General features: G+C 38.2%; 4 protein-coding genes across 4 annotated transcripts in view; 3 read left to right on the plus strand and 1 right to left on the minus strand.

The window, feature by feature from the left end:
* LOC108678409 overlaps positions 1-9,613 on the minus strand; it is a 54,361-nt gene extending 44,748 nt beyond the window's left edge. The window contains exon 1 of the mRNA XM_018166823.2: positions 9,161-9,613. Within this exon, the coding sequence (XP_018022312.1) occupies positions 9,161-9,320 (160 nt within the window). The 5' untranslated portion in view covers positions 9,321-9,613. The remainder of the gene's footprint in view (positions 1-9,160) is intronic.
* Positions 9,614-27,987: 18,374 nt separating this feature from the next.
* On the plus strand, positions 27,988-42,001 carry LOC108678413 (protein strawberry notch homolog 1). The gene is made up of 16 exons (XM_018166828.2): positions 27,988-28,185; positions 28,676-29,382; positions 29,522-29,672; positions 30,049-30,153; positions 30,765-30,908; positions 31,277-31,390; positions 31,677-32,903; positions 33,354-33,467; positions 33,875-33,934; positions 35,658-35,705; positions 36,016-36,182; positions 36,562-36,793; positions 36,986-37,150; positions 37,587-37,699; positions 37,949-38,960; positions 39,233-42,001. The coding sequence occupies exons 1-16, from the start codon at positions 28,074-28,076 to the stop codon at positions 39,385-39,387; spliced, it is 4,626 nt and encodes a 1,541-aa protein (XP_018022317.1). The 5' UTR covers positions 27,988-28,073; the 3' UTR covers positions 39,388-42,001.
* A 1,034-nt stretch (positions 42,002-43,035) lies between these two features.
* LOC108678406 (YTH domain-containing family protein 1) lies at positions 43,036-59,995 on the plus strand. Its single transcript, XM_047884335.1, is given in 7 exon segments — positions 43,036-43,258; positions 49,976-50,115; positions 50,697-50,817; positions 51,538-51,642; positions 52,802-54,555; positions 54,914-55,018; positions 55,475-59,995. Coding segments are annotated over 7 exon segments (2,616 nt in total). The 5' UTR covers positions 43,036-43,227; the 3' UTR covers positions 55,835-59,995.
* Positions 59,996-62,204: 2,209 nt separating this feature from the next.
* Positions 62,205-66,635, plus strand: LOC108678407 (the record flags this gene model as incomplete). Its single annotated transcript, XM_018166822.1, has 6 exons — positions 62,205-62,411; positions 62,624-62,848; positions 63,260-63,418; positions 64,393-64,591; positions 65,300-65,918; positions 66,403-66,635. Coding segments are annotated over exons 1-6 (1,498 nt in total), but the record flags the coding sequence as incomplete, so codon positions are not given.
* Positions 66,636-70,831: the final 4,196 nt, after the last annotated feature.

Here is a 70,831-nt window from a genome sequence, read left to right on the forward strand (position 1 = left end):
CGTATTTGGTATATATTAGTGTATTGTTGAAAGTAAATTTGATTGATGTGTGTTTGTTAATGTGATTTATATTTATATATGTATTGTATATGTATATGTTTTATTGGTTGTACGTCGTAGACTGGTAATGATTGGGGGTAAGTTCGGTAATCTGGTTTCAACGGGTCCAATATTTAAAGCGAGCCATTTAAAACATCATATATGTCAATGAAAATGTGTGCCGATTTATATTTAACGGAAAAACGCTCGATTTTACACCGCAAATACTCCAGAAACTCTCTCACTTTATACGCGCAGAAAGTCTTATGACGGTGAATAACTTACAATCTCTCTCAAGTCGCGCATAAACTCTTAAAAAGCAAATGATTTACAGCCTCTCTACGTCGTACGCATATAAAGTTTTAAATGAACGAATAACTTGCAGCCTCTCAAAGTTGTACGCATATAAAGTTTTGAATGAACGAATAACTTACAGCCTCTCTACGTCGTACGCATATAAAGTTTTGAATGAACGAATAACTTGCAGCCTCTCAAGTCATATGCACCGAAAGTCTCGCATGAGGGAATGATTCACAGCCTCGCTCAAGTCATATGTACATAAATTCTCATAAACGCGAATGCACTGCAATAGGATTTGGCAGAGCGCAGTTCAAACAGGAAGCAGCGGTCAGAACCCAGAGCGAAGGGCCTTATGCAACCTGCACCGCGGAGTTTACTTCATTTTGACGCATCTCATAAATCGAGTGCAAGCGTTAAATTTCAAGTAGCCTGCGAAAGACATTAAAACTCTTAAGCGCCTTGAGTTACAACAGAATGAACGCTACCTACTGCTTACCTAAGCTCGACCAGTAAATAACTAAAATAAGACACAACGACCCTGCATTAAGCAGTTCACGATAGCACGCTGCCGTATATTAGGCACGTGTTGGTCGGTACGTGGTAATGTTGCGAGATGACCGTAACCGCGGGTGGCGCAATACACATACATGCTCGGTATCAACGATACAAGCTTCTATTTAGTTACCCTTACGCGTTTAGATATTTGGCGTACTTTAATTAGCACATTCAATATACCTGAGAAACATATTGATCATATCTATATTTTAGGACGAAATACTCTGAGTAACAGTGATCAAAAATTTCCAGTAAGTAAATGTAAATAAAATGTATTACAAATTATTCGCTGTAAAAATGGTCAACAAATTTAAAAAAAACTTGAAGATAAGTTAATGGAAGCAGAACATCGCGAGGAACGCACACAATAAATCTAGCATCGTATCAAGTTTTGCTGAGAATTTAAAGTGAAATTTGATCATTCGCTCACAGATAAGCGACGGCTAGTCTAAACACTTTTCACAAAGAATTAATCTCAATTAATTAAACCCATCAACCATCCGGAACGAGGCAAAACAAATAGTTAACCATCATTGAGAAGTGGCATGGAACATAAAACACGGAAATAAATTTCTTCTGTAATCACAAGCTTTAATGAAAAAATATCCTTGTCTACTATATCAGGATTGAAAATAAAGTAGGAAATCAAATCTTGTTTTTCAACATATCATATGAGTTTCAATTGCAAATTTTGCCGTAGAATACAACTGATGTAACTGGAAGATGCGAGAGGTAGCAGACTAGCAGTTGACCCACGAAACGCATGCTTCGCTCAATGCGCCGACCTGAGTCGCAATTTTAAGGCAGGGAGGAGGCCTGACCAGGCCGAGCAGCGGTGAAAGTCCTCCAGCTGTACAAGCAGAACCGGCGTAACTATGCTGCTGGAAACCATTCAGGAACCGTGCAGCCTCTCTCTAATACGATGCACACAATCGAGGTCACCTAGTGACTATGGAACTGCAACGGCCGTGGCTTCATAAGTATTATGGAATGTTGGTGACAGCCATGATCAGTTTGTATTGTAGGTAACGACTCGGGGAAACGCATTCAGTGCTGGTAGCATTCATAGTCCGGGCTGGTGGGATGGACCGATACTATTTCATCACTTAGTTCTTACGTCAGAATTTGCCAAATCAAAACTGGAACGTTATCAGTCGAGAGTGAAAAGCAATCAAAAAAGATAGTCACTGTAGGCGGACAAAGAATTAATGTTTAGAGACAGTGATAGTTGAAGGAATGCAGTCATTGTTAATTGCATTTTAAATTTTACTAAAAGAAGTGAAAATTTTCATAGCGAAATTTCTTGGGAATAATTGAAACTACGTTAGGCCAGTGACTTTCAGCTACATCGAAGCCATGAACGTAGTCATCCGGGACACCAAGACCTTGAAAGTGATTGGGAAAGCAGGAACCACTTCATATTTAATTACATGAAATTATACTCTTTATTCATGAAATTATAATACTACGGTACTATTCTCATGCGTGATTAAGCCTTGGTTTAAAACCAAGGTGCGTTTGTGGTCATGGCAGTTGTGACTGGTTATTCCTGATAATTTGTTATAAAAATAAAGATTGATGGTGTATCGGCAACAATTATGCACAATGCCACCCTTACTTGATACATAGTTCTTTGATTAGTAATTTCCAAAATTTTCCTCAGAAGATAGAGTTACTCACAAAAGTTCAAGATGATGCTCAAAAAGCTACAATTCGACATAGGAAATTCAAACTTTTAGCCACACAAACCGGCGAAGTTCATTCGCAAATTTCAAAGACATGAATCGCATAAAACGGATCAGTTTTCACGTTCTATCTTATTTCGTTAATTACAGAAAACGGTATGAATGCTAATATTAAAAAATAGATCTCTTACCGTTAACGTCATGCAGACGTCCCGTCTGCATGACAAGGTCGAACTTAAAAAAACTTTCAAACGAGACAACTATGTTCCAGTGCGAAGTATTGCATTACAAATCACAGCGAAAAACACCTCTTCAAGGCTGCTTCGATAATTAACGAAACATCCCAAGACAGACCCATGACCGAGCAAAATAAAATTAAGAATGAAAGCATTAAGCATGAAATCCATAATATTTAATGCAAAAATCTCGGTGAAACCTTTTCCTGGCGTAGACGGGGTAATACAAAACAAATATAGCTCTAGGATTACTCACTGGTCTAACTAATGGAAACGGTACGTCTATAATCGAGCGACACAACAAATGCACTCTGAGAAATCATCACCAAACACGATCACAAAATTATTTACGAGTTCCGAATATGAACGAGTTCATGACCAGTGGATTATTTATGATGAAGATGAAGGAGGTACTGATAAATTAATCGCTTTATCAACTAACGAACCAATCAATTATTTTTTAACACATCATTGCAAACGAAGTCGCCCTAATTATAGAGGCGTATAAGCTGGCGCATTATCGCTCTCTGGATTAGTATCTGGGTCAGATCCACTCAAGAACTCACTGCAGTAAAGTTCACACATTTGCTCCGTCGTCTCTGCACACAAGATGAGCGCAGAAAAGTTGCGTCTTGAGCGGCGGCAATGAATAATTGCAAAGAGGGTCCGGGTAACGAGCAAACACACAAAATACAGCAAGGGAAATCATTTTACTCAGTAAGTTCGAGGCCCACATCCCTCACACTTGCAAGCTCAGCAGTGTTTAACTTACTCTCTCCAGGTAAGACGAAACAAACGCATGGCAGACTGATCAAGCAAACCTAACGACTCAAAGCAAGCAAATGCAAGACAACTCAAGGTGAAACCAACGACAGTGAAAATACGAGTAATCACTTCGAGTGGTTAGCCGAGTTCGCGAGAGAAGCCAAGCCCGAGCTAGACTCGCAAACATTTGCGAGCGCTATGCAAAAATTAATTTGAGCATTCAATAGCAAAGATTTCGAAACGATATTTATTTCGATGATTTCCAACGAATGTTTCTTATATGCCTTATCCAAAAATGGAATGGTTTTCTTCTGGAAATCGCGTTTGTTTGGCCCACGGCCGCTGAAGGCTAAGCCTGAGTGGCTGGCCTTGTCTTCAGAACCTCCCGCCTATACTCAGAGCCTGTAGACGCGGATATCACATACGCCTGCTTGCTCGCGGCGAACGCTCCCTAGCTAATAATTATTGAAAAGTGATGGCCGATTATCTGGCAAGTTTTAGTTCCAATCGACCGTGTAAATTATGGGAAATAACACAAGTACCTTGAAATCAAGCGTAAGTTGTCACTTCGTGTGCTAGCTATGAAGTGTGAAGTTGGCCTACAATTTAATGTTATTCCATTTGTATGTTTACATTAAACAGTTCAAGATTGATTGAATACGGAGTATTCATCTTTCTTAAATCCATTAAAATATTTACTCAGAATAAATCCAAAATGACTGATCGTAATTAGAGAATTATTAAGTATCTTTGAATTGCATTGTGACTGAAATTTTCGTAGTGCAGGATTACTGTATTAACAACCGGAATTAACATTTTTCTTGTTTCTAGATTTCACCGCATCACATTTTTACGTCGCAATGCTCAATATGTAAGTATTGCGCTTGAATGATGTGCATCGTGCGTGGTATATAAATTATGCACTACGCAAATAACAGCGTGTGCGTCACAATACAATCGTGGATGCATGTACGAGTCATTTTGAATTTATGTACATTACGTAAATAGGTACTACTCAATACGTACTCTATGTAATGTTTAATTTACTCTGGACTAAAAGGTAACACAAGTAGCCGGAGCTCGAAAATAAACGAAATATATTAGGTTTGTACATTACCTGAGTAAAAAAGAGTGAAATTATTTAAATGGAAAACACACTTCAACCTCAATGCTAAAATATTGTAGCAAAAATATCAGCAACTGCTGTCCAAAATTCAATTCTAAAACACCGTAGCTAAGGGAGCAGATCGAGACCTTACCGCATCTGTTGCTAAAACCGACAGCATGATCCAGCCGATGCACGAGGATGGCATTACAGATCTCCTGAATTATCTTGAGGGTTGTTCCGATCAAACAGGCAAGTTCAGTTCTAAGTCAAAAAAGTGAGAGTCCTTGCATTTTGCTTACAAAAAACAAGCACGATCAAGCTCAGCTAGCGGCAGCAGCTGAAAGGCACGCGGCAAATACTGTTAAAGAATTCGTTCTCCAGGCGTTATCCTAATTAGAGTACGTGCGCAGCAATAAAAAATCTGCAAACGGGATATGGAGGCGTTGTGATGATACAGACTCCAATAATAATGAACATTTATTTATCGAAAATTGCTGAAATAAAATTAGGATTTTTTTTCATACTCAATTATTCAGATTATTTTGCTCATAGCGAATTGTGTGATTCGTGGTTGTTAGGTTCATATTTCTGTGGAAAATGAGCTATGTGTTTTTTAGGTTTAGCACCTGTGTGCAATAGTTCTCGCAGCGTTTATAATTTTTGATAAAGGAGAGATACGAGCGAAAGAAGACAGATAGCACAGGACGTGAGTCGGAGGCAAAATTACTGTCGTTATTCATACTTCCATTTTTTGCGAGGTGAATAATCCTTGACATGCGCGAAGGCCTAACGATTAAGTTATGCCGGTTATGAGATAAATCGTAACGATTTACTGAAAAGAAACCGAATGAAGACTCTTGCGGACCAATGATGTCAGCTGATGTGTTCTGATTCTGAAGCCAACAGTTCTGATTATCATTGTGACCTTCAACATTTTGTTTGTCAGCGCATCAGTGCATTGCGAACCCATTCATAACCATAGAAAGTTATATGCAGATGTATCAGAAACTTTATAAACTTTACCATTACCTATTGTCTGAGAAGGAAAGAATAGTCATCGATTGGAGTCTCCACGTCGCACGTCATCCGTACGTAACGTGAACGTCATGCCTCATTATTAGAAAATTGGCGTATACAAATTCTATGTGTCGAGGAGGCCTTTTTCTCGATGTGTTTCTGATGCATAACTGGAAACTTACATGTACCTAGCATCCTTGTAATAAAATAAGCGGCACCAGACCTTTCGCTGCCCTCCATTCCGGTATTTATAGGAAACTTCGCAATGTACAGTAAACTTTCGATCGTAACCACTGCATGTTAGTGGTTCCCCTCTAATGTGTGAATAGCGTTCTAGGATTAAAAATAACGGCTCAAGTGCGTCTCTGTACGTTAAGGGAGGCTAAGAATCGATTGCCGAAGCAATAACTAACCAAGGGAAGTAAAGTGATCTGTCAAAAATTTCTGTGGCTTATTGTGAATTGTAAATTGACGATCAAATTACGTTGAAGTACTTTCATTTAGCATGCTGTCTGAAAATACCGATAAAATATTAATTAGGAGCACCCGCTGTACGCTTATCTTACTTCAGTGTCCCGTTTCTAAGGGAGAGAAAGCATAATGATAGTAAATCATTTACTGCCCTGGTCCGCATCAGAACTGTTGATCCCCGTCTCGCAAACAGGCATCAATACACATCAGGTCGCCAGAAATTCATTGAACATGTCAGGTTATTCATTGCCAACGAAGCAAGTGCGAGTTTCCATTCCAGAAAGAATACGAATGTAACTCAATTATATATTTATCCGAAAATACGATTTTCTTAAAATAAGGAAAGAACAAAGAATTGGATGTGTTTTAATTCTTAGTTGATGAGCACTTCCTATTATTGAATTCGTGACACAATCAGAAGTCGGCAGCAAATAAATATATTGATGAGTTATAGCGATACTGAATTATTAATGGTGAAGATATCATTCTTATCAGATTATTTAAACTCGTGCTTTATTTTTCGACAGTACAGTAAAGCACGAGTTTAAATAATCGACAGTACAGTTGCAGTAAAATCACTGAACAGTTTTGAATTTAGCATAAAATTACATATCCATCATAACCAACGAACTAGAGACAAAACTCTGGCGAGAGAACGAAACTTGTTGCTCTCGCATCAGATCTGAGCTGCAGTTATTCTTCGTCATCTTCACCTCAATTTCAGGCTGCAATGAAGTCGTGACTTGGCCTGAGCATCACCGACCTGCTACCAATAATTTAGTTAAAATGATGATACCTTCCGTGCAAAGACTTCCTCGTCGCATCGCACTGCACACATGTACGCGCATCCGAGTTCGAAATGAGGATCACTTAGGCATGAACTAGTCGACCTTCTTGGGAAGCTGTGCAAGCAGTTCAAGTCATTTCAGACCGAGGTTGTGCATGGCGAAAGGAATGCATATGACCGCACCTCTTACTGTCAATGAACTTCTTCCGGGTATCGTTGTGGGTCACGTGCTGGGTATTGCTCAATGAATCCAAGGTTAACGATCTATTCCTGAAAATGAGAGAAATTTGTTATCTCTAACCATAAATAACTAACATGATTGTGATAATTTTAGAATTTGTGAAACTTAGAATGGCACCTGGGGACTATGAGAGCAAGTACCCTTAGCCATTGTGTAGCCGCCAGCAGTCGGAATAGCGTAGAGGTAGAAGAGTCGAGAATACCGACTAACCTATTGAGCAACGGTCAGAGCGGGCCAACTACCCAGCATCGACACTTGATAAAAAAAACGATCTTCGTAAGCTTATTTACAGCTAGTATATGTGTGAACCATCATAATAGAACTTATATGATAAAACTCGAAACGTAATTTCCTTATCTCTGCACACGGAGAGCTCATAACTCGAACCCAAACGATGAGGACGAGCGTGGCGATCCTTTACCAGGCCAGGTGGCGGCACTCCAAACTTTCACTGCAAGTGGCGGGCAGGACAGCCATGGTGTATATTTCCAGCGTCGCTAGGAGTACTTGTCCCTAACTGTTGGTAGCGAGCATTATGGCCGCATGTTGTAGTGTGGTGTATGTTGTGGTGTGGTGCATGTTGTGGTGTGGTGGATGTTGTGGTGTGGTGCATGTTGTGGTGTGATGCATGTTGTAGTGTGGTGCATGTTGCGGTGTGGTGGATGTTGTGATGTGGTGCATGTTGTAGCGTGGTGCATGTTGTAGTGTGGTGCATGTTGTAGTGTGGTGCATGTTGTAGTGTGGTGCATGTTGTAGTGTGGTGCATGTTGTAGTGTGGTGCATGTTGTGGTGTGGTGTAGGTTGTGGAGCAGTGCATAGTGAGGGTGAATTTCATTGTCAAATTCATGTGTGTAATAAAACGCATACGGATGTGGGACGCATGTCGAGATGCACATGCAATAGTAAGACGCTCGTCGTCGTGGTGCACATATAATGTGAGAGTACAGAATGTTATCCAACCAATACAAAAATACGCAGTACCGATGTTTCTCCAAAAAATATTTAACCTTTATGATTTATTGCTTAAAACATTATTTTTCAACATAAACCGTGCCGGTTACAGAGAAGCACGCTGAACTTGAATTTAACTAATATTTTCTAAAAGTTCATCGAACAATATAGTTTCGATAATATAAGTTGTCAGAAATATAAATGTATAATAATCATTGATGTAATTCAGTATAGCGTTCTGTATAAGGAAGTGCTAATACTTGCACGCTGGGAACTTATTCCCGAATAGATCATAGCATTGATCAAGAGTCAAATACGTCATTAACTTAAACTCGTGCCAGATGAAAAAGACTCGAAGCAACATAAATTCAAGTGGTAGTTTTGATGAAAATAAATTGATATAGCAGTATAGCTGGCACTAATTACTTTCACTAAGTAATTAATTTCTTGGTACTAAATCACTTTCACCTCCTGATCAGCGGAATCTATACTCAACGTGGTGGCACTGAAGATCCTTAATATTATTGTCGAGCAAATTGGAGGCCACCAATTGGAGGTAATTACAATTCGAAGGGCTTATATAGCAATTTAAAACCTAAAAGGTAATAGAAGGTTACATGGCGCAAATTAAGGAAGTAAATTTAAATAAACAAATTGATCCCAAGGTTACTCAGCACTGCGCCGAAATTTTTTACAGGAAAAAAATTATACGTACAAAGAAGTTTCAATTCAACTGACAAACATCAATGGATTTGATAATTATCCGTTCAAAAGTGTCCGAATTTCTGACCAGCCGTCACTGGTCAGACTGAAACTAAAATTCCTCGTTTTGGTCAAATTTCCTTTAAGTTGCTACTCACATTCTGCGACTTCAGACACGTGGATAATTCATGGAAAGTTGGAAACAACTTTAACATAACTAAAGAACAATTGAACATTTAGAAATTAACCATATAATTTTGAGTTAAATATATTGTAACTGTAAAGGAAACTTCTCCTACTCACCAGCTATGGAGGCAAGATCGAGTCCTCGTAGCGCGTCTAGGTTAGGTTCCGCAACTCCGACTTTTCGGTCTTGTCCGCTGACGTGCCGAACTCGACTCATTAACAAAAACAAAGCCACTACCAGCAACATTACGACGCCTTCACTCTTATTGTACAACATTGTTAAGCTCGATTGCAGATGAAATTAGAATTAAATGTATCTTAATTCAATTATTAACTATAATTAACTTCGGGTCGTAGTTGCCTTTTCGCACAGAAACGGTCACATTTCTTCGGTTGCAACACTCGATTCGAAATGTAAGAATAGATACAGAAAATAGACTATTTTCGATCAGTCGTTATCCCGATATTCGTTGGTTTGTCCCACTCTCACTTTTATCATCCCATCCACTGAGAGTGGCGTGCCCAGTCAAACGCAACTAGCACACCCACCGCACATCCACACACATCGGAGTCGCGTCGCATACTGGCGCGAGACTTGAGGGTTCTCCGCTTCCGAGTTTTGCTTTCGGCTTTATTAGAACTGAGTGCCAAATGCATATCACGGTAATTGAAAATTTTTAAAACGTCCATGGTATAAGCAATGCTCATAGATCACTTCCATAAACTATAGATCCACACTCTCACATGTAATTTTTTGAATAATCTAATGAGTGCACTATTTCATTTTAAAATATCACACTAATTTGAAAATTCATAGTGGCAATGCCAGGAGTTTTTTAGACTCTCCCTCAAGTTCATTTATGAGTCCTATAAGTAGACTAGTAAATTATCATGGATACCTGTATTATCATACATAAAAAATCAGTTTGAATCTCGAGTAAAGGAGGAAATTAAAAATGAACTGATTCTAAAAAATCTATGTTTGGTAAATCTAGGAATTTCGAGATTGAATTATGCGAACCATTTAGCACTGATGATTAAATTTGAGACAAAAAGCTAGGATAATTACAAGAGCGAAAACAAAAAACGTCCAGGCACGCATTATTAATTAATCATGCATTAGAGCCCTCGCATTTTGTCTGTGGCTGGAAATTATGTGCGCGTACAGAAGCGAAACTTGAAAAAATTACCTTCCTCGAAGGTATCTTCAGGCTCGGAAATTCGATTATAATTCATACAAATAAACCACTATTTATCTTGGTGAAAATTCCCATTTTAAACACTATAGCAATTTATTAACGGATAATTAGTCATCAGTTGGGATCACTATGCGTCAATCTTTACAAAGAACTTGGATATTAATTATGAAGTAATTCTTCTTAGAAATTTTCAGCGGGTAATGCTTTCCACTTCAGGAGGCGCACGGCGCAGAAAAGTCTATGGTGCTCCGCTGTACTATTTTCTTCCTCTCAGAAATACCACAGTTAATCACATATACAAAAGGGGGGCGAGAACGACACCATTAAAATGATAAGGAAATTGTGATTTTCTAACTATTGTTTTTTGATGATCATTTTTTTCATTGTGATTTTTAAGAATGGGTGATTTTTAAATTGAGATTTTGGTTTAGCGAAATGCTGTGTATATTGACTAATTGAATGGACATTTTTTAATGTTTATCCAAGTAAATAATGTCTGGCTTCGGTTTAATTTTTATGAAAAAAAAGAAATAAAAACCGGACTACGTACTATAAGCGAGTAATTAATATATGGCTATAAGTATAAAATTCGTAAATTAGACTTCCGTTTATTTTTCGTAATCACTAGTTAAAAAAGCACAAAATGGATCTCTATGCAAAGTGTTGTTGGTAGCGGCAGTTTGTGAGGATTTCGTAACTCGGATGCAAAATTATTACGAGATTGAGATCGACAAAATCGGGAATGACGGGATTGGTAATGACGGGATTGGTAATGGGATTGGTAATGATGGGATTAGTAATGACGGGATTGGTAATGACGGGATTGGTAATGACGGGATTGGTAAAGACAGGATTGGCAATGACGGGATTGGTAATGATTGTATTCGTAATGACGGGATTGGTAATGGGATTGGTAATGACGGGATTGGTAATGATGGGATTTGTAATGACGGGATTGGTAATGACAGGATTGGTAATGACGGGATTGGTAATGAAGGGATTGGTAATGACGGGATTGGTAAAGACAGGATTGGCAATGACGGGATTGGTAATGATTGTATTCGTAATGACGGGATTGGTAATGACGGGATTGGTTCTTTTTACACCACAAGTCTTAAACTAAATTATAAAAAATAAAATCTCCCTCTAGCCTGTGCTCTTCTTCCTCTCCTCCCCGCCATTGCTTACCTCATCTTCTCTCCTACCAATATTAAATAAATAATAACATGTCACATGTCAGCTGGACGTTGCAAATTAAAGACCTGACATGGGAATATTTCTTCAACTGCACATCATCCCAAATCTAAATCCAGAAGTTTCAGTGGTACGCGGGTTGAGATCGTTATTCAAGAATTATATTGAAATTGAGATAACAATTCATTATCTCAAATTAGATCAAAATCTTGAATGATGTAAATGAAAAGACAAATGCTTAACTAGCAGGTCAACACGACGCAGCTCGAGGCAGGAATTTCTCAAGATTTCAAAATCCTATCGTCATTAAAACCCCGTTTCTTTTATCCCACTGTGATCTCTTTTGAAATCAGTCCGTGTTTAGAAAAGAAATATCCGTGTAATCGCACCTTTATCATTTAAACACCATTCTTCTCATACCAGATTTTGATTTTTTATATATTATAACTAATTTTAAACGAGAAACACTCATTTTAGCTTTTTAATCAAAGTCCTCCCCTCCTGCGTTTTAATTTATCATTATTCCATTATTAAAATAATTTTTAGTGCCCAGGTAACATATGAAACGTTATGATCGCAGTACCGTACGACGCAGATCGATAGGCGTCACGGAGAGCCTCAAATTACGAGTCGATTCGATTTACAGCTTCGGGCACCAAATAAAAAGGATCAAAGATATTTTGGAGATGACATTTGTTGAATTATTTATATAATTTATATGTATTATAATTATAGGTTATTTATTATTTTATAAAATTTTTCATATAAAGGCTTAAGTCAATGTTGTTTTACCCCTCTGAGCCGAATTTAAACACGATAATGATCAAGCGAATAAAATATTAGTCGAATTTTATTAAGAATTACATTTCATACCAATAAATTGATACGATAGAACACCTTTACGGTTTTAACTTATATAAATCGTAGCTGTCTTCATTCCTCCGGATGTTACAAGAGATCAGCAAGTTATACTTTCAGCCTAATACTTTTCAAACAACAATAGTTTTCAAGCATTCGACTTTTTTGTGCGTCAATGCAATAATGAAATTATCTGGTATTTTCAGTTTAGTTTGGTTATTCATGTACTTTAATTGTAGAAGTTCCTATGGGATTGTTCTATAAAAGGGCAAATATCCGGATTTATTTCAAACCTAAATTTTTATAATCTCATGTTGCTACCAAGTATATATTAGCAAAAAGTATTCATTTAGTCAGAATCGACACTCATCCAAACTCACCCACGAACTTGCTTGCGAACGCAAGAACGAAATTTTGTTCAACTTAACAGCTCGTAATTGCTACCTGAACGGGTCTGCATGAAATTCCGAACAAAAGTAATTATCAGCAATACGCCGCGGTATGGATGATTACTGATTTTTGAGACATTTAATTATTATTACATTACTATGATCTTATCTATCCTAGATTGACCCATCCTAACCTAACCTAAGCTAACCTATCATATCATATATCATATCACAGTGATGTCTGCGCTGAAGAATGGGCCCGCCAGATATGTGGCCTGTCGCCGATTCTTCTCCTTTATGTAACTTGTTCACAGGAGATCTAAAAACAGGTCCTTTGACCAGAACTTTTCATAACTGATGATAGTTTGAAATTTCAACATGCTAGACTTCCACCAGGTTCGGTATGGTGCTAGGCATTTCAAGTCTGAGCATATACATATTTCTGTAATAATAATAATAATAATAATAATAATAATAATAATAATAATAATAATAATAATAATAATAATAGCGGTTTCAGTGTTTAGTAGACCGTAGGCATGTCGTCGCCGATTCTTAACATCGTAGAACACTCATAGCATTTTGCGGTCTCGAACTCACAACTCACTACTACAATTCTGCTGTGCTTAACCGCGCGGCCTCCCTCGATGATTCTGACCAGAAACTGGCGCACAGAGCTGGGACCGAACCCGCGCCTCTCTGCTCCAATCCTATAGTGCTCTGAACTTTAACCACTGGGCAAAAATATATGGGAAAAATTTATTTATTTGTCCATATATACATATATGGGTTAGACTCGCATCAGAGGATTATATAAGGCCAATAGAAATAGCATCTACTAAACTCAGATGGAAGGGTTAAGGAGCGGTACGACGAAACTGATCGGGATAATGAGTAAACAATAGATTGATATTGAATTTATTCGTTTAGCATAGCTTTATCTAGTGTGTTCTTGAACGCGTTCATACTCGGAGCGCCCACGATGTCATAAGCGAGGCCGTTCCACATGTCGGCGACTCGAAGCGAGAAAAAGTGTCGTCGCGTGGATGAGTTGCAACGCAGTTTTTTTTAGCTTATAGCCGTGGTCCCTAGTTTTGGTTCTTGTTTCAAATTCTAGTGATCCTTCAGGGACCTTGTACAAACCATGAGTATACTTGTATACTTCAATGAGGTCACCACGCAGGCGTAGATAACAGAGGCTCGGAAGCTTCATAATCATAATTCAGAGGCCTGGAAGCGTAAGACTTGCCCTTCAAGCCTGGAATTATCTTTGTTGCATGTCTTTCAACACTCTCTACTAAATTTGTTCACTTTTCAAGTTTTGGGAACCGCATAGTGTTTCTTCCAAGCTCTAGGTTCAAGCGCACGACAGCGGCAAACAAAAGCTTCATCCTTTCTGCATCTAGAAAATCGTAAGAACGTCTGATCATGCCAAGAAGTTTAACTAGCTTGCGCTTCAATATGCCTAGAAAATGTCAGCCCCTTGTCGACATAAACTCCCAAATCTTTTTCCACGCTAGACTGTTCAATCATTACTCTCTCGTCTCGTTGCAACCATGTCTTCTCATACTGTAATCTTGCTGTTCATTGTTTCCCGAGGAGAAGCACTTTTCACTTGTCAGCATTAAAACGCATCTGCTACTCATCAGCCCACTTAGCTAACTATCAAGATCATCTTACAATAGCATTTTATTTGACGCATCCTTAACTGTTTTATAAACTTTTGTGTCGTCGGCATACATGGAGCACACGCTTGACACTACTTTTGGCAGATCGTTTATAAAAACAAGGAAAATAATATGCGTTTAAAAATTACCTTTTAAAGACAACACTTCTGAACAATCCAGTGTCTTGGATGTTACACATGTACAATGAATTTATAATTTTATTTTCAAATATTGAAAAGAAAATTTTTTTCAAAATTTTTTAAGATATCAAAATTTTGTAAATTTTCAAAATTATTTATCCTGTCAATTGATTCATGCATTGTCTCTGACTTTGCAATTGTGCAAAATTTCAGATCAATTGGACAGGTCAAATTGTGTCAAAAATGGATTATAAGATTTGTAGCAGACGACATTATTTTTAATTTTTTTTAATAATGAAATTTTTTTTAATTTATACAATTATTTATTTTGTCAATTGAGTCATGCATTGTCTCCAACTTTACACAAGTGTGCCAAATTTCAGATCGATTGGACGGGTAGAAGTGTGTTAAATATCGATTATAAGATTTGTAGCAGACAGACAGACAAACAAACAAGAAGTGAAGTTAAAGAGAAGTCTTATAAGAAAGTTACTGAGCTTATTACTATAATCTTAAACTGAACACAAACGATTTCTTCTAGTTAACGCGATCAAACGATAGGAGACTTATATATATTATACCCCAGAATAAATAAAAAAAATTACTGGGCATATCACTATAGTCTTGAACTGAACATAAACAATTTCTGCTTGTCAACACGAGCAAACGTTAGGAGACTTAAATATATTATATCTTAGAAAATAAAAAAAGTTACTGAGCTTATTACTATAATCTTAAACTGAACTCAAGCGATATCTTCTATTTAACACGATCAAACAATATGAGACTTGAATATATTATTCCCCAGAATAAATTAACCATTACCGGGCATAATACTATAGTCTTGAACTGAACACAAGCAATTTCTGCTTGTGAACACGATCAAACGATGGGAGACTTAAATATATCATGCCTTAGAATATGAAAAAGTTACTGAGCTAATTACTATAATCTTAAACTGAACACAAGGGATATTTTCTAGTTAACGCGATCAAACGATGAAAGACTTAAATATATTATACCCTGAAATAAGTAAATAATTACTGGGCACATTACAATAGTCTTGAACTGAACACAAGCAATTTCTGCTTGTGAACACGATCTAACGATAGGAGACTTAACTATAATATACCTTAGAATTGAAAAATAAATAGTTACTGGGCTGATTACTATAATATTAAACTGAACACAAGCGATATCTTCTAGGTAACGCGATCAAACGATAGGAGACTTAAACATATTATACCTTAGAATAAATTAATAATTACCGGGCATATTACTATAGTCTTGAACTGAACACAAGCAATTTCTGCTTGTGAACATGATCTAATGATAGGAGACTTAACTATAATATACCTTAGAATTAAAAAATTAAAAGTTACTGTGCTTATTACTATAATATTAAACTGAACACAAGCGATATCTTCTAGGTAACGCGATCAAACGATAGGAGACTTAAACATATTTTACCCGCGAATAAATGAAAAATTACCGGGCATATTACTATAGTCTTGAACTGAACACAAGCAATTTCTGCTTGTGAACACGATCAAACGATAGGAGACTAAAATATATTATATCTTAGAATATAAAATAATATGGGTTTAAAAATTACTTTTTAAAGACAACACTTCTGAACAATTCAGTGTCTTGGATGTTACACATGTACAATGAGTTTCTAATTTTATTTTCAAATATTGAAAAAATAAACTATTTCTCAAAAAAATTTTATGATATCAAAATTTTGTAAATTTTCAAAATTATTCTGTCAATTGATTCATGCATTGTCTCTGACTTTATGCAATTGTGCAAAATTTCAGAGCAATTGGACAGGTCAAATTGTGTCATATATGGATTATAAGATTTGTAGCTGACGAAATTATTTTTTAGGTTTTTTAATAATAAAATAATTTTTTAATTTATAAAATTATTTATTCTGTAAATTGATTAATCCATTGTCTCCAACTTTACGCAAGTGTGCAAAATTTCAGATCGATTGGACAGATAGAAGTGTGTTAAATATCGATTATAAGATATGTAGCAGACAGACAGACAGACAAACAAACAAGAATGAAGTTAAAGAGAAGTCTTGAAATAAAAGAGACCCAATAACGCTTCCTCGTGGCACGCCACTGCGCACTGTTGCCCAGTCTGATACGGTTCCGTTAATACTGGCACGTCGTCATTTACCTACTAGAAAACCTGCGAGCCATTGGAGTACATTTTCCTCTATTCCCTTAGAATTCCTTTTACACAACAGTCGCTCACGCGGAACACCGTCAAATGTTTGGCAAAATCGAGGTACAATGCATCCACTGGCTCCCTGTCGTCCAGCAGGCGAGTCCAATCGTTCACTGTAGAAAAATGGTTAGTTGTGCAGAATCTACCGGCAATAAAGACACGTTGGCAGTCTGATAGGAGATGGTTAACAGTCAAGTGATCGATAATCCTATCCCTCACAACAGATTCCATTACCTTAAAACAACACCTGTAAGACTGACAGGGCGATAGTTAGAACCTTGGTAACTCTGTAACTCTTGCTACCTTTTTTGAACAATGGCGTCACTTGAGCTTATCCCCAATCGGCCGGCAAAGTCCTTTCGTACAAGATTTTTTGAAAGAACACTGTCAGAGGGCCGGCCAGGACGGTTGCTAATTCTTTTACGAAACCTTCTGGTCCATATGACTTATTGGGGTTCAGAGCGACCAGGCGCCAGAGAACCTCTTCTTCGTATTTTTAAAGCCTGTTTACGTCGAGCCTATTGGGCGCTCCTCAAAAGTTGGAATGCTGTTCAACTCCAGATCTTCGAACACTCTGCTGAAGAACTGATTTAGAAAGTTAGCCTTACCCTCATTAGAGGATATTTTCCGTTGATTTACTTTCAGATCAGAAATACCGTCGTTTGCCTTACACTTCAAACTTGCGTACAAAAATAAGGATTTCGTTTTTTCTTCATTTTTCGGGTTCTTATTTGTTCAGTGGTTGAAGTTCTGATTACCAGGAGTGGAAAAGAGAGGTGTGGGTTCGACCCCAGCTCTGCATGTGCGCCAGTTTATGGTCAGAATCGGCGAGGAGGCCGGACGGTTAAAGCACAGCAGAATTGGAGCAGTGAGTTGTGAGTTCGTATCGCAACAAGCTGTGAATGTTCTGCGATGTAAAGAATCGGTGACAGGCCTACGGCCAAAAAAACGCTGGAACCGCTATATTATTATTTTTCACATTATTACTCTGCGGTGCGATAGGTTTTTTAGCTTGATTTCGAGCTCTAGCATACAGGTTGTATTGGCTAGCTCAAGCTTATTTTTTAGAAACCTCGTTTTCAACGGAAAAATAAGTGTCGCAAAATCTATCCATAATTCTAATTACTTCGGCGTACTGTTAATCATTATTTCTATTGTGAATTTCATGCAGAAGTGTAGAGAGTTATTTCTATTGTGAATTTCATGCAGAACTGTAGATTCCAATGACGAGACCGCGGCTGAGTTAGAAAAAGTTTCGATGAGGTAAAAGATGATTACGCAAACTTTTATTCTATATATGATCTCATGTATAAACAACGAGAGGTAAAATGATGAAATGAGTGACATTGGCTGACGCAACTCGAATAATAATATTGGGTTTTTGCAATCATTATTATGTCGATATAAGTTTTTACGTCGAAAATAACTCTTATTTGATTCTGACTCAAATAGGAAAAACGCGTGTTTATCTAATAAATGCATGGCAAACATCGACGATGTCTGACTCTCCAAAGTATTGACTGCAAAGAACAAGTCTGTTATTTCTTCGATTCAGTGTTGCGACTCACGGCTGTTGGGGCACATGTATTACGCCATTTTCCTCGTTGATGACTGTTTTGCAAATAAAGCGCATTTATTTATTGTAGAAGTTTGTTTTACGACTAAAACATCAGTCAGTTGACCGGTTTTAAAAATCTAATGAATGAACCTCACACATTTTGAAAATATCAATGCAATATAAGTAGGCTAGCGCCCCAAGAGTCTAGGCTAGACTCTAGAGCAGTGGTTCCCAAACTTTTTCAGGCTGGCGCCCCCTTTGGCTCTCTAATGAATTTCTAGCGCCCCCTACAGACACATATTGTATAAAAACATACGCCTCTTTCTTGAAATTTAGTACGCTGCAATTTTAAAAGATAAATGTTAAACTTTAACATAAATGTGTATTTCACAAATAGAACCCCATTGAGTAAACCAATATGTTTTTCAGTTGTTTTAACTGTTTCAGCAGTCAGCACTAGAAACCCAGGACGTTTCGGGCAAATTTACGGCCGGTTTCGTGGCCGGTCTCACGACCAATCTCCAATTTCAATTTTCAAGTAATATCTCCCAAACTAATGAACGCAGCTCATTGAAACTAGGAACGCGTATTCATTAGGACCTAGTGGTGATGTTTAGCACGTGAAATTTTTATTAGATTTCACCTTCATTCGTGAGTTACGCGTATATTGCAAAACAGGCCGAAATTCGCAGTGATCAAAGAATTTCTTCCAAACTACTTAACAGATTTGAACGAAATTTTGAATATACATTCTTAACTACTAAACGGTGATTTTTAGCTTTAAAAATTTTTGGATTTCACCTTTGTTTGCAAGTTTTTTTTCATTTCACTGTCAAGCTTGATTTCACATTTCCTTATATTCGGCCCGTATCGCCGGGTTATTTGTCGCTTAAATTCGCGGCGATGAAGAAATTTCTTCTAAACTACTGAACAGATTTCAACGAAACTTTGCATACTTAACCTCTTAACGGTGATGTTTAGCTCGTGACAATTTTTCTATTTTACTTTCATTCGCGAGTTATACGGATATAGGAGAAACGACCGGCTTTTCAACCGCCCGGTTTAACCAAGAGCCGTTTACGTATAGCCGTATAACTCGCAAACTAAGGCAAAATCGAAAAAAATTGAAACGAGCTAAACGTCACCATTGCTGAAGTTAGGTGTGTAAATACTAAGTTTCGTTCAAATCTGTTCAGTAGTTTGGAAGAAATTACTTGATTACTGCAAATTTAAGCACGTATTACTGTTCAAATCACGAATGAAAGTGAATTGAAAAAAAAAATATAACTCCGTACTCACTGCAGTGAGTGACAGAGAGCGCATTTTCTCGTCGGCAAAAACATAAAAAACATGAAAACATGAACGGACAGACAGACGGACGGACATGACAAGCACAATAGCGCCTTTTTTTCTATAAATGAGAAAATATGCTAAAAATTCGCGAACGAAGGCACAATCGAAAAAATTTTCACAAGCTAAACATTACCGTTATTTCCTAATGAATACGAGTACTAAGTTTCATCAAGTTGAGTTCATTAAATTGAGAGATTCCTTGATAATTGAATTTGGAAATTGGCTGTGAGACCGGCCGCGAGTCCTGCCGTTAATTTGTCCCAGACGTAATCCCAGGAGAGGTTAAAAAAACAGTTATGGGCGACAAAACCATCGCTGAGAGTCATGTGCTGCACCTGTTGTGTACAAATCGTCAAACAAACTTTCGAACTTCGGACTTTGACTTCAGACTGCCGCCCCCCTACCGCCCCCCAACCGCCCTTTTCTTCCTTACCGCCCCCAAAAATCTTTCCACCGCCCCTAGGGGGGCAATATCGCCCACTTTGGGAACCACTGCTCTAGAGTATGCTAGTCAGTAGTCACTAGAGCCTAGAGGAGCAAACTGCAGAGCAAGCCGCAAGGTGGCCCCGTTTGTCCATAGCAGACTGAGCTTTAGGCTGGTCAGACTCCTTGATTTGGACAGATACAGCTTTCCACGATGACTCTGCCGAGTTTGGCTGCTTTGGCAATTGTGTTGTCAAATGTCAAGCAGTCAAGCTCATGTTTTTACTTTATAGGCCCAAAACTTTTGTCAGTACTCAGTAGCTGAGTAGCAGACTAGCTGTAGATACAATATAGTATTTACAGTTAATGTGTTTTTGAGGATTTCTTGCCATTTGCCAAAACAACCTTAATAAATAATTTTATTATAGAAATATGTATTGAATAATAAAATATGCAAAAAAATTGATAAAAATATTCCTTGCAAGTTGCATCTTCTGAAAACATAGTAGGGTAAACGCGGTATATTCCGTCACATTAAGGACGCATCGAAAAATGAAAAACTATAAAAAAATAACCGTATGCGTTACTCGTGTTCTGTTTGCTTTATTTGACTCGCAAAACACCGTACTACGCGCCAGCAACAACGGAACGTCACATAATGTTGCCATATTTATTTAAAAGCCTTTAGAATGGAAACCTACCAAATCCCTATATTCCGTCACTGTGTGTGGCAATATTCAGCACGTGGTGAGGCGTATTACGTCCGCGCTTCAAATTCTACTGATACGTAATGCCGTCATCCACGTGTTCGAATTCCGTTTGCTGTGTGAGCTGTATTGGAATACAACATGGCTTTGAATTAGAACACTAATGAATATTGAACACTACTTAAGTACGCTTTTAATTAACAACTAATAAGCTTTTCATTAAGCAAATTTTAATTTTTGTACACAGCTTGGAATGATCTGTGTGTGTCCAATTCAAGACTTCAAGTTGTGGCGGAATTAGTTTTCATGTGTCTAAATCCATTTCTCAACTTAGTCATCTATTAATTTATTTACCACTTGAAATCAGCGAATACAAGTATACTTAAAGGATTCCTAATATATTCACAGACGTATTTAAAAGTCTCAAACTATAATATTCTTCCTATACAAACAGTTATTCACTATTTGGTAGAGCAAGGTCAACTGTCAAATTTGACACATTTTTCGATGATCTCACTGGGTAGCGTGCATTGTCTCTCTTTGGATCTCAATATTTTCCCACTAGATGGCCAAGACCTAGTGTTTTGGCATTAGTTCGACGCGCAAATGTATGACGTCACCATTTCAACCATCAACGAATGCATGGAACTAAAACAAAGCTTAATGTAAAGGAAAAACTAAAGAGGTGATGGAATTACCCACGATGACGGAATATACCGCGTTTACCCTAGGTAGCTAAGTAGAAGCAAGGCAGAGTTGCAGAGAGTTTTTTTTAGACTCTCCTTCCAAGTTCAATTTTAAGTCCTATTAGTAGACCAGCAGACTGAGCTTCTGAGCAGAGATCTTGAACATTCTCATGGAATTGCTGTTTTCATGATTCATCATTTAAACAACTAACATCTCAATTTTGTCTCAAAAAGATTACTCATTACGTTGCCTTAATCCTAGGGCGTAGAAAATAAACACCTAAATTGTTTTAGTGTACTGCATCCATCGCACCTTCTTCCACTCTACAGACAATGATTCACTGTCACTGTGCAGTGTTGAGTGTGCTCGCTAACGGTTCCATCTCCTACGATGCGGATGTGAGCAGCTACTTCATAAAATGCAGTAGGTAGCTACTCTAATAATATATGATGTTTCTTATTAAAAACTATTTAAGAACCAATGTTTTTTAAGAAACAAAGGTACACATTTTAATCATACAATTAAGACGAAAATCTTTAACCAACTGCAAATTAGTTGATCATACATGTGATGTATTATTACAGTATTTTTTATGGCATACAGCATGAGTAACCATTGAGGGGTTGAAAAATAAGGATTACATATTAATATAGGCAAAAGGTATCACAATGCATTTGGTTATGTTTAAAACGCAACACAATAGAATGTTGCCAACAGCAAGTGCTCATTATTGTCTCGAACAAATTTACGTCCGGACTCGCGCCCGGCATCTCATTACCTGGGGAAGAGATCTGCAAAGCCAAACGTTTTGAAAGACATGAATCCTGAGAGATAATTACAGTTTCTGTGCTTCTGGAATCAATGATTTTCAGCACGTTATTAGTTCATATTAAAACTTGATTTTTCTTATTTACTAGGCATACAGTTGAACTTATTTGCAGTTCATTTTCATTATTCAATTACATCGTTCTAATAAATCAAATAACTGATAAGATTTCAAAAATGTTTTCTAATGATATTCTGTCTTCTAATAGCATGAAATAGCACTTTATTAGCATAATTTCCTCATAAATATTCAATCAGAACATTAATTTAAACATTTTTTTTCAGAAAATCAGAACATATATACATGTTGTTCTCATCATTGATATGTTTCGTAAACTTTGTTTATAAATGGTACAATATTACCTAAACAGCTATGCTGTCATACTGGGTCATGGCGTCATGCCATTCCTGAAGCTTGCAAATTTTGATGTGCATGAATATTTTATTCTCTAACAGATTACGTAAATGTATCACTTTAATGGGAGCGTCTAGGGTAAACTTTTGGATTTCGGCTTTTCCAGTTTTTGGTCTCATTTTAAAGCTGACATTCTGATCTATCCAACGGTACCAAAACCATCTCTGTACGTTGATTTATGCGTTCATGACAGATCATGAAAGGGAGGGGGTGGGGTAGTTCTTTAACAAATAGAATGGGAGGAAATTTGCTGCGAGCACTTTAAATAGAGTGTCTGCTTGAAGTGCACCTTAGTTACCCGCCTGGCGTCGTATGAGGAGGTGTGCATGCAGTTGCTCCCACCATCCTTGACTGGAATCAAGCTCCAGTAACGTTTAGTTTTGTATCCTTGCTACATTGAGTGCCTATTCCGATGCGCGCGGGACTTTGACGGGCTCTACTGAAAAGTTAACTTATTGTCACTGCAAACCTATCTCCTCCTAGAGTTTTTAAGCTACAACAATGAGACATATAACATTCGATGCGCAACAAAATTATCTAGAACGTAACACGAGCGTTTTTCTAATTTCGTTATAGTTTGGATTTTATTCCGCAAAAGGGGGGTGGCGGGGGGGAAAATCGAAAAAATTTCGAAAAATGTACGAAAAATGCTCCCACACCCACAAAAATGAGAAATCCTAAAAACCCTCGTGTTGCGTTTTAGATATGGTCTTTACGCATCGAATGATGTGTCTCAATGTTGTAGCTTGAAAATCCTAGGAGGAGATAGATTTCTACGGTACCCCCTTTTCTGGCCATTTTCTAAGAATTTCACGTTTTCTTTCATTTTTTGGAAAAATTCACACGAACAAAAATGTCTTAGAATTCTATTTTACATATGTGTACCAAGTTTCAGAGTGATCCATTTGTAAATAGTCGAGATAAATTTAACCCTAGACGCTCCCCTTAAGTCAACAACCGATGCCATTGATTTTGCACACATTGGAAAATAATTTTTTCATACCAATGAACGATGGCATGCTAGTGGCAGGGTGGCTCTGTGGGTACATTTCAGAGTACCATGATTCGAGCCGTGAGTTGTGAGTTCGATCCCAGTTACCTGCAACAGATCTGGTCAAATAGGTGAGGTGACCAAACGGTTAAGCATATCAAAACTGGAGCATACTGAATGAGTTGCATGTTCAAAACCGCAATTAGCTGAACAAATTTTGCAAAATTAAGATTTGGGGACAAGTGTAATAGTCTAACAAATGCCGAAATCGATATACTATATACTATAATATAGTTTTGTTCAAAAGATATAAATACTAATGAAATGCGTGCAAACAAAATTAATTGGCGGTCGGATTTTAAAATTGTTCAGGCATCTATTGACGTTTCCTCATTCGATAATAAAGACTCTAATAAAAATCATGAGATAAAGACAGGCTGACTAAAGTGTTCGATCAACATAATGTGAACAACATTCAAAAGCTATATAATTTCAGCATTCAAATTGTCTGAAACATCACCCATGGATCACACAAAAAAAAACTCCTGTTTTAATGTTTAAATGTACGTCCATACAGAGTTTTGTACAGAGAAACTTCTTACTGTTATTGTTGATTATAGCTATTCAAATATTTTATGCATTTTTTAAAGGTGGATATATTCAACTAGTTGAGTGATTTTGCAACTTTTAGCAACAAGTTAGAACAATTATTTTCATTGTAAAATATGATCAAGTCAATAAGTGTTATGGTGGGCACTTCACAAGAAGCATCTCCGGTGAAGAAACGACAGTTACAAAGCTCAAGAAAATAAAAAATTATGAATGAACTTATATTTTCTTTCATGTTCAGGAGAACTTAAATGTTCTACCAAAAGGTAGGCAGCAGGGTTGGCAATGATTAAATCATGTGATTAAATTGCTTGATTTTTTTATAAAAAATCATGATTTTTTTATTTTTACTTTTTTCATATATATAAGTATATTGAGTGGCAGTCTTTAATTTATATTGAGGGATTGTTATTCATGGTTTAGTATAAAGGCTTAGGAGCACAGCCATGAGGCTTAGGAGCACAGCCATGAGGCTTAGGAGCACAGCCATGAGGCTTAGGAGCACAGCCATGAGGCTTAGGAGCACAGCCACGAGGCTTAGGAGCACAGCCACGAGGCTTAGGAGCACAGTCATGAGGGCTATAAATGTACTATGAATGAAAAATTGGTATATAAACTTGTTGCCTTTAGTGTGTATTAGGTTCCAATAAATTGAATGTTTTTGGTACAGAGGCATCAAGTGTGCAATACATTGTATGTAGCTAGCAGCTTAGCTAATTCTTATAAGGCTATAAGTAGTCTTTAACTATTTGACTATTTGTTATATATTGATTACAATATGCAATTTAAATGTGTTAGCTAGATTATACTGGGTGGGGCAGAATTGATTGAACAGTTTTGAGGCAAAGTAAAAGAGTAATGGAGGTACATAAAGAAGAAAGTTTATTTTCCTCAAGATTAGCATAACATACCATTTAAAATACTTATGTTTTGAAAACAATATCAGGAAGATGGGGTTTGTTAGCTGCATCACAGTGTTGGAGTCAGTCTCAGAAATTTTCTACAACACGTTTACACATATGGCGAGCTATGGCCATAACCTCTGCTGCAATAATCCATTCCCTTGGCTGTGGTTGGGTGTGAGGGCGACTTCTGAACACCCTTTCTTTTAGATGTCCCCAAAGAAAGAAATTGCAAATGCTCAAATCAGGTGACCTTGCAGGCCACTGTAAATCACCCCTCACAGTCTGGGAACATGCGTTTCAAAACATTGAGTGACATTCGGGCTGCGTGAGCTGTAGCCCCATCCTGCTGGAACCACGTCTCCCAATGCTTCATTTTCAGCAATGTTTTCCATCATGGGCTGCAAGAAATTTTGCAACATTGCAGCATAGCGATAAGAATTCACTGTTCCGGTTACTCCCTCCTCTGAGAATGACTCCAACAGTGTGTTGCAGCTAACGGCCCCCATCTTCCAGATATTATTGTCAAAACATAAGTAATCTAAATGGTATGTTATACTAACCTCTAGGAAAATAAACTTTCTTCTTTATGCACCTCCATTACTCTTTTATTTTACCTCAAAACTGCTCAATCGGTTCTGCCCCACCCTGTATATTGAGAGGTTGAGATTGTATTGACCTTTTAGGCAATTAGAAATTTTCCACCCTAATACGAGTATTCTAATTAAAATACCGGTATCTAATTTCAATCTTTAAATATGTGAATTTAAAACTAGAAACAGAACAATTACAATTATAAGACTATATATAAAATGATTAGGTGCAGTGAATGGATATAAAATATTTGAATTGTGCACATGTTTATTTTAAACAGTGTTAGCTTTTCTCATAACTAAAGTCTCGTTTCAAGTCGTATGAGGTTTGTTTGGTTATTGTTCAGTTTATGTTTAGTATTGGTTTATTGGTCCAAATTAAATGGGAACAGAGCAGTCAGTCACTCAGTCACTACTAGTCGTTGTGTATGGAGGGTAGAGTCTGGTAGATTTATAGAACATAAAACTACTAGATCTATTGATAGTGCTGTGCACTGTGCTATCAGCTAGTACCTATCTGTTATGTGACTCTTCAATGTTTAGAAGATCTGCATTCCTGAAGTGTTTTTGTATATTGAAGCCAGTTAAATGGTTGATATTTAGCTCATTACCTTGCTCCATACAAACTTTACAAAGCTAATAAATAGACTTATCAATAATTGTTTACCCAAAAGTCCCAAAGTGGTAAACACCACCTTGGCCTGTTGGCCATTATTGAAGGCAATAAGTGCCCTTTTTAGCCATCCATTATGATCCATATACTGTTATTGTTAATAGGCTAATTGCAACATAAAAAATAACGCTTCAAAAAGACAAAAAAATAAAAAAAAAATATTTAATTTTTATTTTTTTTATTTAAAAAAAAATAAAAAAATCAATCCAAACAAAAGATAACTGCGCACTAACTGAATAAAAGGGGCAGGCCAGCGTTGTGTCAGCAGCAAGCTGTGCCAGCAGCTAGCCTTGCGTAGTAGAGAATTTTGAATTTGAAAGTAAAAGGCCTGGATGAAGTGCAGTTTCAAATCCTTAGGAGCTAAATTTCAGCCTAAAAATATTAAATATTTATGTTTTTGCATGGATTTCAATGCTGTTAACACTGAACCTTCAAAGTATCTTTCCTGCAAGAAATATTTGCTAAATAAATTAAAATTTGGATATAAATGTCACTTGAAAACTGAGTGCTCATGCATCCTAAATAACCTTTGGGAACAGGGTTATACAGGACACTTGAAATGAAACTTAATTTTAAAATGTTTGAAGCATGCAGAGTGTACTCTTCCATAACTAACGGTAGGTACTCCACACACAGTGGAGTAACAGTACAGTATTCATTTATTCCACCAGGTGTGGAAAATAAATATTTGCCTCACACCTAGCCTGTGTTTGATGGCTTTGGTAAATATAAAATGAGAAATGTGAGTGCAATACTTGTCAGAAAATGTGTACGTATATATCTGACTTGAAATTGCGCATGAATACTAGTTCTAAGTCAAGATGTTTAATAGAAAATGTGAGAAAATACTTATATCTATATGTCACCAAAAATTCCATGTATACTTTATGGTTTGGCATATCAGAGGACAATTCCTCCCAATAAAAAAAAATTTCATTTGGAGGTGATGAGCCCAAATTTTATTTTTAAAAACACATCTAACCCAGGGTTTTCAATTACCCAGGCAAGTGAATTGAAAAAAGTATCTCTTTCTGGAATCCTATGTGTGCTCCCAACAAACTTGCTCAAGATGGCAAGCCTATAGGTGGCCCATAAAATTTTATAAAATTTCATATGGTATAACTCAGGTCTCACTTGTTGGGGGGGGGGTGCTTAATCTAGAAATGGCAACCAATGGTTAGAAGAATTAAATATAAGGAGTTAATCTTTCTCTACTAAACAAAAAGTTTCCAAAACCTATTATTTAAAAATTATTCAGAATTAAAGTCATTTGGGCTTTTTTATAGTCATTTTTAATTAATTTGTGTAATGAAATGTCTACAATGCTGATTTATAAAGGTAACTGTGGGCTTGTTTCATTTTGACTGGCACTTCTTTGATGCAGCACAAACTCCATTATTCATTAGCAAGTAAATCGATATAATTTTTAATCTTTCATTCTTGTATCATTTCATCAACCTAGATTCAGTGTGATCATTGTCCACTAATTTGGTCATTAAGAAAAATTTTCTGAACAGATTGTTTTGTGGCTATATTTTTGAAACAGTGTATTAATTAATTACTATCACATTCCAGTGAAGGAAAAGGTGATTATAGATTTTTCAGGATGAGTGTTCTTGATGACGATGATTTTAGTGACTTTGATGAAGATAAAGATGATCCTGACTTGATGCCACTGCCGACCGAGTCACTTGCTCGTCTCACTGCCCGGGCTAGTGGTGGGTGTATTTATTGGCTATAAAATTTATTTTCTAACTAAATGACCTAAATGAGTGCCCAAAAATGCAGGCATGATATAATGACGCATTTTTAATAATTCAAGTAGCTTAAAGAATAATACTGCTATTAAAGTAAAATGTTGTTATTTTATATTGTGTTGATCATTTGAAGTGAATTTTGGGCTATCATGAGCACTGGTTATCAGCATTATTGTTGTATTCTTTGTATGGAATGATTTGCAGATGATTGGGGATTATTAAAGGGCAGCTTTCTCATATAAACTCAAATTGAGGGATTTGGTGGGGTTTTTGTGATGAGATAAGTTTTGATGTATGTTACCTGCCAAATGTTTATCATTCCACATTGTTATAAGAAATATGCTAGCATTTGCCATTATCACTGTCTTCTGAATCAATCTGGTAAATATTTATCTTAGCTTATGTATCTTTTTGGTAGTAAAGGTATTCTCAAAATAACTTTTCATTACAGTTGGCGTGTCATCTGTGTGTGCTGTTACAATGGCCCAAACTGCTGCTGCTGCTAATCAACACGTACTAAAGATCACCCCTATCAACACTGTGTCCAATAGTGGCAGCAATGGTCACATTCCTGTCAGTTCTTCTGGTTATTCATTCCATAAATCTGCTGAATTCATCCCTGTCAAAGAAAATGGGCTGTCTACAGTTAATCTCAACAATAACTCCTTAAATTACTTGTCTCTTAATTCTAATTCTCTTAATGGAGTTGGACAAAGAAATGATACAATAAGAAGTAATATTCCAGCAACAACTATACATGCAAATAATGTTTTCAACTCAGTTGTGATTAATGGGAATGTTGTTCAATCAAGTTCATCTCCAATCATTAGAGCGAATACTATGCCTATTGTGAATGGTGTCCATAAGCCAACTATTGGTACAGTCATCAGAGCTATAACTACCACTCCTAACAATGGAGTCATCAAGAACGGCGTCAGTATTGTACGCCCTAGCATTGCTCCTGTCAAGGGCCGCAAGGTTATCCAACTTGTTGGCAATGCTGCTACAGGTTTCCGAACAGTGACACCTGCGGCAACTCCACCTGGACCTTCACAGCTTATTGCCCGGACTCCAAACCCTGTAATTGTCAAGAAAATTGTTACCAATGCTGGACAAACTACTTTTGTTAGGCTACCAAGCACCAGCTCAAGCTTGCAGGTATGCTTCATGCCTCTCATAACTTCTAAGGTTATAATATAGACAATGTTTCACCTATCAGTGAATGAGACATAATATTTTGATGTTAGAACACCATTTCAAATCTACTAGGCTCATGTTACTCATATTATATGTACAGGCCGCCTCATCTGTGACAAGTCAAACAACCACTCCCAAGTCTGTGCGAGTGATGCTTGATGCGCCTGCTGTGCTGCGCCAGCAAGTGTCACTACCAGCACCTGCCATCTCTCAGAGTTCTGACCTCTTGAGTGCTGTGCTGTCGTCCACTGGTCAGTGTACAGATCTTGAGCACATTACAAACCCCCTGATTTTTTAAAAACCCTGTGACTGTATGACTGCAATTTATTTGAAGTTAAACATAGAACACCAAGTAGAGAGAAGGCTCATCTGTCAGGATTTTTTCATTTAATTTGCACTGAATTTTGGACTAACCTTTTCCTTTTTCTGGCCATTGCAATGCTAAAATTGTTGTGTTATGCAGCGTTATTTCAAAAAATGTCATAAATTTATAGATGGTTCTGAAAAGAAAAATAAACATTGTGTGGGTAATAAGTAAAATTCTACTTGATGTTCAAGTATTTTCTTGAATTGTTTGATGGTCTTTCTGGAATTATGTAACTCTAATATAATGAGCTTGTGTTGCAGGGATCCTTGACTTTGAGAGCTCAACAAATGACACAAGCGCTGCTAGCACGAGTGTGGCATCTACCTCGTCTGCGTTTGTGATGCGGCCTCAGCTCACCAACGGCTGTGAGCTTACTAACATTTTTTAACTCTCCTCTTTCATAATATTTGTACCCAAGATCTCGGTGTACAAGAATTCTCAAATTTTGATTAAAAGATTCCATTATAGGTAATTCTCAATTCTGATATATCGATTTGACTAATGTTCTATTTTTTTTTTTCAATTGAGAACTATTCATGCTCTGATAATGAACCTGCAAATAAAATTCAGTCTCCGCAAAAGATTTTTGTGTGATTGCAAAATGTTTAGAGATTATTTCTGACTTGTTTTTTTTCTGTTTTTTTAGTTAGTATACTTTTCTTACTGTAATTTTTTGTACAACTTTAATTTTTGGACAGATGTGATTTTAGTGGCCTACATGAGCAGACTATTAATTTGGTCTAGTTGTTCTTAGAATACAATACTTCATAGTTGTGACTAATTTGAAATACTGCATATTTTTTTCAAGTATAATTACATTTGGGTTATAAAATAATGTTAATATAATTATTATCTTTCTATTCCTCTGAAAGAGGAATTTTCTTGAAGCCTTTAGGTTATTCCTTGAAAGAATAATGTTTCATTTGTAATATGTTAAAATGTGCATTTTAATTATATAATATCTGTGATCCGACAGTGTCCCGGATCACTGCCATGGGGTCCTCCATGGTCCAGGGCAGCAGTAACGGCACCGTGTTGAATGGTCGCACCACCATCGTGCGGCGTATCCCTGCTACAACCCTCACCCCTAGTGGCCCCTTCAATATTCGACACCCTGCTGGTGGGCTAGCATTACGTATAGCTGCCTCATTATTACATCAACACCAGCTGGTGGGCTAGCATTACATATAGGTGCCTCATTATTACATCAACACCAGCTGGTGGGCTAGCATTACGCATAGCTGCCTCATTATTACATCAATACCAGCTGGCGGGCTAACAGTACCCACGGCTGCCTCAGTATATTGAGTCTGGGCACATTCATTTAAACCTCTGCCATGCCTGCCTTGTATCTATCAATTTTGTAAGAAATACCAGCATCCAGACATGGGCGTGGTCACACCTAATTCGATTATTTGTCACGGATTTCTCTCCACAGATCCTGGTATTACAGTGCCTTTCTAACGCATTTTGTGTTGCCTCATGCAGCTGCCAACCCAGCCTCCTTGCAGTCGGCTGTTCAGCTGCAGATGGACGACTTGGAAGAAGATGACAACGCCATGGGCATCGCTGAAACGTACGCCAAGTACAGCCTCTCTAAACGTGAGTAATTTGTCTGGTTCTGAACTGAAGGCTGATCGTTGGTTGTAGGGTATTTTATCCCAAAATGTGTGTAAATGTTTGACTTGAATGGCATATATTTGTCGGCGATTATTGAAATAAAAGTATGATTGTGATTCATTGGATTTTTACAATTTTGGATGCTTGTTATTAGACTCAGCTTGCTAGTAATTGGTTATTCATAAAATCACAACTAAAATGCTATGGAAAATCTAATGTTCGGTATGCTTGCTGAGTGTACTAATGATCATTAATTATTCATTAACAGTGAAAATCGGCCGGGCTCATCCTGACCCAGTGGTAGAGTCTGCCTCAATGGCGTCCGTGGAGCCTCCTGACATCACTTACCGCATCAAGATGCCTGAAGAAACCGTCATGAAGGGCAAGCTGTCTTGTCTGCAGCTCGAGACCATCACTTACGTGGGCCAGAAACACGAGTGTTTTCTGCCTGATGGCAGCCGAGCAGGTTTCCTCATAGGGGATGGTGCTGGTGTAGGCAAAGGCAGGACAATTGCTGGTATCATCTACGACAATTACAAGAGGAAACGCAAGAAGGCCATCTGGGTGAGCTCCTGTAATGACCTCAAGTACGATGCAGAGCGCGATCTTGCGGACATAGGTGCCAACAAAATTAAAGTGAGATTTCTGAGTAAAACTAAGTATGCAGCGATCAACTCTCAAGAGAACAACAATATTACCAAAGGAGTTCTCTTTGCCACCTATTCCGCACTCATCGGGGAGTCGTCATCCTTTGGCAAGTACAACACACGTCTGAAGCAAATTCTAGACTGGTGCGGGCCTAATTTTGATGGCTGCATCATATTTGACGAGTGCCACCGAGCAAAAAACTTGTGTCCTGTCGAGTCGGGCAAGCCAACTAAAACAGGCCTGACTGTCCTCAAGCTGCAGAACAAATTACCGTTAGCCCGCATCGTGTACGCATCTGCCACTGGAGCATCTGAGCCTAAGAACATGGCTTATATGGTGCGCCTGGGGCTCTGGGGTGTAGGTACGCCGTTCAAGAATTTTCCTGACTTTATATCTACAATAGAGAAGCGCGGTGTCGGTGCCATGGAACTCGTAGCCATGGATATGAAGTTACGTGGCATGTACATTGCCAGACAACTGAGCTTCGCAGGCGTGAGCTTCAGAATAGAAGAAGCTCCTCTCACGAGCGAGTTTAAGGCTCTGTACAATGACTCTGTGCGTCTCTGGGTGCGCGCTAAACAGAGCTTCACTGAAGCAGCTGATCTTCTCACCTCCGAAGCCAACGCCATCAAGACCATGTGGGGCCAGTTCTGGTCAGCGCATCAACGCTTCTTCAAGTACATGTGCATAGCATCCAAAGTTGATGCCGCTGTCAAGCTCACATGCGAGTCTCTCAAGCACGGCCGCTGTGTCGTTATTGGCTTGCAGTCTACAGGCGAAGCTCGCACGCAAGAGCAGCTTGAGAAAGAAGACTTCGAACTCAATGAGTTTGTGTCGTCGGCCAAAGGTGAGATCGTCGAAAAGTATTTTTGTTAGCAGTGCAGTAATAAGTTAACAATGCATTGGCACTGGCTTTTCATCAATGTTTCTGTTTTCAAATTTATTCCAGCCAATATAGGTGCACTTAAGTACGTTTGTTGGTATAAATACTCAGAATTTGACTGTATTTTCTTTTGCCTAAAGAAAGAATTTGACGAACAATTTTATTTCAAATTAAATATCGTAAAAAACGCTAAAGGAATGACACTTCCCAAAGTATAATATTTCTTCTTTCATGAACTGTGTCTTTTTAGTGCATTTTCTCATTTATGGAAAAAATTCACTATTGTGCTCGCCATGTCCGTCCGTCTGTCCGTCCGTGACCTCAAGTTTTCGTCGGCGAGAAAATGCGCTCTCTGTCACTCACTGCAGTGAGTACTGAGTTATATTTTTAATAATTTTAATTCGGTTCTCGCAGGTGTCCTGGAGATGCTGGTTGAGAAGCACTTCCCGGCCAGCAACGCGGAGCGGGTTGAGAAGATCTTAGCTCTCGCTCGCAAGAAGACACAGACTGGCGTGAAAAGAAAGAGAGGTGCATGTGACTGTACATAAGAGAGGGATGTGTGTGTGTGACTGTATATAAGAGAGGAAAATGTGTGTGACTGTATATAAGAGAGGAAGGTGTGTGTGACTTTATTAGTTCGGTTTGTACAGCGAGACTTACACGTAAATGACGCCAATTGCTTGCTCGTGGGCGTAATAATAATGGTAGACGAATGCAGAGTCTGAGAGTAAATTTGCACTTGATATCTAGAATTTAATGGCGAACTTAATTTTATTTAGGTTTGCCAGTCCATAATTTTGATAAGTTTTATCTTTTTTTTCGTGTAGAACACGAAAAGCTGCTCCATAGTTCAATTTACAATCTTGGTGTAGCGTTATTTATTTTGTGGAATTTAGTCTCAATGTGATTTTTTTGAGCCACGTTTCTCCATTCAGACGGCGGTGACGGCAAGAGGAGCAAGAAGCGAACTCGCACCGGCCTGGCTGCAGTTTTGGGTGAGATGCCAGGATGCTAGAGTGCTACTTATCTGCTTACATGTACATATGGTATATATGATGCCAATTGCCGACTGCGACGAAATAATTGTCACCCTTAACAATCTTTCGGCAAAGAACGGCTACCGTCAATGCTGATAACGTCGTCAGTGGCACTTAAGTCGCCGGCCTGCTATAGAAACAATCTATTTTGTTAACGAACCTGAACCACGTCTTTCTAGCGCAATCTAAATGTTTGTAGTTATTATGTGGTATCGGGCCCAACAAATGGCAGTTCTGTCCAGTATTATGCGGCTTTTATTGACGAGCGGCGAGCGAGGTATGTACAGTTTCTGACGAGTGGCGACTTTAAGTGGCATTGACGGAAGTTATTTGTTGCCATTTATATAAATGCCGAGATATAAAGGGATTGGACAAAATAGGGGAAACGCCTGACATTTTAATTTTAACTTATTATCAACAATGAAAACGTGACGTATTATGTTTTACTGTTTATTGGTGCTGCTTACTGATATTTTATCCTTGCACAGATGTTTTAGTACAATTTTATGTCTATAACCTAACCTGTAGATGGCATACTTCTCTGACTTTCAAAGAGGTCAAATTGTTGATGCCGTATGGCAGGTGCTAGTGTGACATAAACTTCCCGAAGGCTTGACGTTTCTAGAGATAATGTCTCAAAAGTAGTGACTGCTTCTGAAAGAGAAGGAAAAACGTCCTCAGCAAAGCTTAGGTCTGGCCGAAAGTCGAAGTTGTCTGAGAGAGACCGTCGGTACCTAAATCGAATTGTGAGGGACAATCAAAAGATCACGGCTGTTGAAATTACTGCAGACCTCAATAGAATCCAGTTTACTGCGGACTTCGCAAAATCCAGTTTCCATAAAGACTGTCCGCCAAGAGCTGAACAGATCTGCATTCTATGGAAGAGCTGCAATTAGAAAATCTCTGGTTTCAAATACAAATGCTTCAAAACGTTTTAAGTGGTGTAAAAACCTCCGGAATTGGTCCCTCGAGCAGTGGAAAAATGTGATTTTTCTCTGACGAATCATCGTTTACCTTATTTCAACCTCTGGCCCAGTTTCCGTTTCGAGACAGCCAAAAGAGTCATTTAATCCCGATGCCTCCTCCCAACCGTAAAACATGGCTGGGATCTGTGATTTTTTGGGGTGCTATTTCTTGGAAATCCGGTGGACCAATGATTTATCTTCATGGAAGAGTCAACAGCCGTGACTATTTAGGGATTTTGGAGGACCAAGTTCATCCCATGGTTGAAGGACTATTTCCGGAGGGGAACGGCTTCTTTCAAGATGATAATGCCCCGATCCATACAGCTGGAATTGTAAAAAATGGCACGAGGAACATTCTAATTAAGTTGAGCGTCTCATTTGGCCACCAAAATCACCAGACCTGAAAATTATCGAGCATTTATTATTGATTATAGAGATGCAAGTCAGAAGTCCATTCCCGCCGCAATCGTTTTTAAATTAGTTGGAGGGATTTTTAACTGAAGAATGGGTTGACATTTCTTTGGAATTGAGGCTGTAATTGCCGCAAAAGGAGGACCTACGCCATACTAATACATATTTTGTGGATTTTTCGGGTGTTTCCCTTATTTTTTCTAACCCCTGTATATTTAGGTGGTAAATTTCTGGACCCATTATATGCACCACGATAAAGCATTATCACTGTGCGTTATGACCAAGCTCAACTTTATTCTCTTCAGATAATGAGGACTCGCAAGGATATGACTCCGACGCTTCCATTGATGATGGTGAGGGATGCTGCACTTTAACTTACCTAATTTTACGTAGCGGTTATTGCTTCTATTTGTCTGTTTGGCATCCATTCATGTTCCATTGCTATGCATTATATGCGTTTGGCTTATTTCTGCTTGAAGCTCTAAATTTGGATAATGACGAAATAGTCAAGTTAATTTCACATACGAGTATCCTTTTACTGTTCTCTATTTGATTAAAATTATGTAAATTTTAGACGGCCTATCTAATTATTTTTTATTTAGTTGCAGTTTTGTTCGTGTGTAGAACGAAGTGAATTTTAATCATTTACGTATGTTTGTTCAGCTGAACTGGACCTGCTGACGTCTCGTTTTGAGCGCAACACTGAGCCATCAGAAGACAACTTCTTCAACGCGCTGCTCACCAAGTCTGCCTTGGCTGGTAGCCGCCCTGCTCGCGCGTCTCCCGCCCCTCCCACAGCCACTCCCACAGACACATCCCCCAACTTCCAGGCTAGTTTTCTCCTCTTAAATAATTCTCGAACCTGAGAAGATTGATGATAATTCTATCTTCCTTGACACGAAATGAGATCACGATTCTATGATAGTGAATTCATTTTTTGTACTGCCTTATCTCGTAATAATTTTGGCTTGAAGTGAAAGTGGAATTAATCTAACCAATACTAATAGACTTCGTTTGTTACATCAGTTGTTACTTGAATTGGTTTACGGGAATAGTTTCCTTTCATTCAAATGGGCTCGGTATTCGTAGTCTTAACGGCAGCTTGCTTGAGTGTTGTAAATAACGTACACAGTTGTACCATCTGCTAAAAATGCTTAGTTCTGGTGCCGGGTTATTGGTTATAATCTTCGATTTGCCTTGATATTTCAGGTTGCAATAGACCGAGCCCGGGAGCTACGCAACAACTTACTGCGTCAAATTAAAGGCCTCGGCAAGCGCCTTCCTCCCAACACGCTAGACCATCTCGTGGACCAGCTGGGAGGGCCGGAGTACGTGGCCGAGATGACGGGCAGGAAGAAGAGGCTCGTCCAATCTGAGTCTGGCAATATTCTGTGCGAGGCTCGTGCTGAGGGCGAGGTTAACGACCTGCTCAACTTCAAAGGCGAGTAATTTGAATAGTTTGCACTTCACTTTGCTTGTAGATTATTATGGACTCCATTACACTGATGTCGCGTTTCACGGTCTAACATCATAATTTCTTCTTGTAATTGGTTACTTGAAACGTTTGGTCTTGGATCTTTTATACATTTGAAAAAACCGTGTTTTTTTAATTTATCTTCATTTACCGCCGCAGAAAAAGAACGTTTCCTTAACGACGAGAAGAAAGTTGCTATCATCTCGGAGGCCGCAAGCTCGGGCATCTCATTGCACAGCGACGTCCGCGTCCGCAACCAGCGGCGCCGCGTGCACATAACCCTCGAGCTGCCCTGGTCCGCCGACCGCGCCATTCAGCAGTTCGGTCAGTTCCCTGTCAGTCTTCGTTATTATTTTGATTAGTACATTCCACGTTGGTCTGTACTCTACGAATATTCTGCAGAAATTTTTGCGTGCACTTAGATGTACTGTAAGTCTACTAGCTTTTCAAATGAAATTTTAAAATGCTAGCTGTGATGTAGGCATTCATAATCTACTTTGATTCAATTCACTAGTACTTCTCCGCTTTGGGGAAGGAAATCTTTCGGAAAGAAAAATGACTTTATTGAGGAATAGGGACGTTTTTTAGCAATCAGCAATCGTTTAAGTACGATTGATAGACTTTAACTTTCCCGGAGTGACTGGAGAGCATCACATTTGATAAATTATGTTTGCATGATTTGTCACATGTCATAGTATTGTTCTCATCAAAGATTAGTATGATAAGCTTCAATGTAGACCCCACTTTCATTTCTCACCAGGCCGAACTCATCGAAGTAACCAGGTGAACGCGCCCGAGTATGTCTTCCTCATTTCGGAACTGGCAGGAGAGAGGAGGTTTGCCTCCATTGTTGCCAAGAGACTCGAAAGCATGGTAAGTTTGTCGCAGTGATGACACGGCACTGCAACGCAAATGGAAATTCCTATTATTTGTGTTGTGGGAAAGGAATCACGTTTTATTGTGCCAGAAGAGTGTGTGTTTTGTTTGTTTAAAGTGGAGCGCCAACCGCACCATCTGAGTTGAAGTAGAATCCGTTGCGCTTAACTTGTGAACATTCTTGAATTGTAGAATTGTGATTGTTACTGACTGGGACAGTTCTCACTTGGTTATATGTGCCACCAGGGCGCCTTGACCCACGGCGACAGACGGACGGCTGACACCAGGGATCTCTCAAGCTTCAATGTTGATAATTCTTACGGCCGTGATGCTCTGGAGCGAACACTGAGCGCCGTCATGCATTCCGACCCCCGCATCGCACCTCCCAACTTCCCTGGAGACTTCTTCGCTGATGTCAAGGAATCTTTGGTTGGCTGCGGCCTTTGCACTAAGGATTCTCGAGGAAACTACTGTCTTGATAAAGATGCTACAAATGTTTCCAAGTTCCTGAACAGAATATTAGGCGTTCCCGTGGACATTCAAAACGCGCTGTTCCACTGCTTCACCAACACACTCACCGCCATAACAACCCAGGCCAAGAAGGCCGGCAAATACGATACGGGTATTTTAGATCTCTGTGTCGGTTCTGACTCGTGCAAGGTGATCAAAGTTGAGAAATGGTCGTGTCAGCACTCGACTGGCGTAGGCAGTATATCTCTGCATCAGTTGCAAGTAGAAAGAGGCATGAACTGGGTTCAAGCTAGAAACAAAGCAGATGAATTATTCCAGCACGAAGAAGGATTTTACCTCAGCAAGAAAGTGGTGAAGGCGCGCAAAGCCGTACTTCTTGCTGTGCTTGACCCTGCCATTTCTAACACAAAGCGACCTAAGTCTGAACAACTGTACAGTATCTACAAGCCCAACCTGGGCATACTCTCGAAACAGAAGCGTTACTCTGACCTTCTGTTAAAGTTCGAAGTAACGTCACCTGAGATGGCGCGGCGGTTCTGGGAGGAACAGTACACGACTCTGGCGACGACATGCTCGCACGTCTTCTGGACTGGCTCGTGTACGAAGGCTGCACGCGGACTCAAGTGTGACTACGGTCAGCGCACACGCACCTACCACGTTCTTTGTGGTTCAGTTCTCAGCGTGTGGAGTGAAATTGAAAATCTACTTATCAATGATCCTCTGAACTCGCAACTTCACAGACTTCAAGTCGTGCGCTTCCAGACCTCAGATAAGCTGAAATACGTCGGTGAGTGTTTCTGTGACCGTCAGGGTTATGGTACTCGAGCATTCTCTGTCACTATTTATTATTCTCTGTAGTATACTCTGTTTCTCATCAAGAATGACATCTATTTTTTGCAGTAAAACTGACATAACTTCATATTATTTTGCAGATATTCTCTATGTAATTATTTGCTATTGAATTTCGTGTTGGTTGAACATGGAATCTCGTTGATTCAAATGTCCTTTATTTCATTTGAATATTTAGGCGTTGGCATTAACGAAATATCCACATTTCAGGCACTTTGATCCCGAACAACATGGCAAAGAAAGTCTACGATTTTCTGCACGCCAAGTACTCATCTGACGAGAAAACCAAGAAGAGTTCTTTGCCAAATTTCTTCGAGAACGTTCCGGTAGAGGATGATGACGATGACATCATCATGTTATCGTGACCTTGCATTGAAGCCTAGTCTCTGTTAGTGTCTTGACTTGAAGAGGGAATTGTTCCCTGTCCACTTGTGATATTTAATTTATAGTTATCAGTAAAGTTCGTTATTTGTTGTGAAGAGTTTACAACCTTCAACTAGACTCGCAGTTTAGTGGATTAATTTATTGTGAGGAATCTACCTATTTTTGAGACAAGGGTGTATGTTTCACGTTTATTTCTACTTTTTCTGTCATTCTCATATTTTGATGACGTACGCGTGATATTTATTTAGAATATTCTCATTGTTTTTGTGATCGCAGTAAAGGCATCGACCAACCTAACTATAATTTTGATACATGTATGGTCTTGGATGAATGCTACTATTGGAAAACAGTTGCTCTTTTGCTGTCAGCAGATTTTTGTCGCTGTTTGAAAACAATAACTTTACGTCTGGCCAAAGTAGCATTCAACGTGAATTTTGGGTATATGTCTTGAATTTCCTTTGAAGAGGAAGTTCAGTGGTTAACTTTCTATTTCTTCGTATTGGACCAGGAAGAAATATGATTCAAACTTTTCATACTGAAGCCATTTGTAAAACTAAGTTTTGCTATTTAATTGACTCAAGTTTTGTCAATGTCCATATCTTAAAATTTCTAAAGGATTACATTAGAAAAATTGCGTTTCGTTTGTTACAAGTTCCGTGTGTTTGAGTCATTTTTAACTGACTCACTACAGTACAAGTTATGTGTTACAAATATATATTTACTTCGTAATTTTTCGCATTATACTTCAAAACTCATTGTTCTCGCAAGGTAATGTCTAGTTTTGTCTGCGGTTTTTACTGATATATACACATAGCTGTCAGTTGAGGACGTTGATAAATGTCTGGTCTATTGTCTTCATGATCTTACCGAATTAGTTTTCTTTTTCCATTTTATACTTGGATACCATCAAAGATGGTGACGCGATTCAAATGCGAGTGGGTTTCATTCCTAACAGTTTTAAGTAATTTAATTATGTTCCTTTTTTATAAATGTGTACCCTTCGCTTTGTTATTTCTTCTGCGTCTTGGATATCCAGGATAAGTTGTTCGAAATGTTCACGTAATAATCTTCCCTGGGTGATGTACGTAGTGTTACTACCAAGCATAACGCTTGAGAACGCCGCGTGTGCGTCATCAGGGCTCTGTGGATCTCGATATTATGTCCTTTTTTTAACCTTTTTGGTTTGATGCTTTTGTACCTTTCAAAAGCTTTACTTTTTTTGTACCTTTTTTTTGCTTGTACCTTTCAAGTGCCTGACAACGATTTTTCTCTCGATGGTCGTTCCTGCATTAGTCATATTATGTTATTTTCTCATTATAATTTACTGAGGCTTAAAATAAATGGACTTTTTTTCGAACATTTATGTACTGTTGGGTGGGAATTCTTATGCAAAAAATTGTAAAGCAGGCATGTAGATTATTACTCTTTGGCGACGTTTATGTTGCACTGATGTTTGAAGTATAACGAACTGAAATTATTGGCATGAAGTTAAAAGAGCGGTCACAAATCGCTTGGGTCAGATGTTACTCAGGTTATTTATGAAATTTTTGTTGATGGCTTCCATGTGAGCAGACGTTGTATTGAAACTATCAGTTCCTCGTGAGATTTGAAAAGCATTTTTCAGCCCTTGTGAACAAATTTACATTTTTTATGGTTGGACATTTTTCTTCTATTGCCAACCAATAATCAAATTTTGATGTTTTTCAAGAATTTTTTCACGAGAGTAATAGTTGAAAGCTTTATGTTAAGGCTTCTCGTGACACCTGTACTTTTGAACGCCTGCTTACCAAAATTACAGACCTTGAAGTGCCTGCAACTATCCTCGCTTCTCGAACGTAGATTTCTTAGCGTTAACTGCGCTCCCAATATTTTGAAGGCTGAAAGTCCCTCTCCGGGATGATCCATTTGGGTTCTCTTGCTATTGGTAAAAATTTTTCGAATGGACTTGATGGGCGACTCGGTGCTAGATTTACTTTTCTCGCACCGCCCATTGGTCTTCCAGAAAGGGCGCTGATTTGGCTCGACTAGCTTCATGATATTTTACTGATGGAATACGTGAATCCTGACGATGCATTCTATACTGGCTGGCAGTCTCTACTAACATCGAGTCACATACGACGATATGCTATTAATTTTCTGTCTTTTATCAAACGAACCACTCATATGACCGCTGTTGAAGGTCGAAAAATATCTTCAGTATTGGCTGCAGGAATCCCAAATGGATTGCATCTGAACCCCATCGGTCGTATCAGAGTTACCAGTTTAACGACCGTCAACAAATTAAGAGCATATCGTCGTGTCTGACTGGATCTGTATCGACTGTCATACAATCTAAAGCTCTAACCTGGCCGGCCTCAAATTTGATTCGAATCCGATCTAATTGAACTCTTTCAATGGATTGCTGTTCTCAGCTTATGCGTCGTGTATAGAGCCAGTTCATTTGTTGATCAACCGCTACTACGCTGTATCAAATTTTCGTTTCGTCCCTATTACAGTAGGCTGGTTATGTCGCATTTGTTGTTAGTTTAACAAAACGGTAAACGTGTAAGTGATGATCTCTATGAAAATATCTAATACAAGTTTACTGTAAATTAATGAACTTTATACTCCTTCTGGTCCTTCTCCTTCCTACTTTTCTCGAAAAATTTCAACATGGTAATTCGATCTTCGGGGCAAACTTTTAACTTACTCAGAATTGTACAACTGAGATAATAATATAATAATAATAATAGCGGTTTCAGCGTTTATTAGGCCGTAGGCCTGTCGCCGATTCTTAACATCGCAGAACATCCACAGCTTGTTGCGAGTCTCGAACTCGCAATTCACTGCTTCAATTCTGCTGTGCTTAACCGCCCGGCCTCCTCGCCGATTCTTCTGGCGCACAGAGCCCGCGCCTCTCTGCTGCATAAAGTGCCGAAATACACTATCATCTCGCATTAGCTGCGCCAAACTATTCTTTGATATATCAAATTTTACTCTCGATCTCTTTAGAATTGAAACAGTATTGAATAAGTTTTAGGAAACTCGGTGGTAATTTTCACTCAAGTGATGAAGTGGATGTTGGTTATTTCTTATTTCTTGGTCTGCTACTCCAAATGTGATGCGTCGTCGCAAAAGTCTTTCGGCAACCTCTTTTACGGAGGGAGTTTCGCTCAAATCTGGATAACTTTTCACTTCCTTGGAACCTCATCACAGCTCTGGGAGGGGGTGATATTCCCCAAAAAAGGAGAACTGCAGTCATTCATCGCCTGGGACAATACCTGCTAAAATGCAGCATGGTGAACACCCTATGAAAATTATCAGTGCCTAATTCCTTTGTTATTTTCTTCCACACAAAAACCTCTTTGTGAGAGCATGAAGAAAAATTCAAAATGAAGTGAAGAGGCAGTCAGGCAGTTGAGTTGGAGTTTTCAAGAAAAATCAAGTTGTGCTCAGGCTGGGAGGTGTGACTGTTTCACACCCGAAGTCTTAAAATCAAATTATAAAAAAACTCTTTTACGGCCGGATATAGTTACGTAGCAAGCTTTTGACCTATAATCAGTATCATTAAGTTATTTTTGTCTTGATTTTCTAAATATTCTAAGTATTTTGTTTACATTGAGTTGAGCGGAGTAGTATAATGCGCAATCATTGATGATCCGACCCTTTGAACGCGATCTGCGTTTTATAGAAAACAGTTGTCTGTTCGGTTAATTTATTATAATTGGTCTTTGAGGATTGAGCAAGCGTAGAAAAGAATATACCTAAGTCTCTTCGTTATTATTGTATTTAAAGATTTCATTTTTATTTAGGAAAGCACAAATTTACGTGTATGAATTGATATGCAACGCTGCAAAGTGCCAGCTGATCAAAGTAAGTGTCCTTATCTTATGCCATATTTTATTCCATTTTTAAACCTTGCATTAATACTTTTGATCAAATAGATTCGAACTGTGCTCTACAGTCTACGCCCTTCGCTAGTGTTTTGATTTTTATTGAAAATTCTTTATTTCTCTTATGACATGGAGCCTTTGTAAAATGTTTCAACTTTCAAGGATATAATTTAATAATAGGCTACCTACCGCTACCTTTGTGTGTTACTTCTTGATTTTGTTTTTGCTTCTGAGCAGAATGAATTTCAATGAAATGTTTATTAATAATAAATGTGTTGTTTGGCAGTCAGGCCATGGCAATGTGTGGCGTGTGCTTATGTTTGTTTTGTCCTTGTGAACAAACGTGTAAAAATTTAGTTGGCTAGGCGGCTAGGCCTAGTTAAGACTTAGCTAGATTGGAATTTTCCCATTTAGCTAGCCAGCCTAGCCTATGAATAAAATCTGGTGGCTCCAAACTTCCAAAGTGATCAAATTTTGGCAAGCTTTGAATCTTGTGACATAGTTGAAAGTTTCATTCTAAATTTGCATTTTTATCAACAATTAGACTGGACAGAAGCTAATTCATTGAGCACCTATCTTGTGGCTCTGAAAATAGCATCATGGCAGTATTGGCAGATAGGGTAAACGCGGTATATTCCGACACATTAAGGACGCATCGAGAAATGAAAAACTATAAAAAAAAAGTATGCGTTACGTAAGTTCTGTTGCCTTCACTTGACTCTCAAAACACTTCACTACGCGTCAGCAACGATGAAACGTCACAAAATGTTGCCATATTTATTAAAAAGCCTCTAGAATGGAAACCTACCAAATTCCTATTCCCTATATTCCGTCACTTTGTGTGGCAACATCCGACATGTGGTGAGTCGTATTGTGTCAGCGCTTCAAATTTAACTGATACGTATTGCCGACATCCATGTGTTCAAATTCCGTTTGCTGTGTGAGCTGTACCGTAAAATGGGGTAACTTAGAACACTTTTTTTCTTATAAATGATGCCATTTTCTTACTAGCTAAATTAAACTTGAATTGAAACATGCAAAATACAGGTCTATACTCTAGCTTCACTACCATTTTACGGTATTGGGATACAACACGGCTTTGAACTAGAACACTAACGAATATTGAACACTACTTAATTACGTTTTAATTAACAGCTATTAGGCTTTTAATTAAGCAAATTTCAATTTTTGTACAAAGCTTTGAACGATCTGTGTGTGTCCAATTCAAGTTATGTTGGAATTAGTTTTCATGTGTCGAAATCCAACATCTCAACTTAATCATCTATTAATTTATTTACGACTTGAAATCAGCAAATACAAGTATACTTAAAGGATTCCTAATATATTCACAGACGTATTTAAAAGTCTCAAACCATAATATTCTTCCTATAAAAACAGTTATTCACTATTTGGTAGAGCCATGTCAACTGTCAAATTTGACACATTTTTTGATGATCTCACCACGTGGCATGCTTTGTCTCTCTTTGGATCTCAATATTTTCCCACTAGATGGCCAAGACCTAGTGTTTTTGCAGTATTTCGACACGCAAATGTATGACGTCACCATTTCAACCATCAATGAACGCATGGAACTAAAACAAAGCTTAATATAAAGGAAAAGCTGGAGAGGTGACAGAATTACCTACGATGTTGGAATATACCGCGTTTACCCTATCTCTAGCTGTTGCTATGGCCCAAATGAAATGGTACATTCCTATTCTAATTCCAGGCTATCTGGCCATGTTAGTACATTGTACAATGACTGATGTTGTGCTTTATGAGAATCAAGATCACTTGATTGCTTGCAAGTTGCATGTTTATCTAGAATTTGAAGGCAAGGAAAACAGCTAGAAAATTCACCATTTTATTTAGGTACCTATGTAAGAAAATCTTTCAGAGTTGGGATTCCAGCTCCATAGCCTCCATTGCCAGTTCAAAAACCTATAACACATGTACAAACAATTAGCAGGCTAAAATTCACATTGAAATATTGAAATAAAAATTGTCAAATGAAAACAGAATGAGGTAAACCTGAGCAGACAAACCTATCACTTTAGTGGCGGTCTTTACAATTTTGAAGGAATATATGAAGTGGCATTTAAAATAGGCTTAGTTAAAAAATATGCAGGGACTCAACAATTCACGGGTCAGATAAACTGGCTGTGGAGGCTAAAACTCTAAAATTACTATTGTACACCAAGACATTGCACTGCTTGGCAGTTGGCAACTTGGCATCATCGCGTACTGTTGAATGATGGGGATTTGCAAGCAGGTTTCCTGTTCTAAAACTCCTCCCTTTATGCTCTGCCTGCCTAGCTATAAAAATTATGTCATGTCATTTATTGTCATACGTAGATGCGTATGACAATACGTATAAGCAACAGTACGCATCTGCATAGTAGTACGCAGATGCGTACTAGTGGTACTACTACTGCACACAAATATATTGTTAAACTAGGGATGATTGCATAAGGACAGAGAGTGTACCTGTATTCTTGAAAAAATAACTGATTTAAAATTATTCACCAGTAATATATGAAGATTTACATTTGGGAGGTATTTAGATATCAAAACTTTTAACTCCTTAGTCATAGACTCCAAAGCGGGACCACAATAATGAAAAAAAATTTTAATGATAAACAGCATTTCTATTGTCATGATCAGGAACATTGAAACAACCTCTGAATATTGTTTAGACAAAAAATGTTTAATTTGAGTATAAACCAATTGCAATGGAAAACCTTTTAGTGAAAAGGTGCTCTGTAAAAATTCAAATTCTGAGTGCATAGCATGGAAAGTAGAGCAAATACACAAGCCATTTATTATTATTATTGCTTGAATCCCATTAAATTTGAAAGGAAAATAATAAATGCTAAAAAAGCAGGTGCCTAACACTTAGACTGCGACTATCAAAATAGCCTGTATTCCAATGATACAATTCATTCAAACTTGAATAAAATTAGGTACCGTCAGGCGTCAACCGGGGCTACTCGGGACAGTTTTGAGCGTTTTTTTGTTAATAAGTTCTTACAATGAAACATTTCATAAACATGTTTAGACTCATTTTATAGCTCTTTGCAAGGGCTATCAAATGGCATTGTCAAAAAAATTCCATATGCTATTCGTAAGGTGTCAGAAGCAAAAAAAAGAGTGTCCTGAGTAGCCCCATCGAACAGGGCTATTTGGGACACTTGGAATAAAACTTCATTTTAAAACATTTGAAGCATGCAGAGTGTACTCATCCATTACTAACAGTACTCTGAAGTCCTCCTCTTTCATTGTAGATGATGTAGAGGTAGAATAAATGACATTTTCTGTGATTTTTACTTGTTTTTCCTTTATTGATATGGTATTACCATATACATTAATTACAGTATTATTGATGTGATATTATCGTATTATTGATGCAATATTACCGTATCAATGAACATGCCATTGAGCATTTACAACAACCTTGTCCACTGCAAGCTTCATATCAGCAGCCTTATAGCATTTTTTCTGTATCTGTAAGCTTACAGGACGGCTTGTAATTTCACACCATTTTAATTGGGTTAAGTGAATTTACTATAAAAAAAATATCATGAAAAACATACCTGAAACAGAAAGGAATGTTTTAGTGACAACCATCATATGTTTTGGAGAAATAAATCATAGTTTAGGTCAATTACTTTTCATTCTATGATGCCTGGTGCACAATTCTATATATGACATTCCATGCACAATTTTGTGATGACCGATGATGCACTAATTTTTTGATAAGTGGAATTTTTCGCTGAGCGAGGTAAATGTAATAAATATTCTTTGTTTTTAATCAATTTTTTCTTAACTGGAGCCTTTGCTAACTGAGGTTCTACTGTAAATGCGTTTTTGGGGGTGTCCTGAATAGCCCTGGGGCGGGTGTCCCGAGTAGCCCCCGCGTGCGGAAATGGCCGCATTTTTTTTTTTTTGGAATGAAATAGGACAATTCTGTCAATTACATTTTCAAGCCAACACCTGGGTGCATCTTTTATGTAAGTAAAATTTTTTAATACAGCGAATATTTTTTTGCTACAGACCTTAGCAGAAGTAACTTTTCAAAATAGCATTTTTCACCATTTTTTCAGGAATTTTTCAAAGCTAGTAAATGTAGTATTTTCCGACTTCCTTTATACTACATAGATAGGAAAAATGTTGACGTTTACGTCACTATATTTAGTTTTGCAATATTCCAATTAGTTTTGCTACTATAACAGTTTTACGCCGTGTCGGAGGACTGTCCCAAGTAGCCCCGCCTGTCCCGAGTAGCCCCGGTTGACGGTACAAACATGATGGCAAGATAGGGGCTAGTGTGCTGCTCTTGTCTGAGCAATTTTTACAAGCTTCTGAAATATAAACAATAAGCCTCGATTGGTTCACATTGCCTGGAATGGAAACTTTCATCTTTCTAGGCAACAGGTGCGAAATGAGGTACGCAGCATTTATCATACAAAGTTTTTTTCTACTATAAAAGTTTGTATCACATGAGTATTGATGCTCAAGAGTGTTGAGCCAGTAAGCATCTATTTTTGGTAAACAAATGTCTAAAAATGGCCATTTGATTTTGTGACTTTGCAATCAAGAAAAGATAAACTGTTGTTGGATTCAAGCTCCATGGTAAATTTGATGGACTTGTTATGGAGATTATGATAATCAAGAAAAGGCCTACATTAGAGGGATGCTTGGAAATTAAAAAAGTGTCTTCAACATATTGGTTATAGAATAGTGGCTTAAAATTAAACAGACAATTGGCCAGCTATGTAGCCTCATGAAAATACTTGAAAATGTTAGCAAAAGTAGAGTCAAGAGGAAGACTTGCTCCCAAAAGCATCAATTTGTCTATAAAACTTACCAGCATGTACAAAAAATCAGTTTAAAATTTAAAGAAGAAGAAGAGATTATAAAAAGTTGTGATTCAAACCCATGACTTGGAGTCAGTGACACTTTTAAACAGGGGGTGTGCCAGTCATAGAAAACCTAGAAAGTTGTATACCAGTCTGGAAAATTACTTGTATATGTACGACAGGTTCCAGACTCGTATATGATTTGAAATTTTCCAGACTCATATATGACTCATAATTTTCCAGACTTGTATACAACTCCAGGTTTTCCGTGGCCAGTATGCACCCTGTTTAAACAAAGAATTGAGTCAGATATGAATAGTTTCATATACATATATATATATATATATATATAAGGGCATATTTTTGAACAAATTTTCTACATCAAATGAAGCCATACTCTATTCTGGAACATCAAAGTTCTTTAAGTTACCCATGAATGTGTAAGTATTCACTCACTGAGTATTGTCTACCATGTATTGATTGGGGGTGAGATGTAGTTCAAACCCAGAACTAAAAGTTTGGCAAGTTTGGAACTCAGAGTATTGCAAGCAGAAAAATTGGGTGGAATTTAAATTTCAAAACAAAATCTTGTTTATAAATTTTGGACCAAGAGTGAAGCTCATCAGTTGGGTCATTTCATAAGCACCAAATATATTTTGAAATTTCATTGAATATTAGACAGAATTTCCTTGTCTTCAAGTAGAGACATGTTTGTATGTGGAGGCAAAAAGGTCTCAAACCTCCTGTTTATATCTGAAAAAGTTTTGCAAGTAGAGGCATTCAAAAGTTAAAGTAATACTATTCAGTCACCATGCTAAAAAAAGAATGCTATGTAAAAAATGTAAACATAAAAATGTAAGGAGTATTTTTCTGGCCACAATTAAATTAAATGTCACAGAATTATTTTAATTGATAAAATATATATTGCTACTTCCGCCTTAAAAAAATGAAAAGGTTAATTTTATTGTCCCAGTCAAAATGTTCATTTGAATCCTCAGATTTCAATACTTGGGTGTGGTAGGAGTAGATTCTATGTAGGGAAAAGTTGTCATATGATTGGTGATTGGTAGAGTAGAGAAAATATGGCTCAAAACACAAACTGTTGGTTTTCCAAGGTGATTCTTAGTGATGATCTGTGGCAACTTGCCTGCTAAAAAGTTAATAATAAAGTGACTGTTTTATTTTTCTTGCTACTACCACTATTTCCTGTCTGAGTAAATTGGTGGAAATTTGGTCTTGTGTATAAATTCCATCATATTTTATTAATTTTATGGTTGAACATTTGGTTTATTTAGCCTCAGGTAAATTTTTGTAGCAGTGTGCTGAAGAAAAATAGGTGCTGAGTGTCCTGCAAAATGTAAATTATACAGGTAAAAACACTAGGCAAACAGCTTGTCCTGCAAATATGAGGGCAAAAAAGTGGTTAAGTTGAAACTTCCGTTAAAATTGCCTTGACCAAGCAAATTTTAATTTTATTTGCCATCAATAAATAAAACATAATAGGTTGGCTGTTGAAAAATAAGGCTGATATTTTTTTCATTTTTTCCCCATAATAGATCCTATCTGTTCCCGCTGAGAAGCTATGGTTGAGTTGAGCCATACACTGTTGGCTATATAGGCCAGAAACTTTGTGAGAAGTTTGCAAATTTTGAGCCTACCAGTATCTCATGATTAAAAAAGACTACTCTGGATAAAGAAATCTGCTTCAAAACATGCTTTGCCCCTGTACTAGATTCTATCAGCATTGTTCTTACAAACTCTTTGAATGATATACGTACTATGCTCTGCTATCTTAATTATAATTTCCATAAGAATGGTTATATTTATTTGATTTACAGTACCACCTGCCCAGAAGGACACTTCATCTCGAGCTTCTCAGCAGCAAGGCTTCTCTTCCTTCCCTGCTTACTCCCCCCTGTTGACATCTGTTGCTCCAACTGACCCATACCCCTCCAATTTTTACATGCCTTCATATCAAGTGAGTTTTGTGACAATTTAGTGCCCTTCTTTTTTTCAATTTTTACATATGTTGCTTCTTATTTACAATATGTTATCAAGAGACCTAAGTTTGAGAAAATATTTCACTAACAGAATGTACCAGGTTTCATCAACTTCTATAGTTTCATTAATATTAATACAAACTATTATACAAAGATGATTGTACCTATCAATTATTACAATTTATTATCAATAATGATGTGTGCATTTCATCATCTAAAAAGATATTCAACTAAGCATCCCATCTCTTGGGAAATTCTCTTAAATGCAAACTGATATGATTACTAAAGCAAAGATGAATTTTCCTTGCCTGCTCTGCAATTTTTCTTGTTGTATGATTTTTCTTCACTTATCTTTGAATTTTGAGAAAAAAGTTGATGAAATAACTATGAATTTTTCAAACTCCTGACCATCCTTCCTGATTTGTAGTTTCTATATTATTACCATTCCATTCTCTGTCAATGAACAATAAGTGAGCAAATATTGTTACTGTAGAATAAAGCAATATGGTTCCCGATATTGACAAGTCAACTGGTTTATATTTGATAATGTTTTGGCCAGGCTCAATCCTATGGCTCTGAGAACACTTGGAGCAATGGCAGCGATCACTTGCAGGCAACATTCCTCAACACCTACAGTGGACATGACGTACCAGGCTATGACCTGCACAATCACAACCAAGGTTAGAACTGCATCTTTTCATCTTGGCATTTATGCTATGGATCAATCTTGAACTGTAGTGTGCATGCATCTCTAACTCAAAGCAGCCCATATTATTAATTTTTTTACTATACTATACCGGTGCTTTTATTCCATGCATTGAAATTCTATTACTGGTGTTTTAAGTGCTGACTTATGCAATTGGTAAAATTTAATTCCAGTCAATTATTTAATTATTTTTATTCCAAGTTTATTTCAACAGTATGACTTTTGGTCCTAGTGGATTAATATTTTTCCAATTGCTTCACTTTTATTTCTATGGAATAATTATACTTTTTAGTGCATTATTTTTTATTTTGCCTCTAAAATACTGACATCACTTTAGTATACATAATGCATGTCATTGATGCCAATTTCTTTACAATTTTTTTGCATGTCTTTGTTTCTTTACAACCAATTAATTTTAAAGTTTCTAAGCTTATTTTTTGGAGTTCCATTGATTGCAATATTTTTGACTAGCAATGAATGACTTAACAAAAATGAGTATTTGTGAATGTTGTATTGTTTTTTGCATGTTGATTTCTTTTTCCTAACCAAAATATTTCTTTATTTTTTAATCCTATTGTTTGAAGTTCCATTGTATGCTTCATGGTCAGTAAACAATATATATATATATATGACCTGACAAAAAAATGAATATGAAAACAATGAATATGAATGCCTATCTGTGGATTGTTTGTAGGGGGTGCTCACTCTGCTGCCCAGTCAAGCTTGAGTGACAACTGTTTTGGCTCTGGTCCCGCCTCCTCTCTACCGTCCAGCTACACTCCTGACTACCACCGCACTGGTACTCTTACCGCGCATTCTCACTATCAAAATCTTGGATTTTATTTCTTCTTGCTTGTACTTTGGTTTCTTTGGTACGTCCATTCTTGCCTGTTGCTGTGGTCTCATTCCGCACTGCATACTTTGTTTTATTCTTTCATCTTTTCACATATTTTGCCAGTATGTTTGGCATCAATAATCTAATTATCAAATACAATTTAAGGCACGTAACAATATTTATGAAATTTTATAATCACGCTATAATAACTCCCGTCATTCCAAATTATGATGATGATAGTAAATAAAATGTGAATTAGAATTAAAGTAAGAGCAGTTGAGTTTAATTAAACCTTCATTTTTCTTAGAAAATACAAGTTGTATTTCCCTTTCATCCAAAATTTGGAAAAACAATCTAGTGATTTTGAGTTGAATGTATATGCATTGTATATATTATAAAATTGAAAATTAAAAATTGATCCTATCCTTTTCTCCTTTTTGTGCACTTCTTTCCTCAGTGTCTTCCAATCCTTTTTTGTTCTCTGACTAAGAATGAAATTCCAAGACCAGGTAATATCCCAACATGATACGTATTTTGTATATGCACCGCTACAGCCTTTATGTATCTGTGGCATCAGGCTTCAAACACACGCACCCACAAACTCTGACAAACATAATATTTTAAAGTTGAACGAGTATTAAAACATGTATTTAACATTGAAGCTCATGCAATTCATGAATAAAACTAATTTTTGTAGGTATGTAGGAAGTCCATTTTTTCAAGAACACTTTTTTCCTAAAATCCACAATAATGTGCCTGTGCTCTATAATCTTTTCAGCCAAGGATGACTGTTAAATTGAACAATGTACAAGATACGGTATTTCTAATCCTTACTGGGGAAACATTTTGCCAGTATTTACCACATAAAACTAAAATAAAACTGAAAATAAGGTAAAAATATTGTGCCAAAACCTAAACATGAATGAAATCACTGTAACCTGAATATAAAGACTAGACAGATAATTTCTGGATAATAATTTCTATTATTATTATAATATTATATTATAATATTAGATTATTATGGATAATAATTTCTAAACATTCCTTGGTTCATGATGAAATAGATCATATTCATATCGAAACAAGCCTGCTATAACATGTAAAGTGATCTCGATTTTTACAGGAAATCCGAACTCGTGGGCTGCAGAAAGTCACCAGCAAGATAGCCAAAAATACGGCCAGCAGAATTATGACGATGTGAATCGCCAGGTCGACTCAGAGAACAACAAGAATGATGACTCGTTGGAGCGCGGCGTGCACGCGCTCTCGCTCGCCGACAAAACTCCTGGCGACGGTGGCGCCCCTGAAGCTGTGTCTCAAACCACGCACGATGCAGGCCCTTCAGAAGGTCTCACACTTGTATCGCAGCCGAAGAAGAGCATGTCTTGGGCTAACATTGCCTCTAAGCCTGCTAAACAACTGCCTACACGCCGCAAGGAGAAGACGGTTCTGACATCACGCCACATGGATATTGGCACTTGGGATAATAAGAACGGCCCTGGTGCTAAGCCATCAGCACCTCTCCCTGCGCCGCGACCTGCATGGGAGCCACCACGCACTAGTGCACGCACCACCACCACCTACACCAGCACTGCTGCCCCCCAAACTCCCAGTCAGCCTGTTGTTCCGCACGAAGTGTCGCCTCCTCCTTACCTTCAGCAGATCCAGCAGCAACAACAACAACAGCAGCACCAACAACCGATCCAGCATCAACACCAACCACCACCGCATCATCAGCAACATCAACAGCAGACACCACTGCATCAACATCAGCCACAGCAGTATCAACATCAGCCTCCACCACATCAACATCAACTCTCTCAGAATCAATACCAACCCTCTCACCATCAAACCCAACCACCCCTGCCGCAACACCAGCCCCAACACCAACCCCTCCAGTCACAACACCAACCACCCCTGCATCAACACTAGCCAACTCCGCATCACCACCAAACCGAGCATCATCAACATCAACAGTATTCGCAGAAGACGCGTGAGCAGCAGCCTCAACAGCAACTGCCTCAACCGCAACAAATGCCTCCTCAGTACGCAGTGGCGCAGCATCACACAATGCCTCCACCAGGCAACATGCAGATGCCACTAAATGCCCCAAAGCAACACCTGCTGCAGCACCACCATCAGGACCAAGCACCTCCACAACATCAGCACAACCGGTCCTCCCTCTCTCCAAAACCAGCGCATCACCAGCAGGCAACTCCACCTCATCCAATGGAGGAAAAAATGCCGCAGGTGACTTCTCACATGGGAAGACCAGCTCAACAAGATGCCCACCAGCAAAATGTCCAACCTACTCACGGACACGACAATAATTTGAGTTCTTCTGACAAGTCACCAGCTCCTGACGCATCTCTGGAGCTTCTCCACGAAAGTCCTCGCCCCGAGGAAAGCAGCTCACCAATTTTAGAGGACCTCCGGCAGCGCAACAAATACAATCCTTCAGAACTGAGCCTCGATACGACCAACGCGCGCTTCTTTGTCATCAAGTCCTACTCTGAAGATGACGTTCATCGTGCCATTAAATACGAGATATGGTGCTCTACTGAGCATGGAAACAAGCGCTTGGACCAGGCTTTCAAAGACCAGGCCGAACGCAATGCTCCTTTGTATCTGCTTTTCTCTGTGAACGGAACTGGTCACTTTTGTGGCATTGCTGAGATGCTCAGCTGTGTGGACTATTCTTCATCTGCTTCAGTCTGGGCCCAAGATAAATGGAAGGGACAGTTTAAAGTCAAGTGGATATACGTGAAAGATGTTCCGAACACGCAGCTGCGTCACATAAAGCTTGAAAATAATGAGAACAAACCCGTCACCAAGTCACGGGACACCCAGGAAGTGCTTCCTGACAAGGGCAGGCAGGTAAATACCATCAAGTAAAACTGCTATCATGTTCACTGTTGTATAATTGGACTTTTATTTGTGATTATTTTGTATATATTCGCACGTACCTTCTAAATAACTTGGTGCAGTTATAATGCCCAATTTTGTGATGACATCTCTCTTAGCCATCATTTTATTAGAAGCTAAGGCAGGATTTTGAAAATTATTTATGCTTTCCATTTCTCACTCTTTCCTGTTTTCATTTTCCCAGTTGGATTGACTTAAAGTCTTTTCGAGACCACCTGGGCATTTTTTTTTTTTTTTTGCTCTACCATGTATGTGGCAGTGCAATTGAATTTAGTTGTCCACACTTAATTTTATCTTGTCTGAATGTCAGGTTCTGCAAATCATTCACTCCTTCCGCCATTCATCGAGCATCTTCGACGACTTCACGCACTACGAACGACGTCAGGAGGAAATAAAGAGCAAGAGAAATAACATGGTAAGCTGGCTTTTTGGATAATAACTTTCACCACACATTACCTTCAGCTGTTGTACTCCTGAAAATCTCCACCATCTTTGATCACCTCCACATTTCATGTCTGATATGAGGGAAAACATTGGAGCCACGATCCAGTTTATGCTTCATTCGGTACATCACAAAGAATAGTGGTTTGAATTTGTTTGGAATCGATGATTGAATGTTTTTTTTTTTTGCTTTGTGCAATGCATTTTAATATAACCTTGCCTTTTTTCAAAATCTTGGATTTTAACTGAAAATGAATCTTTTTAAATCCGGAAATGTATTCACATTCGTTGCGATTTATTCATGAGAAGCAACCTAACAGTTCATAAAAAAAAATTCTTTATTATCGTCTGAAAATGCTTGTGTAATTTTTCTCTGACTTTGAAATAAGTTTGTACGTAAAGACGTTCTTGACGAGTTGCCATGTGACAGGATGGGTCTTCGGACGATGGACGTCCCATGGACTATCACCGCAACCACGACCAGCAACAGCCATACTACGGCGGCCACAACTACGGTGGCAGAGGAGGACGTGGCCGTGGGTACCATCATAATAACTACCACCCGCAGCACTACGGCAACTACAATGCCGGTCCCGGTGGTGGAAGAGGCTATGGTAGAGGACATTATGGCGGTGGTCATCATGGTGGATACGGCCGCGGATATCACGGTGGCTATGGTGGTGGATACATGGAAGGCGGTCATCACAACGACCGCTTTCCGGCACCACACTATCGCGGCGGGCATCACCATTACAACGGACCACGAGGAGATGGACCGCCCCGCAATTGAGGCTCTGGACTCATGGTCGGGATTAGACCAGCGACACCACGTCGAGCCTTGAATGCAGCATTCAATGAAAGTTCATATTAGGAATATGAGTGGATCACTGAGCACCCTGACGTGTGCTGTGTGGTGGTGTACGCGTTAAAAAGCGATGGCGTGTGACGTGCAGGCAATGTTGTGTAGTCACTAAAGCATGGACTGGTGCACCTACTAAATCTAAACAATGAGACCAAAACAGGACTTTGATGAAAACTGGTCCTATTGCTAATTAGAAGTGATATTCATTAATTTGTACGTACCACAAACACTTTGTAAATGTGCTCCCAGTGCTTGCGTTTCTGATAAAATAGTTCCTTGATAATACAGGAAGAAATAGAACAACTCTGGATATTGCTCCGGCTAATTTAATGTCGAAGAATCAAGGATGTCCGAACTTTCGTGCTTACTGTTGTTATCTACTCGATCACTTCCTCTTTGTCTATCCCGAAATAGTTTTTATTCCATTCCTTTCGTGATTTTGAAAGTTACTAACGTTTGCATCACGTATGTGTGATGGTCTTCACTAAAATTCGTCTATGGAAAAACAGTGATGTGCAGTGTTGTAATTAGAACATAAATTCACTACATGGAACAATTACTGTGCAGTATGTAGACATCCGCGAGTACTCACTTCGGTGAAGTGCAACTTCTGAACTAAAAAATAAACAATTACGGTGTGCACTAGGCTTTCTTAAATTATACTTACTGCCTCAGACGGACTCGCGTGAATTTCAAAATGAATATTGTCTGAAGGCCTCTGCTGGAAAAGTGGTTATCTTTGGAGACGCAAAGTGTGCCGTAGATTGCTGTAGTAGAGCTTTCATTGTTGTTATTGAAGAATTAATTGCTCCAAATAAACTTACTTACACTCCTGTGCGTAGCTTATAGACCAAAAATAAGGCTCTTTTCATGCGTGCGCTCTTTGTTCTTGCGTGGCGATGAGATATCTGGACTACGAAGTCGACTTGTTGTTCTGTGGCGTCGACGAGAGCATCGCACGCGCCTTAGCACGCTTCATTCCTAGCACACTTTATAACTTGACTCTATTATTGTGAGTGCATTATAGTTCCAAGGAATTACTGGCATTTTAAACTACATTTTAATCTTACGAAGCATAAGCAAGAATTGGATTGCAAGTTAACCTTTCTGGATGATTACAGTCCCATAGGCATCAGGTTATAACTGATAAGTGATTGCCTACCATAAACAATGTAGAATTATTGGTGGTTCGACTTATTCATGCTGTTATTCTGTCACTTTGGTGGGCATTCATAAATTTGAATAACATTATTTACCCGACTCTGCCGAAGTTGTTTTTAAAGTTTTTTTCTGTGTTTAGTATTGACGTGACGTCACAAAAATTTGTCATGGGGACATTATTTTATTACATTTATAATTATTTCACATTTACCTTTCTCTTTGTTGAGTTCCCAGTCCTGTTCTTATCAATATGACTATTGATTCATTCTCATTAAATTACCAACTTAGGTTTGAAATTTGAATCCGAAGTTACCTGACCATAGAAATACTGCTGAGCAGTTATTTCAAAGTAATACGACCATTAATAGTAGATTGTATCGAATTTTATTTTCCCCCAGTCGTCTTTTTAGGGTTTGCAAGAACTTACTCAAGAAGTCACCATGTTTTAATTCAACACCCGACGGCAGGTTCCTGGTTTTTGCCGTACAATTAAGCGGCGTTGTGCTCGTTTCCAAGCCTCGTGATACAGACACCTCGGCCCTGCATTGTGCTTTTTGATATGGAGACCTGTTAGTTTTTATTACACTTTATTTGACCTTAACTAAGGCTTACCAATGCTAACTTTGATTTGCCTGTGTACCAACGTTCTATCTTATCACAGATGTGTGTTTCGTTTTTAATTATTGGACATGAAATGCGTTCACGTGATTATTAATCACTCATTACTGAGAAGTTATTAGAGACTATAAGAAACTACGATTTTAATATCCATTACTGATAACACATTATTTTCGATAGTGTGTCATGTTTTTTTCCTGGGGGCGAATGGATGTACGGAAAACACTTGTGTATTTTCCGGTTGAATAATTTTTTGGAAGGGGAACCAGTTGATGCCCCGATGCCTTGATTCATTTGGCGCACTCCTCACTGCCTTGTCGAGTCTTGGTGCATACATTTTAGTCTTATGTTCACGACGTTCAGATTTTGTTTTGTGTTCTGCTTAGTTATTTGAACAGAACTGTTATTGTAGCGATAAGCCTTGATTATTATGTCTAATCGACGATATCTCAAAAATATTCGTCTTGTTCATCTCTCTTCTTGTGTTATGGTTCTGTGCCGGAGGAAGCTGATGCGAGGTGTGTTATTTACCTGCACTTTTTCTATATTTCGCGCTTCTTCTGCAGATAATTCTTGACATAATGTTCTTACCATGCTTTGATCCTATCTTTAGTTTAAGTTTTTATTTTATGCATTATAACGCTATAGCTTTACATTCATTACATCTTGGTCTCTTGGGTTAACTTGTGTTTGCAATGCAACACACTTGGGTGAGGCGGAGTGGCCGTTCTGTGCTAATAAAGATCTTCGTTCAAGCAACTTTCGTATGGCTATTTGAGTTACACTTATGTTGCTGCCTGGTTCTTTTCTGTGGAAAGCAATAGTGAAAATCTTTCTTATCCTAATTTTATTTTTTTTAGTTTAGTGCGCTCGAGGAAGGTAAGGGGAATTCAGTTACTGGTGAATGATTCGATCGTTTATCGTTCGCATGTACCAGAATCTATTCCTAATGTTTCCGCGATTATCGATACGTTGTTACTGCCACATATTACTGCGACTGGTGAGGTCTATACATACAGTGACTTCCAAACCTTTCCAATTAGAAATTTCAAGAGATGACCGTTTCCTCTGACGCATAATTCTCATCGTTATGATTTTTGTAGTTTGCGGTCTTTTGTAATCATAATGTTGTTTAGGACCATTTGATTTTTTTCAAATTCCTCATGTGAATCTACAAAGTATTATTCATAGCTCATTATTGCAACATTTACGCCACGTATTAAAAAAGTTGTCACTTGGTCTCATCTATATGTTGATCTGTTCTCATCAATTCCATAGTTTTTTGTTTACTGTTACATCTGTGTCATTTTCGGAGCATTGGATGTAAGTTTTAATCTCGATATACTGGCACGTTGTTTTAAGCTAGCAATTAATATTCCATTTTATTTAGTGAAAAAATACTTGATTGCCATGCGTTGAATTGTTTCTCTTATTAAGCACATTAATGACCTTTCTAATGCAGAGTTGAGCTAAATACCGTGCAGACTAATCGAGCTACTGACAACGCTCCTCTAAACGGAGGACATTCATTCATGTTTGTATCGTTATTCTATTGCAGAACTTACCCGTTCATGTTCGATATCGACAATAACAAAACTAAGTGTTGTCAATATTTAATCTGGAATTAAGCTGAATTCTACATATATCTACGACCTTGCAATTCTCGTTCTCTCGTTTCCTTGGCTAATCAGGATGAACTAGCACGTTTGGTTTACAGCCTGAGCGCCTTCGCCCTCCGCTTGATGTTCGTTCTATGGTTTCTGTATATAATTTATGGTGTCAATACGTAAAGCAATATCTTCAGATTAACGACTTGTTTTTATCGCACACTAATGATGCCTTCACAAATCCCAGTCCATTTTCAGGTCTTGTACAGACGCAAGAAATCAACGTGACGAGAGGCTTGGCAGCCAGTTATATTACGCCAGTAACATAACTGGCTCAATTAATTTATGGCTTAAAACTGTAATATAACTGCCAGTTATATGATGATTGATAACTGCCAGTTATATTGCAGTTATTGGTACGCAAAACTTCGGTTTTGCGTACCTAGGATGTGTGACTATGGAGAACTGTGTGATGCTGTTATCCATATAACATTACTGGATGTTTTTGTGTTTTAGCTGCGGCCATTCCAAGCAGCGACGCGCCTTTCTTTTATGCTTTGAACACGTCTCCTTACTGGAGCATTTTTAAAACTTCTCGCATCTTTGTAAGTCCATAGGATGGCTTGTGATTGTTAGCATGTCATGGTTTTATTCTTGGTGAGCTTCTATAACATAGTTGGTACACAGTAAAAGTACTCTGGTATGTGTTTCCTTATTCCTCTTGTCTAATGATTGAAGGAACTTCATTCAATGGTTTCACTGTAACATAGATTTGATGGGCTGTGAATTGCTTTACAACCTGAAATGTTTCCTCATTCATTTAAAAAATTCTTGAATTATAACAATCCATGACTGGCTCGGGGTGGTAGCGGTGAGAGCGTAAAGCAAATTAAGAATGCTAATGGTCGTCACAAAGGCATAGGCAGTGCTTCGTATTTAATATTGCGTCACTCCAGTTGTTCCGCCCTCATTGAAACCCACATAATCTTCAGCTTTCTCATGTTTATCCGCTGTGCTGAAACGCGTCACAATTAAGCTTTGACTGCTTTTTCATGCAGGTAAATGAAATATAGGTGTATAATTTTATATGCTTAGGGCAAGAGTCGAGGTTGGGAACCAGGCTACGAGGTCAGAAACTATTGGCACTGCTAGGTCGTCAAGCTGTCGCTTCTGCCCAGTCACCTGCGGGCAGCAGGCCGTGCAATACGGCGGTGCTGCGCTGCTCGATGTCGCTGTGGCGTGCGCGTTGTCTATGGTGTGCCCCGCGATGACTATGCAGAAGCGCCGTATAATCCGTCCTAGTTTGTTCACCAATATCGACAAACTTAGCTAGAATTCAACAGGACTCCACTCGTACGTAGTTTACTCATGATGCAAGCGCCTTAGTTGAATGTGAACTATATTTTGGAGCAATGCTCTCCGCCGTGAGTTAACAGTGAAATGTCAAGTACAGTTGACGTTCTGAAATATTGAGTAGAATTTGTCATAGTGTTTTATCGATTCACGCAGAAAATATGAGATTGAATGGATTGTTGCATTGGAAATCGATGAGCTGATTCAAAGGAAAAAGGTACGATCGATGTGCGTTTTCGATGTATGAACTCAGAACAACACGATCTGCAAGATTCGTTCTTGAAAGATTCAAGTTTGTTTAACGAACAAGGTATTCGTGACCGCTACACTGTGTCCTTGCTTCTCTTTTCAGTCTTTTGATAATGGATTCATGGAAGCCCGAGCAAGGTTTGGTGATCGGATGATGGGTTCTTCTGATATTCAGGCAGATGTATTACAGTTTTCTTCAGAAGAGCTAGATGTATTTCTAGCAATAAAACTCATTCGATCTTTATTGTAGGCTATCAATTAATGGTTAAATAAATTCATGGCTTTACAGTACTTCATTTCTCGAGGTGCATCCGACAAATTTGAAGTCGCGACTTCCGTCCTACTGAAAATACCACGTACGTAGATCATCGATTTTGCCGATCGTTGCTTCGGTAAATCGTCATATGGAAGCGTGTCTACAAGCTTCTTGCTTCTTTTGAGGCGTCGGCATTCGAGGAGATTAATTGTTGCCCCTCTCATCAATGTACATCACTCATCGCACAAAGTACGTCTGGAAACAAACGAAGCAGGAGATTGGAGGGCAAAACTCCATACATGACACAATATTCTTCTGTTCTTGCACTATACATAGATGATAGATGACAGTTCAAATATGCCTCTTTCTCTTATAATCTTCCGGTCGAAAACTGAGAGAGGCTATTGGGGCAAAAAAATTGAATCAGAACTTGGAACACATTTTTAGCCTAATGCTATTCTTCACGCGTTTAATATAATTTTACCGGGCTGAAAACCGGCCGGTTCAAATGATATTTAACATCAGGATTTCTCCTGCGTTGTCATTGATAACTCTAGCTTGATGTATACATGATTGGCTAGAATTAGTAGTTTCATTGTATATTGTAGTACATATATGAATTGGAATAGAAGAAACATTTTGTTAGCGTTTTGAAACTAACATTGTTGTTTCATGCCATTTCACCTACAAAGGAATTTGAAATTACCCTCGCTTACAAAAAACAGTAGGTATCGTAGTATAAGCATCCATCTTACCATTCTAGGGGCTTTTTTTACAAATTTTTAATGTTTCTGTATATATGTGCGTGCGCAGTTGAATTAAGAGCATTAACGCTTTCAGTGCCGAAAAAACAAATGCCTGAATCATTGATTGCTCCGCCGCCATACTGCATTGATTATACTGTGTAACGATCGAAGGCCTCCACTGCAAGCATCGCCTTTGCATTGCATGGGATAATAATCAATGAATGTACTTGTATGTTCTACATCATTTACCGATTAATCATTTCAATAGGAACGAATTTTCACGAACCACTCAATAATATTTCTTACAGATCCAAACAAAAATTAGAATGGAATCTTTTTCATTCAAATCTAATCTCTTTGTCATAGCGAAACGGTGTCGCTATCAGAGTATTTCAGGTAAATTTCATTAGGCCTCTTAAATTTCAATTAGACCATTGATAGAATTCTTAGTCATGCCTAGCCGTGTTGAACAACTCATGGCTCAAAATAACAGGACCGAAACTCCTTCAGATATGGTACGTAACTTTATTTTCTAATAATTATTTACAGTAGATCGGTATACATAACTCGCAATGCGCGGCACCTGAATATCTCATGGGATTACGTCTTTGCATTCCTCAACACAAGCGCAAAAAACATGTCCGCAAATGTCTCGCTGATAATCGCTGTTGAGTACAGTTTATTTAGTTACTTACGTCCTTGAAACAATTTTTCGGTGTCGTAACAGCTGGCGGAGGTACACATTTACGTAGTACCACACGACAAATGGATCCCATACCGCCGGCTCGCCAAGAACAGAGTGGTCGAGGAGACGGTGTCTGTGGGGTTCGTGCGGGTGCTTCCTGAGACGACGCTCACCGAACTCAGGACCGCCCTCAGAGAGCAGCTACCGGAGGAAGAACTCCTCCATCACTTCGTCTTCATCAAAAGTGTTGGCAGAAACTTTACTCAGGTAGGTGGAGTGCGTGTTGAGGAACGCTAGCATGCGCTAGCGTATTTGAAACCGATTGCAATTCTATGTTAGGCAATTAGAGAAGAAAGAGGCTAATAAGGTTCTTAATGTTATTTTTCAAGATTATAGTTAGCATCAAGTAACAAAGCCGCCGGAATATGAGGATATTTTCATCATCGTTGTTCATTGTCTATTGTATATAATATTTTCATTGTTGTTCCAGTGTTCATTATTGTACAGGAAAAACGTGCGAATAACTCAGTCAGAAATGTTGAAGAGTATTTGTCGGACAGGATATGTTTAGAATTTAGAAATGCCACAGTCTCGCCATTTATTGTAATGGATTAAAATGAAATCTTTTAGCCGTAATTTGAAATTCATCTTTATATTTGATTTCTTCATTTGTCACAGGTGAAACCTTACCAAGAAGGAGTCGTCAAGGTAAAGAACTTCCTGCCACCCAAGGCGCCGGAGCCCGAAATCCACATTCTGGAAATTAGCGAAGAACTTCTTCGCAACGCGTCGAGCCTCGGATCGCTGGTGCTCTCCGACGAACTTTCCGACTCGCAGGTATTTAAGCTATTTTATTTTGTTCAATCTTAACTTATGTATAACTCATGCTATTGACACCAATTTACAACTGTTTCCGTGCGCTTTTGACCACCTTCAGCTACACCCTGAAGGATCTGAATTCTTTGTATCCATCGATTCAGGCACGATTTCTCAGAAAAACGTAAACAATGGTATAATAATTTTAAATTAAATAGGACGACTAGTTTTAAAACAAAATTTTTTAAATATCTTCACTGAGAATCAAAGGCATACTCCTCAGTTTACGTAAGCCTGAGCCGCTCGTGCATGTAGAGGAATTAGCTTGGAAAATAATCTCTGCTTACTGCTATTTTACTCTCAGTCATTAATTGACTAAATTCCTTGTTTGTGCGTGCAAACTTAAAGTTATTTTAACAGTCTATTGCTTTGGTCTTGGCTTGTGTAGTATTTTTTATAGCTAACCGAAAAATGTATTTTAATTTCTCAATTACATCATTGCAATAAAATAGAGCAATATTTGGGGCTCTGTGTTTTGAAAATCCCTATTTTCGCTCACTTGGAAATTTTTCAGCGAAAATGTGCGCGTTTCATAGCAGAGAGAGAAATAACGTCAAAGTCCATGTCAATTTTTGAGCTACTGGAAAGCATCCCATTAATCGTGACCCAACGATACCTGCATTATATTGTTCGATAGGGAGCACAGATTAAGCTGCAAGGACGATGTGTGCCAGTCAATGACACATAAGTCGCCACTCAGCACATACTGCCGTAATTACATCGCCGCTCGTCACTAAAAACCCTATAATACTGGTCAGAAATTCAATTTATATGGTCCGATAACCACATAATGACTGCGTAGTTATTTTGATCGCGTTGGAAGGAAATGATTCCGTTTTGTTCAGAAAAGAAATGATTCAGTTTTGTTCTTTTGAAGGCCCGCGACTTTAGTGTTGCGGCGACGATGTCAGTATTGACGGTGTCACATTTTGCAGGCCAGCAGCGTTCTCGGCAGGACTCCCCGCACTTTGGGCAGCGATACCTGGACACGCCGACCCAGCCAAGCGGATGCCCCTCTGACCGAGGAGGAAGAGGACCTATGGGGCGCTCAGGGCCGATCTGCTGCAGAAGCAGCTTTCACTGAAGCTAGAATACAAGGAACCAGGACTCGTGCCAGTGATGATGATGACTCAGGTTAGGAGATTTACATCTTCTTGATATACCTAACTCACCTCTCATTAATATTTTGGAAAAAATTTAAAGTTAGCCAAAGATAGAGTTAGCCGTAGCTCATGTTATTGACGTTTGTGATTCACGTACAAATTTTTGCCAGTTTGTATCCGAAATTTTTTGTCTCAAGTCTGAAAAAAGTTTTTCAACGATCATTAATTAAGTATCAATTTTCAGGCCTAAGTTGTACCATTCAACGATATTTTAATTAATTTTCAACTGGATTGGTAATGTGCTCCTATAGTACAGACTCTAGTACTCAAGTGAGTAGCGGCAGCACTGTGGGTATGCGTCGATATATTGCAAGCTCGGTGCGTTCCCCGGCACTCAGGTCATTCACGCCTGCCATCGCAAGATCGATGCTCTACAATACGGCCAACCAAGCTCACCTTATCAGTCTGTGCATGCTTTTGTCGATTACACACTCCCGTTCTGCTCAACGCTTTATTCCTAATACATAATAAGAATTTTTCGATTTCTTAAACGCAGTTTATAGCTTGCAGCAATTTATTTCGAAAATTTATCGACAATTTTTAATCTTTAACTTGGTAAACTTTAAGGAACAATACGAAATATTCTTCTTATTTCACGTTGCGGGCATTTTTCAAATGGAACGAAAGTATTCAGCTGAATTGCACTGCGAGAATAATTTTGGGGATTTCGCTGCTACAGGGAACAGTGACGTACGGCAGAGCAGCTCGTGGCAGGGCAGCAGCAGGCGGGGCAGCGCTCGCAGAGACCGTGCAAAGGGCAAGACTCGAACCAAAAGAAATGCCGACGCAAAGACAGGACATAATTCCGAGGCTGAAAGTGAGAAAGGTGGTGAAAGCGGCGGTCTCGAGGCTGACGATGAAACATCGGACCTCAACTCGAGACGAGGGTCTGTAGCTTACGGAGAGGAACACAATAATTCTGAAGTCGAAAATGAACTCGGCGATGACAAGGAAAACTTAGATACTGGCTATCATGAAGATTTTTCTTCCTCGTCACCGCATACCTTGAGCTATCGAGAAGCCAGTGGAGACGTTCCGTCTGAAGTTGTCGTCCAGGGTGACCAGGAGGGTGCTGAAGAGGCAACCAATTTACTGGAAGAGAATGACTCTTTCCAACAAGAGAACGAGAGATCCTTTTCCGAGCTTGATGGACTTCGCCTAAGTGCCGAAGAATTGGTGAAAGCCTCGGTGAGGAAAGCGGAGGCTTTTGTGATCTCCTCTGACATGCCTGACGCTGCGGCCGATGGCAATAACAGTCAGTCTGAAAATGATGGCGGGGCAGAAGCACAGGCTTCTGAGTGAGTACCTCAGTACCTGCGTTTGTTTAAATTAATAATAGCTCATATTTGCTCGAGCAGTATATCCGGAAAATTTTATTCTATATTCGATTATGTAAGAGTATATGTAAATAGAGCGCTTTTAGTACCTAATTGCCTGATCTTTTTACTGATATAGGAAGCCATAATTAATAGGAAGTAATATTTGAAGCGAATTTTTCGGAATTCCACGAGTCTTATGTAAGTCAATTAAGAGAATTATCTTCCTCCAACATTTTCTTGCGCATAAAAATTAGTGGATACTTGTTTCTTGGCAAAACGTTAGCAAAACTTCAGCTTTAAACCACCAGCCTGCAGCATAAAGTTGTCTATCCCTGCGACCTGAAAAGTCAAACGTGTTGCTTGGACTGTGAAACTTAATTTAAATTTAACATTAATTTTAAATTTAACATGAATTATTATTTATTCCATTATTTTAATCGAAGTATTACGCCTATTTTTATAGAGGTACTGGCTCGCGGTTTGACCAGCTTGGTCGGAAGAACCGCATTCCATTACGTAGAAGCAGGAGTGAACCTCCACGTCGACTAGGACCCCCGAAAAGCCAAGCGACCAAAGCCAGAGGGAGGGGCAAACTAGCCACCAGCAGCTCAACCGCGAGGCTCGTCGGGCGAACGGGACGACAAGCTCCCGGGGGGCCGAGAAGCGACATCGCGCAACGAGTTCCCAATGCCAGAGGTATTTCTGTTTTTAGTCCCTATTACTTTTTGTGACCCATGTTAAAGACTGTCAGCTGCGTATAAACGTTGATATGAAGTTTACTGGGCACAGAATGTTTCATGTAGTAATGATGAAAAAGTTTTAGTTACGTTGATAATTTCTTGAGCAAACTGTAAGCATTTCAGCCAACTAAAAAATTCTTGTCGAAAAGGCAGCAAATCTTCAGTTCAAGCCACCAACTTTTAGTAGGAAGTTTCCTATCCCTGTGCTGGCTGTAATATTCGACGTAACCCGTCAGTCAAACGTGTTGCTTGGATTGTGAAACTAAATGAAATGTGAAAGTAAAATCCGTATATTTATTTTAAATGATTGTTTCTGACGTGCGGTGTTGGAAGCGAGTTTATACTAGAAGAGAGTTGCTTGCACACTAGTGACACTAGTGTGAAATTCTCCGCGAGTAGTTTCAGAATTATAAAAGAGGATCGTATCATTAAAGATATATCTGATTCCTTAATTTCTTTCTGAAAACCGAGCTGCATCCTACCAGGCTACCTTTGCTCATTCTCGTGATGTTCCTATTGTTCATAAATTCAAATTCTACTTCATAAGCAGGAGAAAGAACTTAGAAAAATGATAATTTATTCGGAAGTAAGTTGCCAGAGCACAATCGTACAATTGTTTTCTTGATGTAACCTTATGATTATTTAAAGGTCATCGAAACGCTGTCTCTGGCCTGAACTTTCCCTGGCATGCAAAATAGCCTCATGACTCATCTTAACTCTCTGCTTCCTGAATTATTCAAGTGTGTCAGTATGTGTGTCTCAGTCTTAAATTGTTACGACCAATGCTGGTGCACGCGAGTGACCTAGCCATATCAGCACTATCTTTATCAATGTGAAAAATAATAAATTAAACTCGGCAGACTTACACAAATTTCTTAATCTAACAAGTTAAAGGATCATGGGAATTTTTTATTGAGCTAGAGCGTTTTGGTCGATTTAGTCTAATTCGTGACTGTTCAATGAAGTCATAATTTCGGTGGTTAGGAAAGTCTTTTGCTGTTGTTGAATAGAGCGAGTAACCAGCGAGTTACTCCCACTGACCTCCCACGAGTTACTCCCACTGACCTCCCACGAGTTACTCCCACTGACCTCCCACGAGTTACTGCCACTGACCTCCCACGAGTTACTCCCACTGACCTCCCACTAATTACTCCCACAAGTTACTCCCACTGACCTGGTGTGTAGCCCAGTTCAGGTGTCATTACCACCAGCCGGCAAGTCTCTGACATCGACCACTGGCACGTACTATCTAACTTGGTCATCACGATCTGCTCAGCCTCATTCAAATTCCCTCGTTATGAGAGGACATATATAAAAACTTTTAATATTTTAGCATGAATTATATATCATAATTCAATTCAAATTCTGAATTAAGTTGCATTCCTTATTAATGTATAGAAACTCTCATTATTGATTCGAATGAAGAATAATTTCTGTACTTGAAAATCTTTTAATTGAAATTCATTTTCACCCGCTGTTATGTCAGTTATTTAATTATTAAGGCTAACGAAGTATCCTTCTAACGCCCATCAGGCACCGCATATGAACATTTTCTCCCATTTGAACATATTTTTCATTCAGAACGGGAATATGAAACGCATGTGAAAGACTCATAATAAACATAATTTTCTCTTTGCATGAATGAATAATGAAAGCAATTATTTCGTTTGCTAGAATTTGGCAATTGTTTTGACCTCGATGCTTATCTAAATTGATATGAATATGACGCTTCTGAGTAAGTCATGCACCCGAGACATCATGAAAATCTGCATATGCTTGGTGTTTTTTTTTAGAATTTATCAAGTCTGTTTGGATCTTTGGAGTTCAAGTTTATCATTTGCTCTATAGTCTATATCAATAATAATGAGTAAGCGCTTACATTCGATATGACATTTCGATCATGCAACACAAATTAAGTAACGCACGAAAATAATTACCTCGGATTATTCTTTCCGTAATAGAAATTTTTCACGCTAATATTGAAACAAAGACTACTACGGGCACCAAATCAATACCAAGAAATTCCTCGTAATTTTATCCTGCAATATCCTGCGGTATTTTATTACTTCGACCGGCAAGTGTTCCACTTACTGATTTGACCGCACGTACATCATCGTACCAGCCTCGCCTGACCTTACGACTTGTTTCTGTTGCGCCTCTCATTACCATGAACATTGCCCAGGTTCGTGAATGTTTCTTGCCCAGCCTATGATTTTGGTTTAGCAACACACATTTTTTTAAATAATATACGTTTAAAAATTACTTTTTAAAGACAACACTTCCAAAGAATCCAGTATCTCCAACTTACAGATGTACAATGAATTTCTCATCTAATTTTCGAAAATTAAAAAAATTACCTTTTCAATTTTTTAAATATATATAAAATTTAGTCTCCAACTTTACACAAGTTGGCAAAATTTCAGATCGATAGGATAAGTAGAAGTGTATTAAATTTTGATTACAAGATTTGTAGCAGACAGACAGACAGACAGACAGACAAGAAGTGAAGTTAAAGAGAAGTGTTGTAATAAAAAAAAATTAGAAAAAAGTTGAAAAGCTCTAAATTAGATTGCTAGAAGCCTGCCATTACAGGTTGATGACTGCGTAGGTTGCCATCAACCTTCCCGCGACCTCCAGACTGTTGGTTAATGTTTGTGAATATTAAATTACTCACTTTAGGAAATTCTTTTCATTGACTTTACAGCTGCGCTGAACTCTTGGCCGTGATTTGCGACACTGGTGTGAGTCTAATTTTGAGGCGTTGCGCGCGAGAAAGCGTGGACTTTGCAAATTGTGCGCCACTGAAATACAATCTTCAAGGAAATTTGAAATGTGATAATTTTTAACAGCGTATTCTGAAGTAAGTCTGCTATTGGGAACTCGATAACAGAAACACGTCATACTACATGGCTTTTGAATTATCTTGATGAGACAGACAATAGCAATAAGAAATTTAGTCATTATAATTTAGACTCACATACCCAATCGCCGTTACGGCAATTTTAGGGTTAAAAAATATAATTACTTGAAAAAGCACATCCTCTTCGAAATATATTCCTACTTAATCGCAACCTATCCGTAACTACTGAACACAATGTGTGAAATCAGCGTATTAGAAAATGATTGCATCCCTAACTAAACTATTTTCTCTCATAATGGCCTCGAAACATCACATCATTTCAATTACCTCACACGTTTACGCATGCTTGCACGAAAATTTCCGCTCATTTACTTTATTTCGTTAATAATTTCAGGAAAATATTATTTAGGACAATAGTTCTTTTATTATAATGTATATCTACGGGCAATGACATATATGTGCGAGAACTCGAAATTGAGCCATAAGGTTTCCATGCAGTTGTGCGGTCAGCTACAAACTAATCATCAAGTTCGAACATGTTCACAATTTATGATTTAGGATAAACATCATCAAGTAGCACGAAACCTGTAACATTCTGTCTATTTAATATAAATAATATGTGTTTAAAAATTACTCTTTTTAAAGACAACACTTCTAAAGAATCCAGTGTCTCTGATTTTACACATGAATAATAAATTTCTAATTTTATAATCATATATTAAAAAAATTAATTTCAAATTTTATTTTTACAATTTAAAAAAATTTAAAATTTTCAAATTATTTATTCTGTCAATTGATACATGCATTGTCTCTGACTTTACAAAAGTGTGCAAAATTTCAGATCGATTGGACAGGTAGAAGTGTGTTAAATATTGATTATAAGATGTATGAAGCAGACAAATTTATTTTTTTTTTTCAAACTATTTAATTTCATATATAAAATTTTTAAATTTTTAAAATTATTTATTCTGTCAATTTTGCAATGTCAATTGCAAAATTATTTATTCTGTCATGCAATGTCTCCAGCTTTACGCTAGTGTGCAAAATTTCAGATCGATTGGACAAGCAGAAGTGTGTTAAATATTGATTATAAGACTTGTGGCAGACAAACAAACAAGAAGTGAAGTTAAAGAGAAGTGTTGTAAAATATACGTTTAAAAATTACTTTTTAAAGACAACACTTCCAAAGAATCCAGTGTCTCCAATCTTAAAGATGTACCATGAATTTCTCATTTAATTTTCGAATATTAAAAAAATTAATTTTTCAATTTTTTTAATATATAAATTTTTTT

This window comes from Hyalella azteca, unplaced genomic scaffold (assembly GCF_000764305.2).
Source record: "Hyalella azteca isolate HAZT.00-mixed unplaced genomic scaffold, Hazt_2.0.2 contig15239, whole genome shotgun sequence".
NCBI classification, from domain to species: domain Eukaryota; kingdom Metazoa; phylum Arthropoda; class Malacostraca; order Amphipoda; family Hyalellidae; genus Hyalella; species Hyalella azteca.

Coding starts and splice junctions, on each gene's coding strand:
- LOC108678413 (XM_018166828.2), top strand. CDS start 28,074: ATGAGTGTTCTTGATGACGATGATTTTAGTGACTTTGATGAAGATAAA. Junction 31,391..31,676: donor CAAGTACAGCCTCTCTAAAC/GTGAGTAATTTG, acceptor ATTCATTAACAG/TGAAAATCGGCCGGGCTCAT. Junction 33,468..33,874: donor TGGCGTGAAAAGAAAGAGAG/GTGCATGTGACT, acceptor TTCTCCATTCAG/ACGGCGGTGACGGCAAGAGG.